This window comes from Thermobia domestica, chromosome 1 (assembly GCF_964235325.1).
Source record: "Thermobia domestica chromosome 1, izTheDome1.hap1.1, whole genome shotgun sequence".
NCBI classification, from domain to species: Eukaryota; Metazoa; Arthropoda; class Insecta; order Zygentoma; family Lepismatidae; genus Thermobia; species Thermobia domestica.
The window spans coordinates 387,253,189-387,316,748 of NC_137454.1; the positions used below are offsets into that span (position 1 = coordinate 387,253,189).

A 63,560-nucleotide genomic window follows, 5' to 3' on the forward strand; every position below is an offset into this window, starting at 1 on the left:
GAAGCACAAGAGCTCCTGCGGGAATCGAACCCGAGCCTCCCACGTCAAAGGCGCGTATGCTAATCGCTTAGCTAGGGAGAAGCTCCATACCATTATAGTACATTAAATGTCAATTGAAGATCGTCTTGCCTATACCCAATATATCCGGAAAATGAAATGAAATCTTTAAGTTTTACGTCCCATGGTTATGGCGGTTAGGCTAAAGGAGACGGTGATAATGAGAAATAAATGAAATGGTGGAATGAAGAAAGTAAGAGGAAACGGGAGAACACCGAGGAAACTCACACACACGGTGTTTGTCCACCACAAAGTCCACACGGGACGAGCTGGGATTGAACCTTGGACCCCAAGCACCGAAGGTGAACGCTGAGCTACCGCGTTCCCCCAAGATATCCGGATTTCATTTCCTGTTGAAATACATCTCTCTTGAATTTCAATGAAATATATATGTGTTACGGAAATACATTTGGATGCCCAAAATACCTCTGAACCCGAAAGAGCGTGGCAATGTTCTACAGGAATCCAACCGGTAGAGTTACCATGAGAAGAGAAATAAGGTTTTCTCGTTTCGTCTCAATATTTTTCTCATATAATTATTTAAATTTATGCAGAAAATGTATGCTCTAATTTTCTTCTTAATTGCATCTAGAAGCTATAAAAATCCTTACGCGTCACGATTTGCCGAGATTCTCGTTCATCTCTGTAAGATTCCAGAAAAAAAAAGCAGTTCAGAATGCTCGAAAACATTGCCAGAACGAACTTAAAAAGATTTTTTTTTCAAACTGTATTTCCAATTGTATACTAACTTTATTTGATTATATTTCACAGCGAATACAATGTAGATAATTATATTAATATAAATTTCAATATAACTAGTATTGATATTGAATTAATATTGGTATGGATCAACAGCAATATAATCCCTCTATGGCTTGCAGCTCCTGAGATACGGCTACTTAAATCTTCCGGAAATAAACAAGAGAGAGTTGTATTTATGTTTGTAACGGTTATGGCTTTAGCTAAGATTAATTGCTTTACGTTTTTAATGCTTGAGTGAGCGGTTACTAGTATTTTCTTACCATGCGTCTATCTCGTATGCCACCTAGCGTGGGGCTTGTGAAGGTCAGAAGGCCGGACGTAGCTTATCAGTTTGACTTATTGAGTGTGTGATGGTTGTTTATCGTTATCATACATGTGGAAGTTAAATTGATTGAATTATGTTGTGCAGGAAGTAGAAGGAAGGATTTTATTATCTTGAAAAGGGGTTAATTTCTTTAGACAAAGCTCGCGAAATTTAAACCTATTATTTTTCCCTTTCATGCAATGAAAATTACTCTTATCCCAAATGAAAGTAGTATGTTGTGCATTTGGCTAACCACGATTTGTGTCAAGTTGAGACACGTTCTAGCAAACCTCGAAAATAGTATGAATTGCTTAAAAATCTATTTAACCTTTTCAGGATCGATAGGAATTTCAAGAAAATCGTAGATCTTTTCACATGTACACCAGACATTGGGTACAATTATGTAAAAAATGAATTGCGAAAGTTCAAAACTAAGTGAGAATAAGTTCCGAACGTGTTTCCTAAGAGAATCACCCTGTACATTTGAAATATTTTGGTCTACCTTAACTTTGGCAGCACTAGCGACGCCCCTAATTGTCACAGAGATATAAGCCATACCTCGCTGGAAAGCTTGTGAAACACAGATTCCAAAGAAGTACTTTTATGGCCTCCGTAGGTACGACAAATAACAGTCTTGCCAGAACCTCACAAACTTCGGGAAAGTGTATTTTTCCTTACTTTTGAATTTCTTCTTTTTTTACAGGTTGGACACCGGAAGCACAAAAGTTACCTTGTTGGAATCTGTGTCCCATTTTTTATATATGATTGTTCCGAATGTCTGGCGTACATGTAACATTATTTTTTTTCGGAGTACGGCAAATAACAATGTTGCCAGCCTCCCACAATTATCAACTAATATGCTTTTTCTTTCATATAAAAAATATACCCTGAAGAAAAGGGTAAATTCAATACCCCTTCCATTCACCACTCGCAAGACCAATGATCATACACTGCATATCACTAGTTAGTATGTTCATTTACCTTTATTGATACCATTTTTTATGCTTGTAGCTCCTTTGGGGGAGTGTTACCGTAAACTGAAACGTAAAGTTTGCGTTGCGTCGACGCAAACGACTAGGGAAATAAATCGGCCGAATTATTAAGGAAAAAAACCTTACAGAGCTGCGAGCACACGTGTGAGTACAACATATAAACACATTCAGAAAGGTTAGGTACGGTGTATGCATGTCAGACAATATATACGTACATAGTTATTGTCGGTACATTTATTGAATTAATAAATCTTTTATTTATTACTGATGTCATGTCATATTTATGCACGTGTGTGTGAGGGGGTTAGGCATTATTGTCTCATTTTGAATTATTGCACGTTCAGACGCTAGGTCCTGTTGGATTAATTTTATCCCCCCAATATAAATTATCTAATTCGCACACTGGGTATAAGTATGTATGCAGTAATAAACCTGAATCTTCTAGCCATAAAGAATGATTCATATTTAAATAAATTACTCATTTATTAGAAACAGTTCAAGTAAAAAAAAAATCGGGTTCAGCGGAAATGTGTATATTTGAGTTTTTTGAGTACCATGATGTTACAAACAATATTTTCAGCAAAATAACCTTTTTTTGATTGATTTACAAAATACACGTGTGTGCCAAAAAGGCAGAAGTAAAATGAGTTTTGATCATAAATTTTTGACTAAATTGAATATCAATTTTTGTCTTAAAACCTCATTAATTTACCGCACTCTCCGGTCACTCTATGATGCTGTGGACCTCAATATCATGATATTCCATGGTTTCTGTGATGATCCTCACTCGTCGCATAATGGTGAGTGGATATTTGGGTTTATCACGTGTATCGTATAGTCTAGATACTGACCCTTTCTACAGAAACTGAAGTACCGGCATATCAGTTTTCCCCAAATCCAGTTCAGTTTTTAGCCGAAATTTGTTTCAATTTCCTTCAGAAACAAGTTCGGTTTCTCATATTGCTTTTCTCCAATAGTTTTGGGTTTTTATTGAAACTAGTGTGACTTTCGCCAAAACTGATATACTTCTTTGGGTATTTCCAAACAAGATATTGAAAGTTATTGAAGAAGTAAACTTGTTTGTTAAAAAACTCAACTGGTTTCGAAACTGAAAGTTGGTTTAGGAAGAAAAAACAGAATGAGTTTTGAAAAACCTGTTTCTTTTTGAAAATTTTCGAGAAAACGGTTTTGATTTCTTTTAAAACCGAACTGGATTTTGTGCTGAGAGCTAGTTGTTTCCAAAATGACAAGGAACCAATTCGTACTTCTTGATCTGTTGAGACACGATTTTATTAAAATACACATGAAATTTCAACACCTTCTTTTGCGCTCATAATTGCCAGATGTCAAAATTATTAAACACCTATTACCAGTCCTAAAGCTCAGCCTACCGAGCAAATGTCTTCTAAGTGAGCACTGCACTGATTGACAAATGGAAAATATTATCCAAAAATGCTTTTTGACTTGTAGGTCCCATGTCACGAAGATTCGAAGCTGTTCTTTAGGCTAACAGTAGTCTCACCCCTATTAATCAGGAAAACTTACATTATCTTCAGGCGTTTCCATTATATTGCTAACCTTCTGTATCAAATATGTGCAGTAAATTTATTGTAATTACTGGAGTCACTGAATGATGTGTTGAATTGGAATAGACACTCTCTCTTTTATACACATATGTATATAGAAGAACGTGTGTTGTATCTACATTTTTGGCATAGAGAGAAGTCACCTAAAGCTTTATAATTTTGTGAACAGATACACCTTCACCAATCCTGATTGCATACGAAGGCGCTTTTTAAATTTTTGATTCGAAGAGGAATTTAAGGAATGAAATCAACATTTATGAAAAAAGTAAATGTAAATAGAGAAAAGTTGCCTGTGATGTAGACAATCCAAACATCCTTGGGGTCTTTCAGGTTGCCTAGTGATCAGGCGCCAAGGAACAGATACTTCTAGTAGTATTTTATAATTAACTTTTAAAGTCTGACAGTTGAAACTGTGTTTTATAATATTACACTAGAACAAAAACATCTTTTAGAAATAATTTAGATCTATCGGAGATGTTCGAAAGTGCACGTGAATTCTCATGTTTCCTTCCACATTCTCACTTTAGGAGTCCTTATATATTCTTAGACTTTCGTTAATTATCTGCATCCTTCAGTCCATAGTGCATAACTGCAGGACGTCAAATTAAATATTTCATTTTACTTTTGCTATATTGTAGTAGTTAATTTTCTCCCTTCTGTTAAACTAGAATTTTTTTTTTGACTCTAAGTTAACCGATACTATTTTGCACTTTAGCGAATAAATTAAAGTAGTAGCAGCTCCGGAACTTAAGAAGAGAGAAGCCATATCTATAATAGTTTTGAAGCCGACTTTAACCCCCATCCCGGCTTTGGCGTGTCCAGTGATATTTCTCTTTGAAGATATTCTTGAAATTCTGATCATGCACAATGTTACAGGTGAAATAACCAATTTTCCATTGCAAAATTATATATCGAGAATATTATATGTCTTACATACTGAATTATTGAATTTAATTTTCAGTTCTTTACTCAGCGCACAGAATTCAAGCTATTCAGAAGGTGGAAAATAATCGATTTTGCCGACACTGATAAATGTGTTTCTTTCACTTAAACTTCTTGATCGATTCTGTTTAAAGTCATTCGATTGCATATCCATTAACATACATAGGAGAGAGGTGGGCAATGGCGATCACCTAAAAAAATGGGTTATTACGAAGTTTCATTTGCAAAATATATTGAAACAAATTTGTAAATACGTACTCCAATCCTACAATAAGTGTGTAAAATAAGAAGAGGATCATTCTTTCAGTTCGGGAACACGATGGAAAAAACTCAAATCGCAACTTTGGTCGCCATTTCCATCATATACAAGCTTAATAAACACACATAGTTTCATAGGCAGTTCATTTTTTTACACTGTGCCTTCGAAAGACTGAGAAACGTCAACTGAATGTTTTATTGGCGTTTTTTCAAAGACACTTCACAGATATATCCATATTGATGAGTTATGTTAAACTAGAATTATAATTCAAAGATTTATTAAAATTGATCAAAAATAGAGACAAGAAGATGTTATAGAATTAAAGTTTAGACAAACATCATCATCATCATCATAGGTATTCTGCCTTTATTGGCAGGTCACTTGCCGCAGCTGAGAAGCTTCCATGCTCCACGGTCCTCCGCTAACCTTTTCGTCTTCGCGTATCATCTTTCTGTTTTAATATCATCCATTAATTGTAGTCTCCTTCGCCCCCTCCCTCTCTTTCCCGCCACCATACCCTCTAGGACGTCCCTCATGATACAATCTCTTCTTAGGCAATGTCCCAACCAGTTTCTCTTCCTCTTCCTAATAATATCTAAAAGTGTTCTTTTCTCACCCACCATTTCTAACACTCTCTCATTCGTTTTCCGCTCGACCCAACTAATTCTTTCCATTCTTCTCCACACCCACATTAGACAAACAAGAAATTACAAAATTAAAATTAGATCAGGAAAGACATTATTAAAAGTTATTTCAAGATTGTGATGAGATCGTAATGTTGTCAAAGTGATTGTTTTGTTTTTATGTAAGTTAGTAAATACAGACATGTGGACATGTAGATTTGCAATGTTTTGATGACAAAGAACAACAAACAGTCAAGTTGAATTGTAAGATTTGTTGTAAGATTTGTTGTAATCAATGTTTGTTAACATCGACACAATTTTTGGGATATGACAAAACTGTCAGATTACGGAGATAGACGTTTGGAGAGTTTGTCTAATTGATGATCATTGCAGAAATGTGAATTTCGGTGTGTCACTACGCAAACATGTGTAGTGAAGTAAATCGAGGTGGCAGTTTAGAAATCAAAATTGTACAGATAAATACTCTACCAAGGATGGAACGAGGATAGAAGGAGAGAAGACGAGGAGTAGGAGATTCAATGGTGAGTTGCTAGAGAGAGTATTATACAGCGAGTAATCTACGAGTAATATTCGACTATTTAAGAAGTTGACCGTTATCAGTTATCGAGTTCTATGAACATTTGACGTTCTAACTCCAAGTCGTTTCATCCATTCAAATCTTCGGAGTTTTACTAAGCTGCACCTTTATTCAAAAAGACGACCAACATCTTCAAATTAAAAGGTATGTGTTTGCTATGTGATCACCGTTATCAAATAGAGGAAATAATCAGGCTTTGTTGAGTTGTGATCTGGTCATGTTTTGCCTATCCCGTACAGAACATACAGCTACACATTAATTATAATCCGTTTAATGAAAATACAGATTTTAAATCATGAAATTTGGCATTGTATTTGTTTTCCTTGAGATACTTTTACTAGCTATTTCCTGGGTATTTTAGAGAATGTTCAGAGGACAATCTTCCTACTTTTGGAGCTACGCTATTGCTATATAAGGCACTACGTAGGGGGGTTGACAATATGGTGAGTCCACAACAGTACAGTCAGCATGAACCCACGAGCCACAAAGGTTACACCGATACCAAAGTTTCAGTGTTTGACTCAAGTAGGCGTATTACCTATCTTAGGTCTACCCTCTTTTATTTTTTTGGCCAGAGAAGTATTCCAAATGTTTGTTAGGAATGGCGATCACCATGATGGTAAACCGATCACGTTGATCGACATTCCCAACATTGTGCCATTTTGAAAATTCAGCTGGTTATACTGTAAAACGTAGTTTATTTGAAATATAACTATGTGTCGTGCATTAGACGTAAATATAACTTTTTATTAATCTTAATAACTTCAAGATCTTACAACTTAAAATTGTACGTATCGTGAGTTGAAATATGCAGATCCTTATAAGAAAATCAACAGAAACAAGTTTCAGCACACTGTAGACGTCAGTCTTCTCTGACATCTTTCTCGACAATACACAAGAAACCTTGCTACAAGAGGCAGATGGCAGCACTAGTTTGACTTCTCCTTGGGTCATGCAAGAGGATAAAATGGGCTGATCGCCATTCCCAACTGATCGCCATTCCCTTCCTCTCCCCTACCTACTAAAATGTACTTTGAAATGGATACAAGAACTAATATGTAAGTAATAGGTAGTGAAAACTAAACTAGCTTCATTTCTCGTATATCTACAATATTTATTTATTTCTAAAATAGGAATACTATAATATTTTCATGGTATATTGATATTCAAGTATTCAATCGATTTTGATTACTTCTAAAGAAAATGAACGGTTTATTCGGCCATTCATTTTCAGCACGAACCTAAAGTACACGTTCTCTTACCGGGAATAGAACCCTTCTGGGAATGGGAAAAGTAATACGCCGCCCATGCGTTCTCATTAATTTTGTTTCTGGGTCGTGATGGTATTCATCAGATTCATCCATAGTGATTAGACGCATACAAAAGAGAAATCCTGAACAGAACTGAATTGATCTTTTTGGCTCGATCTTGATATTATGAAAAGTTATTTAAATGTGATTCTTTTAGGTGTTTACTATTATACATTCTGCCAAATAAACAACGCGAATTGGCCAATAAAACGTTGTATCTAATTCAAAACTTCGTAAAAGTGGCACGGTCTTAGATTCCGGCTGGTGTTAATTTGTTGTTTATTTATTTATTGTTATTTTTTTTTTCGCAACAGGCAGTGGGAGTTGAACCTCTTAATACCTTTCTCTCCCGCAACGTGCTTCAATGTCATGTGTGTGTCCGTGAGTTCCTCATTAACGTTTCGACTGGAAGTCAGTATATGGTTCCTAATTGGTCATATTTCTAATTGAAATATTCACAGGTTCTGTGGATCGAAAATTAAAAATATATCTATATATAATTCATAAGAATCTGAAACATAAAAGGAATGTGAGAAAATAATAAACATTATTAGTTTCATTGTGATTATTTTGTGTTTTCTTCATTATTTAAAATTTGATGTTTTTAGGTGTATATTTCATTTATTGCTCAAAAAGTACTTTTACGGTCAATAATTGAAATGATCACAGTTGCATATTGACATAGGTCATGGTAATATAACACATCCATATTTAGCTTTAATAACGAGAAAGAATTCATAAAAGTAGGAAAGAAAAAACCGCTCTCTGACACCAGCCACACTAAAGATGTTCCAGAAAGTCAGCACACTTACGAAAGGCTAATCATCCAAAAGTATTTTGTTACCTTCAAAATAAGCCCAATCATCTGCAATACACCTTTGCTGTCGAGTAATCCAAACACTTCTTTTAGGCACATTCGGAAGTGGTTCTTTGCTTTTGTGAAATATGTTTTATAGCTTCCACTGATTCAAACTGTTTTGCATGAACTGGTAGGTTTGAGTGTGATGAATCAATAAGATTACACGGGGCCATATCTCAGGACTATTTGCTTGGTGGCGTTCGTTGATGTTTTCGTCCGGAATTCACGCACAAAGCTTATCATGATAGAAGAATCAAAAGAAATTGTTCTTCAGCAGATGAAGTCTTCTTCGGTCAACACTCTCAAACTCTCCATAATGACCACTAATATTTTTCAGAAGGGGTTTCCAATGGAGCATGTTACAACAGCTAAAGAAAACCTTGAACAGAGCTCTTAGTTCTGACGCGTGTAATGGAGAAGGTTTAGGCTTCTTACCGAAGAGACATTCCGAAGCTTGTTGTTTGGTTATGTGAAATATTTACATTGATCCATGTTTCATCACTCGTCTAAATGCAAGGTCAAAATTAATTTTTGAAGGATGCTTCGTGAACTCTGTTCAAGGCGTCCTTTTCCAGGAAAATTTAGTTCCTTCTCAACAAGCCGAGTAAGAATAATGCGTACGGATTTGTGAAACATGACTAGATCCTAAATAATTTCTCTTAACCTTGAATAATGCATTCTTTTGATTTCGTCAACGTTTTTGTCAAGGCATATCGATATGAAAATCAGTTCAAATAAGATAAGTTTTCAACTTTTCATGCATTCTTTGAATATTCTTTTTTTTACTTGTATACTCATGTTTATGATAAAGCTGCATCATCATAAGCCTTCTCTATTATCAACTATTCATCTCAATCAGTTTTCTTCATAACATGATATTTCAGACAAATACTTAGTTTCATATTTTTATCCATTTTAAAAATCAAGGCTTACACTTAAATCAGCTAAATTAACCAACAGCTCTAAACAAATTGCTAAACAAATTGTATCAAATATGTTAATTTAGTTTATTTGCATCAATTTACAGTAAATTTTTCCAATGTACAGTGACTAGACGCACAACCAGAAATAGTTGTTGGGAGAGGAATATCAAGTATTTCTTTGGGAATACATAAATAAATATGCAGGAAGACTACATTTTTTTTACTGTTTCCCGCAGACGATAACGTCGTCTCTTCGGGAGGGACTTAAGTTTAATTGCAGTGAGAAGTGCAACACATGTATGGGCTATGAGGTTTTCTAGGAAGACTGCAAGTATTTAGCCAGTATATATGAAACATGTGAAGCAGTCTTTCTGCAGGTGATAAACACATTTTTACCCAAGATCACTCTACTAAATGACACTGTAAAAGGTAGTGTTGACGCAAATGCTGTAAACAAATGTTTAAAATGCGTCTAACAAAATTCATATTTGCAAATTACCTACTAAATTGTAATCTTCGTTGAAAATACAAGAATAATTACGTAGAAAGACTGCAAATAATTTCCTGCTCTTATATGACATATGAATTACCAGCATTATAATACACCACTGTAATACACCATTATAATTATAATCTGTGGTGGTTTAGGGGGTCTTCCGGGCTTTAGCCTCCCAAATCTTACTATAGTAAAGTATATGAAACATCTTCCCATATTTTCACAATTTCAAGCAACCCCCCCCCCGAAAGTTAGCAAAGCCCTCCCCGAAACAAAGTGGTAAATACGCCACTGATTATAATACACCATTGTAATACATTGTACTAAATTACACTGCAAAACGTAGTGTTCTGCAAAATGCTATGAATAAATCTTTAAAAAGACTGCAAAAAATATTTGTAAACAGTGAGTGTTTCTGGAAAATGCAAGATTTTATATATTAGATTGGAAGACGGCAGGAGCTACTATGAGGCAGAAAATAAGTACTATTTCTGTCTCTAATATGTATAGATTTCTGCAAAACCGTACATAATAAGCCAAGTAAATGATTGTCAGAGTACAAGTAGGAATACAGTTGTTTCTAATTAGATTGTGTATTTCCTGTTCAAAGTGAAGTGCAGGAAATAATACTGAGTTGAGTTGATTTTAGTTTAGCGTCCCTTTCAGCAGCGAGGCTATATGAGACGTGATTAACGTGGAATCCGAACCACATGAGCTCCCGCCGGGAATCGAACCCGGGTCTCCCACGCTAAACAGGAAATAATACTGATTGAATTGAAGTGTGTGTTGGTGACAGTTGTCTGCTCTAAATGTACGAAAATTCCTCAAGAGTAGTTTTCTAGAATTTCACACAGTTCATGTGAAAGCCATGACCGGGGTTCTGGGGGCGGAGTCCCCAGCGAGCTTTAGCGAGTATATATATATAGTCACACCTAGCTAAATAGATCTGCAATAATATCAAATATACAAAGTACTTATAGATATTAAACCAGGAAGCAAAGCATTATGAACGAACACAGGCAAATAATTCTTTAACCATATGAATTAACGCATGTTGCTTATAATTTGCAAATGTACACTTACGTAATTGTCTTGACTGTTTCTAATAGTGCAAGAGAAAATGGTAAGAAATGAGATTACCATCTGCTGAGGAAGATCTCAGGAAATACCGAAACAATACAGTTAATAATAAATTAAATATTAGATGCAATAAACAAAAGTATATGTTTTCGAATGAGTCACTTTAAGTTTCTCACTTCACACCCATAAACTTTACAAAGAGAGTGTGTAGGGGCTAAAATGACACTTGATGACGAAATTCGATTCCAGAGCTTGGAGAAAAATCTCATTAGCAGGCAAACGTTGCATGCATGGATTTCCTTGATTGTTCCATCATTAACTTTGTTTTCATTATATTTTTACAATTCTTTCGTTTCACCTATAAGGCATACAATATGAGGCATTATATTTAATACTAATTATACATGAATGCAATCACTGACAGATTATGAAAGTTTCGAAAGCTAGTCTACTGAGCTAGTGAAACAATAATCTTAAATAAGTGATTTTCTATGGTCCACGACTATGCACCGAGATAAGGAGACGGTGATAATGAGACAGATGATTATTGTGGAGTGAAGGAATTGGGAGGACCATGATAAAAAAAACACGCACATAGCATTTGCCCATCATAAAGCCTACTTGGTGAGAGTTTTAATCAAAACAAGAGAATCCATGTAACTTTACTACAGCCACCACAGCCTACAATACACTACTCATAAGTTAATAAAATTGATACTTCCATTCATGAAGACGACTAATAATACCACTCGCTTACCACGAATCTTCTGTATTTTCCTGTTTCCAGAAGCTTAACTTCCACATTTGACAATCCTTCTTCTGAATCAACTAGGAAACCCAGATGTTTCATCTGCAATATTTGTAGGATTTTTTTACTTGCACTAGATTTTATTCCAATCTATACAAAGATAGGTGCATATTTTGGAGTGTACATTTGATCTTAAGCAGTGCTGACATCACTTGTTTCTAGAAACTAAAAATGAGGAAAAAATAGAGGGAAAAAAATTGCATAAAATATAGTGAAAGCAAATTTTATATTAGTTGTTAGAAAGGATTATATTAATAATAAATAAACAATATTAATAATATAAATTATTACTGATATATTATCATTAATTATTCTCATCTTAATACTCTTCTTGCAGGTTCTTAGTCCCAGGAGTACATAGGACATTTCCTCTGCCCGATCCAGGGCCAAACCAAACCAGACATCGAGGACTTACCTCTTTTTCTTATTTTTTGCTTAGATTAAGGTGGGTAAGGTCTGAGGATGGTACACACATTATTGTAGTTATTCAAATCTCATCGAAGATAATCACATAATTAATCTGTAAGTTACGTCATTTCAATGAAAGAAAAAAATAAAAATTTTACAGAAAAATCACAAACATTAACCTTGAAAACAGTTCAGACAAATAGTAGTTAAATTCAGGCCTAGATTCAGCAGAACCATTCCATCTTCGATAAATTTGAGGTAGTTGAAGACTTCGATGCTATAGTAGAAAAACTATCGACGGTGTTGAAGGTGTCAAAGACATGGAAGCAGTAGATGACAGATGTCTATCGGAGTCTGTGGATGTTTAGGAAGTTGAAAGAATGAGTAAAGGAGGCGAAGAAGGAGTTTGATTATCAGACTATTTACCGCATCTGCTTTTAGAAGCACGAGTCGTAGATTCTCATAATCCAATGCTTAATTGATTCTGGTACAGAAGCGTTGTTTTCTCTTCATCCTTGTGTCAACATCTAAACAATCATCTATGATCTATTTCAACTTCCAATTCTTCCAGCGATGCCCTTTCAATGTAAATCTATAACAAAATAACAATCGAATAAATAAGAAAATCAAGAGATTATTTTGCATGTAGCAATTTGTTTCCACTGGAGACAAGATTTATTTTAATAAATATCAAAGCTAAACTTGAAACTAATAGCGCCAGTACAAAGTTTAACATGTAACATAAAGAGATAACTAAGCATAAAAGGATTTGTTTTCAAATGAGGAAAAAAGTTACATTTATTGTGGAGCAATTAACAAGTTTCGATCTATTAAATAACTGCTATGTTATTGTACCTTCCCCATTACAGGAAATAAAAATTAACACAGAGAAAATAAAATTAAATTGCAGCCATTAATTTGGCACCCGTCTATTCATTATATGCTATTGAAAAATAATTTAAACCTGAAAAAATATATTTTTTCATTTTCAATTCATTTTTTTTTTTCAAGTTTTGGCGTGTCAGCTAAAAAAGAAAGAAAAAAATTGAAATCTCCAAAAATATCTGAAATGGTGGTTCTACTGAACTCGTCCAAGCAAGGAGCTAGAATTCATACCAGGATGTTTTTGTCTTTTGGTGTCTATGCCCCTAACTCCAAGAATTCCATTCTGCTGACACCCATACGGTCCAATAAACGTGGTAAAATAAGGCATATTGTATTGTACATAAGATATTTAGTTATCGATTACAACTAAGCTGTAACTACGACTCGTTGCTAACCAACGGAATCAACAATTAAATTCTCGGACCATGGTGATTCAGTGGTAGGGCATTCACCTCTAGAGTATGTGTTCCCTGGTTCTATCTCATCTCCCGCTAAGTAGAATTTTGTGGTGAACAAACACCGTGTGCGTGGGATTTCTTCAGTTACTGGCGTTTTCTTCCACTTCCTTTATTTCAACATTTCGTTCATTTTTATCATCACCGTCTTCCTTAGTCCCGCAGCATAATCGTGGAGTTGTTAAACTAAACAATTATATTCAAACTTTATTAAGCAATTTAGTTATTTTACATATTACTTTCTTACAATCAATACAACAAAATATATAGTTTCCTAGCATTTTGTTCATTAAATGACCACCTTCTTCTCTAGCTTCGAATCAAAAGTTGTAAGGCGTTAAACCAATAAAAAAGACTATATATAGTATTTTTTATTGGTTTAACGCCTTACAACTTTTGATTCGAAGCTAGAGAAGAAGGTGGTCATTTAATGAACAAAATGCTAGAAAAAGCAAATGAGAAGATCGTGAGAAAATCCATCTGCATTTTGTTTGTCTACAACAAATCTCACTTGGAGAGCGCTAGGATAAGAACTAGATACCTTACTCACCAGAGGTGAGCGCTCTAACACTGAGCCACCGCGACTCCTCTTTTTTCTACTTACATTTTAAATTAGTTCTAATTTCATTTTAATCCACGATTATTTTAATACAACGAATTAAATTGTAAACAAATAAATGCATTCTTAGCATAACATAGAAACCAGAAAAAATATATGTGAGAAATATTTACTTATCCTTGACAATATTTGTACAGTCAGAAACAATATTAAGTATAGGTTGGAAACAGGGCTGGGTTAACCTATCTGGAGGACCCGGGCTAGAAAAAATATATGCTGACTTCACCTAGTACATTTCTGTGAAAGTACAATAGGAAAGGTAGGGCAATATATTTCATATTTTGGTCATATTTTGTCTTATGATGATTGTATCTTCATGATTCTTTTTAGATACCCAGTTGAGATTTTGATCAGAGTGGAGGACGCTGTCCACCTAGAGACCAGGGGCTATAATCCCTCTAAACCCCAGCTCGTTAATCGTTAAATGATAACTCCAACCTATACTTAATATTGCCTCCAACTATACGTCATGACGTATATTCCACTCCTTAGGATCTTGCTGGTCACAAACTGCTTAAATTGTATTCAAAATGTTCGTGTAGTTTGGCCAGTGATTCTTTTTTCCTTCATCCAAAAACCACAATTTAGGAAGTAGTTATATTCCACCTGGAAATACAAGTAAAAGTGTAAATTCTCTTGTACCACTTTGATGTTTTCCATTGCCATTCCAAGATGAAGAAATGAAATCCTAGAACAATAAAAGTACCAAAGATAAGCATATGAAAAAATTTCTAGTTTAACCTTCCACGCGACAGATCATTATTGGAAGTGAATTATTACGAAAGAAAATGCTAAAATAAGTACGTGTAACAAAAAGGGAGAACACTGTCATAGCGATCACTGACGTTGTCCTCAACAAATGCACGTGGCCTGGGTCGAACCAGGAGCCCTTCTCATCAGAGATAGCACTTTAACAGTGAGCCATTGCTGTTCAACAGATTTTACTGAAACACACACACTAACTGTAAAGTATAAAACACAAATTAGTTTGGACAATTGAGAGAAGTGCCCCCCAACCCAGAAAACATACTAAATTCAATGTAAGTATTGTACTTGCTTCATTACATGTTACCAAAATTTTAAATTGAAATTTTGATTGGATATTCATTTTTCATTTGAATTTCCGTCGAATATAATACACAGTTGTAACCAGAAGAATAATTGTGCCTATTTTTTACCACCTGAAGAATTGTAGTTTGGATATAAACATATGATGGCCAGAAACTGTTTCAGATGCGATGGACATGTACCTTTTAGAAACGTTGCTCCTCAATTGTAAGTTTCATACACAGTTACGGGACTACCTTCGTAACGTTCCGTCTTCGAAACTATGCCAACTATGTAAGTAGGCCCTTTTTTCCTTGATAGAAAATTGAGCATTAACAATACTACAGAGATCTTCTGCCATCGATCAATCAATTTGCCTACAGCCGTCAGTGTTTGGGATAGGATAGAGTTTGGCTATCGAGTTGATATATTGAGGAGGCCATATTGAATATTTGTGAACTGAATACCTGATGTAGTTATAATTATTTTGCATTTTGTGTCAACTGTATTTTTAAAACCAAATTCAATACTTTCAAATCTGATGACATGCTTATTTACGTATGTATAATCTTTCTCATTCGAACTGTATTCGGAATTCGGAAATTCATTCAAATACAATTAACCGTTTCCAAGCTATAACACTTTAAAACTGTGTGAAGACTTTCTAGATACCGTGGATTCCTGCAGTGAGCTTGAAACTAAACTTATCGAGTGGCTTTCGAATTTACCTGAAATCGATAAGTAAAAACATCTGATAAGGTCTTTAACGGGTTCATCAGATGCAGTTAAAGTTTATAAAAGAGAAAGTGATAGAATAGACAAATAATTTCTAGTGTATATAGTTGGAAACATTGGTCAATTTGGCAACACTGCACAGGAAGATGACAAACAGGTTTGAGTGCATATCATGGCGTCTTTCTTTGGTATGTTAAACTAAAGCATAAAGAGGTAATAACTATTATAAAAGATGTAGTTCTTATTAATCAAAACAATAAACCATTAGTAACTGCAAACCATACAGTAAATTTATAATACATAGTTTGAAAACAGACGAAAGAACCCTCGCCGCCGTGACCTCCACTCAGCAATCACTGTTAAAGGGTTTTATAAGGAACCGGCGACGGACCTTCTTCCCTTCAACTCACGCTGGCTTCATTGGTCTACTAAAAGAGAGAAACGTTTAAGAGAAGCTCAAGAGACGAATAGAAAAGAATACAGAAATGAATAGGACTTTTTAGATTAGATAATAGAATACTCAGAACATCGACAAAAACTAACGTTACGTCCTCTTCTTTTTATCTCGCCCTGGAAGTCATTGTCTACTTCGAAAGAATTAGGATAAAGAAATATTCTAAAAGGTAAACGAAAATATACATAAATGGATAGAAAAATGACTGACATTTTAATGATGTGTTGTTTAATATGAATATTGAAATAGTTGTATTTTAATTGTACATTTTGGAAGGATATTAATGAAAATATAACTGGGAAGGATTATGTCGTTTCCATGTTACAATCTTGAGGAATGCGTTACAAATGGTTCCTCTTTCTTATAAAGTGCAGGTTTTAAATAAAATTTGGTCAATATTTCGTGTGGAAGGAATCCTGTCTCTGTAAATATTTTCTATCAATTACAAATTTGTATAAAAAGCTTTTTTTTGCGTACAACTAATCAGACTTCATTAAATATAATTTTGCACGAATGATCTTGAAATATACGTATTATCTACAATCTTAAATTTTTAAGTGCTAGTTGAGCAACTAATTTAATTACATTTCTTCACAATGATGTGAGACTGTAAGTCAACTACAAATCCTACGCTACAAAGTAATAATTCGTCAGCAAATCACATTGCACTAAAAATAACTTTCTCTCACGACATTAAACTATAAAGTGGCTACAAATTTTAAGGTTAAAAGTGCCAAATTGTTATCTCATTAGGTTTTAATAGTTACATATGAAGGGTCAAGCCAAACATTTGACTGACAAATTCCTATCTACCAATTTGGTTTTTATTTTATGAGATGAGGGATGAACTGGAACCATGATGAACTTGGAAAATTTTAAAACAAAAATTTTCTATGATTAAAAACTTTTTGAAAAAATAACATACACAAAATTTTTGATTTTTTAAAATTTTAAACAAAACTTCAAATTAAAAAAAATTAAACAGTTTTGTAAAACAAAATTTCAAATTACCGTAGAAATTTAAAAATAAAAAATCGTCGAAAATTTCAAACGAAAAATTTCAACATTTTTGGAAAAACGTTTTTTGAAAAATCAAGAGAAGACAATAACATAAAACAATATCATCTAAGAACGATTAAACTAGGAGAAACCACCTCCTATAGAGAAAAACTATCAATTTTTATTTTGAAAATCTCCAAATTCGATGGCTCGATGTACTCTAGTCAGGTAACATTTTTTTTTTGAGAAGACGCAAAATTTCCAAACGAAAAATAATTTCATTAAGTCTAAGATTTTCAAAATAAAAACAATTGCATATGTGTCACTTCCCACATTTAACCATTTTAAGCTTTAAGAATGTGGTCCTAAGTACTTTTGCATCATGAATTCTTAGCTAGGGACTTAGAGGTATAAAAGTTTCTAGAGTTTTAAACGTATGTGCTCTTGCTAGGTAAGCATATCCACGGCAAGACTTCTGCAAGATTTCGATAATATCACATGAATATAGGAAATCACTTGCACATATGGAATGATAAGAACATTTTGAATAAACATGCATATTTCGCAACTATTAACATATATGCTATAAATTTTAACAAGAATAAGTCAGCAACAATTATTAATATATATATATATATATATATATATATATATATATATATATATATATATATATATATATATATATATATATATATATATATAAACTTAATACATTTCTAATGTGTTTCCTAAATATAAACACAAAGTAGTTTTATTTGTGTTAAACAAATTAAACGTTTCTGCAGTTGAAATTGGATTTTATTACTTTTCACAATTTCTTTACTTTTACAATAGGTTATTCCGAATAAAATTACATTAACCTGAAAGATCACAAGAAACAAGGGTATTTGTGAACAAATGCACATCAGTATTAAACAATTAAGCTAAAATGGGGTAGTATTACTGGCAAGCGCAAGGAAAAATGAAATAAAATAATATTTTTTTTGAACCAAATCATTAACTAAACCTGTAAAATACAGATTTTACATTTGTTCACAATTACATACAAGCCCCTTTTTATAACATTCCATACTTTACGTTATTTTAACACTGATTCAACATTTTTTAACAGAAACTTTAGAAGCCATTTAACTACTCGTATGTGGCTATAGATTCAATTATTTACTCGTCTCAAAAAGATTATGTCTAGAATAATGTTAAAAATGTATCACCCAATTCTATAGTTTTTCTATTAGTCTACGTCCTCATGTCTATGATATAAAATCATAACAGTATTTCCTCTTACCCCATCAGGATTCTGCCGCCTATAGTCGGACAATTTGTCCATGCCGACCAGATGCCGCGGTCGGATTGCCGGCGCCGGACGCCGGCATCTTTCAGCGCGATTTTCGACCGCGACGAATAGTTGCCTTGGCGAGCGGTCGGCAAACAGCCGGAAATGAGCATTAAATGCGCCGGCGCCGCCGTCGAAAAGAGGCCGGCTTAAGGAGTCGGCAGAGGGTCGGAAAGAGGCCTTTCCGATTGTTTTGCCGGCTCTGACAGTCGTTAACAGTCGGCAAAGAGTCGGCAAAGGGAATTTTACTTGACGATTTTCGACCGCTTGCCGCCTCGGCAAAAGGTCGGCAACTTTGAACAAGTAGATCGTCGTGCCGCCGCGGACGGGTGCCGGCTGCCTCCGGCGGCCCGCCACCGTCGACGGCGTCAATCCCTCTTGCCGACCGCGGCATCCTGATGGGGTAAGAACAATTTTATTCAATAAAAATGTGTCTTTCGTTGAAAAGCCTATCTAAATGTAAGGACACAAAATTGGATACGACCACGTAATCCATAGTCTCTTAAATAAGACTACTTCAGGGATAATTAACTTAGTACCTTCGATTCGAGAACATGAACTACCTAATTGATCCCTCAATATATATAAAGTTTTAAACCAGTCCTGTTTCTTCCAATTTTATATACTATAGCATATTTACCTATACATATTCGAGTTTAAAATAATTAATATATTTGATTGATCACATAATCAATATATGTATATACCAATGAATTTATAAAATAAAACCATGGGGCGCAAAGTGTCCCCTGTACCGCACAATCTTCGGTCCAAAATAATGTAGATATCTTTTTTCTTTTATGTAATAGTTATTTTTTATTATTTATATAGTAATATATTTTTATAACTAAACATGAAATAATGTATAAATGGTGTTTAAATTTCAATTTTACTTGAATTCGCTAAATAAATGCAGAAAGAAAGGAATACACAAAATGTTTATATTGGGATGAAAAGAACATATGTTTCCGTTAACTATTGAGGATACTATTAGACAAGTGGCTCCTACTGGAACAGAGGTAAGCAATCAATGTTTCTCTAAAATTTTCAGTGATACTTGCGCTTACACACACGAGAATTTGAAGTGTCCCACGCACGACTTCGAGATCGCACTACAAATATTATTCTTACAAAATAATATTAATAAATAAATTACGAACTAATTAATGCTAGAGAGTGATATAGAGTTTTATAATAATTTGAATAGGTGCAACTTCTATTCTAAATAACAGTCTGGTACTTGTATTTGTTCTTTACTATGTGCAATGCCAAGAAGCGGAATCAAATAATACCGTGAAACGTCCAGGACTAGGAAGGATACATCCTTCGTACGGCAATTACTATCAGAAAATGTCACGTAGACACCTAATAGATTTATCATTATCATAATTCTAGTTACTACAAAATTTGCTTTGTATGAAATTACTTGCAACAACAGAATGATATATTACGATATGTCCGTAAACTTTACTCTTACGCATAATCAAATGCATTTTATTTCAGGTTATTTGAATTATATTATGTAACCTAGAATTGACAAAACTAATTGTTTGAAAATTTTAATAGTTTTAATATGTTGAATTAATTGAGCCATCTTTCGGGAAACCTTTCTTCTCCGTCAGAAACCTAACTATCCTCAATAAATTTTTACAAGACTACAGGACGTATATAGCCACTCAAATAGGACCTTTTCTCCACTGCTTACGTGAGCAGTGGAACGGGATGAACATCAGAACCATTACCCATACCAGGCTTGGCGGAAAGCTGCTTAGAAAACTGATTAGCTAATCTAAGAAGAAATTGCTGTGTGGAAAGAAGGTCAGAAGAAATTGCTGCAGTAACCGCCGTAAGGTTGTTTGTAATAGTGTTGTCCGTAAGGTCCTAAATTGCTTGTATGATACTGACATACACTTGATCTTTCAAATAACTCAACAGAAAAAAAAAATCTAAAGGTGCCAGACCACATGATCTCGATGGCCAGTTGATCTCCGCACACGTGAAACTATGCGGTGTTCAAACTTTTCAGGCGAAACTTCAGTTGTTGAGGTAACAATGTGACAGGTGGCACCGTCTTGTTTGAACCACATGGTTCTTTTCATTCACCGCAAGGTCCGTATTTTCTAACTTTCCCAAATGTTTGTTACTTCTGCTCCAATAAAAAAGGGAAACACGTGTAATTAAATATACCATTGAAATTTGAACACCATTTATTTTTAAACAATTATTATACAGTTAGATACGGTAATTTAGGCCAATAGCACCACTCTCAGCTATCTTCTCTGCTGCCGTTAAAATTCTGTCTAGTACCTTGTAAACGAATTCTCTGTTTTTGTGAATATATAGAACACTCAATCCGAGCACAGTGTACTTCATTATCTTGTTCCACGGTATTCCTTTGTTGGGTCTGAAATAAAACAAACAATCTGTTGTAAAATACAGTCTTAATTTTCTATGTAAAACATACATTTTAAAGTATTTTGTTAGTTGGGACATTCTGCCTTTGATAGCAAAACAGTGTTCACACTATACAGGGAAACTTCACTACAGAAGCAGTAACAACTACTGTCAGTAGAGAAGGTTTTTTGAGGTCTACGATAACGAATTTGACACCCTTATCCAGTGCTTTGATCCAAATGATTTGCAAAGCTCTTACCGAACCGGCTGTTAAAATTTCTCATGTTCACTGACCCATTGTGAATATTGTCTCTCCACCTATAGATCGAATACTTTCGAAAGAAAATTTAGTTCTCTAGCACTATATTTCAAAATCTAGTGTACTAACTAAACTAACTCTATGGCCTATTGAACCCGGAGGTTCATTGCCGCGTTCACAAAAGCTCTCCACTGACTTCTATCCTTAGCTAACTGCATCCAGTTTCTACTTTGTATTCCAATCTCTGCGAGATCCATCTTAATATTGTCCTCCCATCTGCGCCTAGGTCTTCCTAATGGTCGTTTTCCGATTGGCCTTCCATTCAAGGCTTTGAAAGCGATTCTACTTTCTTCCATTCTAGTTACATGACCCGCCCACCTAAGCATCCTAGAATTGACGACCCTAACAATGTTGGGTAGACCATATAAATTATGTAGTTCCTCGTTATGAAGTTTCCGCCATTCCCCATTCCAGTTCCTCTTGGGTCCGAATATTCGTCTAAAGATCTTGTTCTCAAATACTTTCAGTCTATGTTCTTCCCTCAGAGTAAGTGACCATGTTTCGCAGCCATACAGAACAACAGGCATAATTATCATTTTGTATATTTTAAGCTTCAAATTCCTTGACAGAATTCGCGACGACAAGAGATTTTGAACCGAACAAAATCTAGTGTACATATGTACTAATTATTTATCAGTTTTTAAAAAGATAATTAAGACACACTGGAGATAAGACTTGCAGGACCCAACGATAGGAAGTGTAATTATGCAAATGAGCGAATCAGTTTTCTTTCTAACACATGTTGAGTTTCTTGTTAGAAATACATAATTTACTTGTCCTGATCTAATTTTAATCACTGTGACTACGTAGTATCATCACAATAAATCTCTATCAGTCCTGAATAAAGTTACATCAGTAGAAATTAGAATGTTATTGCTACAAGGTAAAAGAGAAAAAATACTTACTGCTATTCTTTTCTCGCCGCACCAAATAATTAATTCGACTCTAGGGAGAATCTTTCCAGGCAATGACGAATGCAACAATTGTACTTCAGTGAAGCAAAAAGTACTCAGCCGATCGAGTATTCAGCCTAAGGCGTATGACTCAGTTAGGAGAGAAACATTATACATCGTTCTTACAGAACTTGTAATACCGAGAAAGCTAATTAAATTAATTAAGATATGTTTAAATGAATCCCAAAGTAAAGTCCGGATAGAAAAATTTTTGTTCACGAGCTTTCACGTCCAAAATGGCCTGAAACAAGGAGATGCGTTGTCGCCATTATTACTTAACTTTGTTCTGGAATACGATATAAGGAAAATCAAAGATAGCAACCAGGGCCTAGAGTTGAACAATATTCACCAGGTTATGACATATGCTGATGATTTAAATTTAATAGGGGATGATAGGAGAACAATAGAAAGGAATGCAGAGATCTTATTAAACCCTTGTTGGGACATGGGTTTAGAAGTAAATGCAGCGAAAACTAAATACATGGAAGTGCGTCGGGACCGTAATACGGAAAATTATGAATGTGTTAAAATATTAATTAATACTTTTGATAAAGTGGATAGTTTCAAATATCTAGGATCAATATTAACAAACGAAAATCATATTCACGAAGAAATTACATGTCGACTAAAAGCAGGGAATTCGTGTTACTATTCGGTTCAAAATCTCTTGTCGTCGCAAATTCTGTCGAGAAATTTGAAGCTTAAAATATACAAAACGATAATCATGCCTATTGTTCTATATGGTTGCAAAACATGGTCGCTTACTCTGAGGAAAGAACATGGACTGAAAGTATTTGAGAACAAGATCCTGAGACGAATATTCGGACCCAAGAGGAACGGGAATGGGGAATGGTGGAAACTTCATAACGAGGAACTACATAATTTATACGGTTTACCCAACATTGTTAGGGTCGCCAAGTCTAGGAGGCTTAGGTGGGCAGGTCATGTAGCTAGAATGGAAGAAAGTAGAAACGCTTTCAAAGTCTTGACTGGAAGACCAATGGGAAAACGACCATTACGAAGACCTAGGCGCAGATGGGAGGACAATGTTAAGATGAATCAAGAACAGATAGACATACAAAGTAGAAACTGGATCCAATTGGCTAAGGATAGAAGTCAGTGGAGAGCTTTTGTGAATGCGGCATTGAACCTCCGGGTTCCATAGGCCATAGAGTTAGTTAGTTAGTTAGTTAGAGGGAGACTAAGAAGTGCCAAGTGTCAAACACCAAGAGACTTATACATACGAGAATTCTCTAATATATACACTTTGATACACATAATATTTCATGTCAAACCATTATTGTTGAAGGACACTGAATAATTTTATTAACTACAGTAAACATATTACACTCTATAGTGGATGAGTACGAAATCTAATTTGTTTCGGAATGTATTTCAAAGAACCGAACCCCTTTTAACAAATCCAGGGAGAGCAAGTGTCACCTGCTGTAGGCACTCATGAACAAAGTGTAATGTGAACACACACACACAACGGCGCCGACTTTCCAAAATTTTTTGTTAGTGCATACCAATGGTGGGACGTATTATATGTGTTCAGGGAAGTCTCGATATTTTTTGATTGATTTCCTTTTAGGTAAAATCTTTTATGAATACTATCATAAAGGACTGTGCTCGATTCTATTCACAACATAGTTTCATTTTTTTATTGTAGGGACTGTCTTTAACTAGGTCAGAGACAGGCAGGAAGGGGGAAGTGTGTTGCTTGATTGCCTTTGCAGAAACAAGTTTGAACCAAACAACCGCGGTTTAGAAGTTAGAAGTTTTAACTTCCGTCTCAATGTTTCAATTACTTATTGTTTGATAATGGCAAGTGGGAAATATTTATTTTATTTTGTTTCTATCAAACTAAAAATCTTGTGGGTGCGCCACACGCACAGGATTATTTGTGTGGGTGCTGGAGCTTCGGAGCACCCACGTAGTCGGCGCCCATGCACACACACATACACAAACTCGTCGTAATCACCTCATACCTAGTTATTACCTTTGTGATATACACAAAAGTAATAGAGTTGTCAATGCAACATATCAACTTTTCTCTGCTCTTTTCCTAAGGTATTATACCCAAAACGACAAAATGTGTTTTAAGAAATCGTTCTTTAAAAGGACCTTATAAATAATTTAACATTTTATAGAGAGAGAAAAACAAGAAAGTAGCGGTAGTTATGGTTCTTACAAATCTACCTAAAAATTAGGTAGCCTGGGAAGTCTGTAATAGACAGAAAACCGAGTGTATTTTATGGAATTCTGGACGAGAAGTATCTGGTCCTTCATTTCGAGCGCAGCTGGTACTCATGTTTCTACAGGTTGATATAAGAAATATGCATCCAACAGAGGGTTAATGTTCAAGGTTCCGCTAGAAGCGGTAATTTCTCTACTAACATGCAAGCAGGTTTTAAAAAAGAATCGAGTTTGAACGTGAAAAAACTAAAACTAAAACGAAGAACATATAACATTACAATATTATAAACTCTGGTGAAGACAGTATAGAGGTTCATACGAAATATATGCATGGATTATGGACGAGCACTGTTAAAGTCTCCGTTACCCATTAATATATTAACGAATTGAGTCCATTAACAAACCCAAGTGAGATAATCACTCTATGTATAGCAAACAAGACGGAATTCAAGAATTCGTTTATATGTATGGGATATAAAGAGCCGCCATATCCGTTATCCGTTACAATGTTAACGGATTGACTCCATTAACAACCTTGATCGAGATAATGACTATATCTCTCATTGAAGAAAACAATTTAAAAAGCTAGTATTCGTTTAAGAGTTATGGTGCTTAGCAACAGACAGACGGACGAACATAGTAAAACACAAGTAAGCCTTAGCACGTGATCCTAGTTTTTTTTTTTTAAAAAAAAAAAAGAACGAACGTGCTTGGATGTATGCGAACGAAGATATATGTGAAACAGTAAACGCTTTCAAACGTTGTTGAAGAGGGTGTAGCGGGATAATCATCGGAGGAAGTCAGGAGACTTTTGAAACATAATATCTTTTAATGAGTACTATCTTCTGGTAAATAGTCCAGCTTATTATAAATTGCTTCAGAACTTGGGGTCGTTTTTGCCATACATTCACTGGGTAGTTAGGTAGTTAGAGAGCCTCAATCACCTGAAAACAACTACTAATCTTATGTAATTAGGGAAGGATGGGGAAATTTCTGAAAAATAAAGAAGGCTGCAATTTCCTTAAATACAGTTGATTTTAAAACGGTTCTCCCCAGAGGAATGCACCTAAATGAAATACAGTAAATGAATTACAGTATTCTTATAATAGGAAATATTTTTTTACCTGTTTCTTCTGACCTCACGCGGGAAGTCACGCAAAATTGGAATTGCATAATATCCCAATAATAACAATGTCAATTTGTTACATTTTCCAACGTCATCTTCTTTTCTTGTATCTGCAAAGAAATGCAAGGAGTTAGCATACAGAAGTATAAGTATGTAATTTTTAAAATACTCAAAAATCCAATAACTAGAAAAGAATTAATAAAATAATTCCCTTGAAATATAGCTATTTTGCCGCAAAATAAAATATTCTGTAATGCATACCAAACATTTTTAACTAGGAATGGCAAGAGTTGCAGACCTTGTTTCTGACATTAGAGTAAAATTCTGTAAAAATTATAAATATCCTAGAACAAAATATTTTCAAAACGAACTTTTAAAAATGTTTCGACTTTAGTTAACTTGTAATATCAATTTCTCTCTAACTCCAGTCTTCCTCATGATACAATATTTAAAGCTGTCTCGTCCTGAAAAAAGTATCTTAAAACTGCTGCCTTAAGTGGAAAAATATATCTGTCTCAGTTGCAGAAGCTCTGTCTACTCTCCTATTTTGATATGAAAATTCTATCTTCTCTCATTGCGTGAGCAACACTACTCAACTGCGAAAAGATGTGTGGTTATCATGTGTGTACTCTGTACATCTATATGTCTATGTTCGATTCTCAGTGAAAGTTAAAATTCCCTGGAGTCTATTACATAACCATTCGTACATGTATTGTATTAAAGTGTGCAATTAGATAAAGAAAATGTGATGTATACGCGCGAATAAACGTGCATTGACACTTCCAATTTTCACATCTTTCAACGTTAGACAACCAACTTCGCAGTGAGGATTGCTTTGTTGAGAACTAAGTAAGGCGTTCTACAAGTGCAATAGTTTTTTTCAAAAGATGTCAATGTAGCAAACTGCAAAAAAGCAGCAATAAAATCCAAGCCTCTTTAACGAATAGAAGTCGGGAAGAAGACATCACATAGTATCTACAAAACCATTGATATGAGAAAATTACAATGTGATTTTATTTAACCTTAGACATAACAAGTAAAAATCAATGTTCTAACTTTCATTTTGTATCACAGCATACAATATTTTATAAAATTTCTGGATGTTTTACATTATTACTTTTAACGTTAGCTTTCCTTTTGTTAGTTTTCAGATTTTATATCTCTGTTGAAACTTTATAAAAAATATCCCGTCGTGCGTGCTGATATAACTCCCATTTTTATGTTGCGAAAATTTCTTTTATCCGCAAAACCTCATATTATTCATTGTTTTAAAATAATAAATTCGAATATTATGTGTCTTTTGCACATTATATCTAACAAGAATATTTTCCGTTGTTTTATTATTGGTTTCTAGGATGTTCGGAAAATGCAATCTATGAAATAAAAATCTATGAAAGTATAAACAAGATGTGCAATGTATGACATATTAATTTGTGAAATCCATTACATCAATAGAAAACAAGTCATACGTTTGAAATATAACAAACAGCAAAAATGTACATCTTTCATAGTTTGTGAGCACATAATATGTGTTTGTGTAATTTAATCTCCAATTAATAATTCAAGCAATTTTTCATTAGAAGCATTTATGATATCAAAGGAACGAGTTCTCAGTTGTAGAAAGCCATAACAAATCATTTGCTATTCCTTGCTATATCTTAAGTAACCAGGAACTGTAATTTAGCGAAGAAGTATAAACAAAAATATGCTAAACCATAAATATGAATATAAATGATTGTTCTTGATAATATTTCAATAAGGTCTATCTCCACACTCTCTTAGTTAATACGTGCATGGTTATTTCATCTCATCTCTAGATGGAGAACTTTGACCAAAGATAATTAATCATTCACCGTGTTAAGAACAAATCAAATTTAAAGTATTATTTTGCAGTAGACAGGATTTGAACTGAAGACCTTGGGATCATTAGACCAGTGCCTATAACACCTCGACTATTCTTCCACTACTGATTAAGTCTCCTAACTTGATAGTTGTCTTCATAAAATGAAATCCGGAGAAAGAAAACGAAGCAATGTTCGACTAAAAAAAGTAGATATAAACAGACACGTTTCGCTTTTCGAATGAAGGTTTAAGTAACCAAGTCTCGGTTAGAACAACTCTTTTGAAACTAATAACAGAGCGGTAGTCGGTTAAATCACACATTGCTCTTGTAACCTATATTTGGGAAACTAGTTACTGAGAAAATTGACAAAAATATTTTCATCAACTTACTCGGTTACTTTAGCCAAGAAGAATGAGACTAATCTTTTAGTTTGTTTTAATTCTCGGTTAAAATGTATTTTGTCAACAACTCTGTTAAATTACCAAACTAACTTTTGCCAAGTAGTGCTACGAAAAACTTTTCTAAATAGATAGTGTTATATTGAATCTCTATAACTATTATGATATTGGTAAGGCATTTGTAGTCATACATTATATATACACACGGGTGTCGTTTACTGGGTATTAGAAAATGAAAGTTTTCTCTTTGAGTGAATCTACGCAGTTCCTTCCACACCTCAGGTTATCAAGGAAGATAACATTAACGTTATAAATTAACATTACAAGCATTATAAATTTAATTTGTACTGTGATAAGAAAAATTTCAAACAAAAATATTATGAACGGAGAGACCCTTCATGTAGAGGCTTTGACCTGACGTATGACATTTTTTCAACGCCTAGCGTTGATGTTTGGAAACACTGATAAATTTGAAAGCTCACCGGGTTCTGGTGAACGAGATTATAGTGGGCTTCAGACCCACTCACGCAACCCTAGTGCCGTCCCTGGCTCGTAAAGAGACTATATACACCCCATTCTAAAAGTATGAGCGCATTGATTACGGCTGTTTTGAGCTAAAAATGTTCTAAGTCAAACTTCAAGTATCTTCGGAAATAGAAACAAAATATATCAGGTTCGAGCCTACAACCCAACCTTCGCAAACGGGAACAATTGTAAAGATGTGCTTTTCTTCTCTTTAAGTGTAATACGATATGTTGAAAAGATAGTAAGTGTACAAAAGACTAGCATTAATTGAAAAACTTAATGACACGAAATGTCGAAATTATGTACACTCATGTCCAAAATGATTGTCGCATATATATAACTGTCTTCTAATAAGAATATAATTTGATTATGATTTTGCAGGGTGCCTTTAATACTGATACAATGTATATAATCGGGAAATGTATATTACTGCTAAATTTCATGAGAAAAGAATTATAAATATAAAAATTAGAATGAGTAAAACAAAATGTTGCTAAATGGACGAGAAAGGTTTCTTTTCGCTATATTGTTCTCATTTACTGCTCTGGTGACATGAAATTTACCACACACGTGTCTTTTCCGATTATACATATACTAACATATAAGAAATACTGAACGAAATCGTTATGAAATTACAATGCTACAATAGCATATTTATGGATATGCCACAATCATTTTGGACATGACTGCACATACATGCCAGCTCATGTTTTCCTTCTAATTTATGTTTTCACATGTAAAAGAACATTTCCCGGAAAACCATAAATTGGACACAAATGTCAGTAACTTGATATTTTATTTTTCACCTCCCTCATCCTTTGTCGTGAGAGTTCTTGGATTTAAAATTCATTGTGAGCCGCACTGTTGATTTCACCTCACCAGAAAGCTATGGCTAGCACACTACTATCACTCGTTTAGTATTATTTTTACATATCATTCCTCCCAACTTTAATCCCTTAGAATGTCTTACTACCACAGTATTTTTTTTATCAGATTGTAAATCATATAACAACTGAGTTTAGTTAAAGTTACTCCAGACATTCCGGAATTACGCTGGAATATACAATTAAACACATACATCCATACATCTGTGCGAGTAACGCCTTCGACTCTGTCCCTGTAAATTCCCAATCCAATTGACAAGCTCGTTCAGCCTAAACTTGAGAGTAACTATCGTCGCCACTCTAATCGAATAGTTTGATGAACCCAAACTATGAATTCGATACTAATCTCTGTCATTTAGGATATTTTATTTTACATTCCTTCTCACCCTCCGTGCCGATAGGGTCTGAACTTGGATTTTAACGCTATCACGATTGGATAAAGGTAACCAAGAAAGCTCTGTCGCTAATGTGGAGATCTATGTTCAATTGGCCCTCACAACCTGAGTTGAATGCAAATGGCGTGGGGGGCGCGGTGGCTCAGTGGTAGAGCGTTCACCTCTGGTGCTTGGGATCCCGGGTTCGATCCCAGCCCCCGCCAAGTGAACTTTGTGGTGGACAAACACCGTGCTCGTGGGTTTTCTCGGGGTTCTCCCGTTTCCTCCCACTTTCTTCATTCCACCATATCACTCATCTCTCATCATCACCGTCTTCTTTAGCCTAACCGGCATAACCGTGGGACGTAAAACTTAAAGATTTCATTTCATTTCATTTTGAATGCAAATGGAGATAAGATGAAGGTAGGTTGTTGGTGCAGGTATATCCAACTTCCTACCTGGTTGTGGCAGTTCAGTTACACCGTGAGCTTACCTAAGGACAGAGTGAACATGGGATCTCCATAGAGCGTCATAAGGGCGTGTATGCTGTACGAATTCAAACTGGGGTCAAACGAAGATATTCCAGGCAGGGCGGAAGAAATTCCAGGACTTTGGTGAGGGTGTCGTGGCTACGCGGAAAGTAAAGCTGTGGTTTAACACGTTTAAGGACGGTGACGAAACATTCGAAGACGCACCATGTACTGGAAGACCAACACACGTACAAAATGAAGATATCCATGCAGAAATTGAGGCGAACAGTGGCCAGACATATAAGGAACTGGGACTACAATTCAGTGTGAGTGAAAAAAGCATTCAGCGGCACTCCCATGGCTCCGACATGATTTAACTCCGGGCGAGAAGGAACCGCGAGCAGATACATGTGTTTCTTTGCTGTCTCGTCTGAGGAAGGAGCCATTTCTGGACAGGGTGTTGACATGTGATGAAAATTGCGTCATTTACGAACCGTCATCATTGGTTAGCATCCCACGAACCGGTTCTAATACAGCCGAAACCAGCACTGTACTAGAAGAAGTTAATGCTGTGTGTTTGGTGGACTTGTCAAAGCATCGTGCATCGGAAATTGCTACCAGATGGTTAGAGCATCGTTACAACTGTGTACTGTCAGCAATTGAGCCGTGTTCAAAAAATTAAAAAAGAAAACTCTGAACCCAGCACTACTGAATCTAAACAGGATACTCTTATTACATAACAACGCTAAGCCCCACGTGGCTAGGATGACTCAGGACACCATTCTACGCCTTAGATGAGAAACACTATTACATCCACCATACTGCCCGGACATTGTCCCGTCCGATTATCACCTGTTCCATTGCTTGGACAAAAACCTTAGAAGATGCCAAATCAACCGCTAGTAGAGGTGCAAAATGCACTTGATACTTTTTCGCTTCACGGCCCACCAAGTTCTACCGCACTGGAATCCATGGCCTTCCAGAACATTGACAGAATGTCATCGATGGTGATGGGGACTAGTTTTGATCTTCCTGGTACATCTTAGGTTGGATGTTAGTGAAAAAGCGACAGAACTTTCCTAGTTATCTTTATAGATGTGATATTCTTACAAATTCATTTTGAATATTCCCTATGTTTTTAAATTGTATGGGTTAATCAAGTTATATATATTTTCTGGCAAGTGCTTGTAGAGCTGACACGTCAAAATTAACTCTGGTCATGTACTATTGATTTCAATTGCCTATCAGAAGAGTATTACTTTAAGAGTCACACAAATAATCAACATAATTTTGGTATTCAGAGTCCCAGGCAGAGATTATACAAGATTGAGAATAGAGAAACATTACTTTCACTAGTTTTATACAGGTATATCCATGTATAAACATGTATATATTTTATACATGTACATAAGAATAAGGAACTGAAAGTTTCAAGGGAACTGGAGATTGTCGCATGGGAAGGGAGGCTCATCGACCCTGGTGACATCCTATCTAGGGGCCTTGGTGTCATACCGTATAATAGTACTTTAGAATGTTTTCCAACAGTAAACATAAAGAAGTGAGATTTCTTATTAAATTCCTTTACTTATGGCGGTTCACAAGTAGATACAATACTTAAAGACTAACTGTATTCATTTCTAATAAGTTCATAATTCCCATTTTACACTATTTTCAATACCGTTGTTGAGTTGCCGTTATTGAATTCAAAGCTATTACTGTTTCCTTTTTCTATTTTTCTATTTTAGTGTGCTAGATAGTTACAATTTTCAAAATAAATTTCTATAAAGAGTATAATTATTTTAAATAAGCAAACTAACCTTCCTTTCTAAATAAATTTTCGCTGCAAATATTGAAATAATAAGTTGAGAAAGTAGCCCTCTTCTGGACGCCACTCCATAATTGTTTACGCCAATCTCCAGCTGTTGAATCATTATCATTATATGTTGAAAACGCACCTAATGAAAAAGAAAAGGCTTTAAAAGTTAAGTTATATTTTAGTAACAGACCAATAAGGAATCAAAATGAAAAGAAATTCTTTAGTTTTACGTCCCACGCTTATGCCTGCTAGGCAAAAGGAGACAGTGATTATGAGAAAATAATGAAATGGTGGAATGAAGAAAGTGAGAGGAAACGAGAGAACACCGAGAGAATAGATGGACACCATAGAACCACTGAGAATGTTATGTTTATAGTTTATCATTACTTTTGTCCCTAATCGTTAATCTTGACGATTTAGCTGACGACTAATCATGAAAATCATCCTGATATTAGCATCTAAGTTGTGCAATAAAATAGCAACATTTTTCTTAAATACAAATTTTGATTGGTGAAAATTCCTCTATGTCACAATAGTTGTCTTTATCGAGACTGATCCACTTTTATCTCAACAACTTGCCGAGAGTGTCACTCTCTCAAGCCGGCTTTCATAAAGGAATAGAACTTATAGTGTTACCTTCCACCTTTTAATTTTAACTTTATCGCTGGTCTCTTCTTACGTCTCTTCAGGCTCCCCTAGAAGTTAATAACTATTAGGAACACTAACATAAATAATGATTTTTTAAAAAATCCAACCCACTCAGGTGAATACCTCTCCATAAAACTTGTAACCAGATTCAGGGTAAAGAACAATCTTTATTCAGGAATTAAATTAGAATAAATTAAAGAAATGAATTCTCCAATTAGCGAAAGAAAATCTTATTCAGGGCTCTTTAGATACGGAGCCCTGTCTCTTAAGTTTGAAGCTCAAGCACAACAACATCCTACCCGTCTCTACTCAGACTTCACTGATCAGTCATTTCTTCACAGCTCAGTCCTACTCTAAAGCTATCAGGAAAGCCTGACTCCAACCTCCCGTCAAAAAAATTAAGAATAACCAGAAATGTCAAAGGACATCACTCAGTCCAAAGACGGTTATTCACCTCAAAGAGTAACAATCATTTAGGTTTTACTGGCCTAACGAAAAAAAAAAAATCTAAAAAGTACTGGCCTCAGAGTTTTCTTTTTTAATTTCCCAAAATCCTACTTTCTCCTAGCTAGAAGATTACGGAATCATTCATCCTGATAAGCTATCACTCAAGCTTATTTCTATCTGAAACTAAATTTCCATTCTAACTACGGTCATCACTCAGACCCAAATAATTTCTCCCTTGTTCTAACGACCATTTAGGTTAGTCCCTCAAAAAAGCCTATTAAAAAATTTAAGAAAAATCTACAGCCATCACTCAGGCCCCAGAGAACTTAATTCTTCGTCATTCGGTTAGCACTTAAACCGATCCCTAACAGATAGGAAAGTTTAAAAAAAAAATTTCGAGGCGAGGCAATGATTTAGACCAACGACGAGAGGCTTCTAACAGCTAAGATTCATTCCAAACTCCCGCACAATGCAGTGGCCCCATTCACTTGTATATCCTCGAGTGATCATGTCTTTTTTTTATCTTGTTTCTTATTTTCGCTAAAAAGAATCCGCAAAAAATCCCTTGAAAATCTTTTGTAACCGTCCTTACCCTCTGGAATTTTCCATCGCATACTAGAAAAGCTATATATAAAAAACTAGAACTATAACGTTAAGCAACTAGAAAAAACAAGCAGAATACACAACGAAGCATATATACAATTACAAGAATAAGAATTAAAATATTATTTTACCCTATCAACATATATATATTTATTAATTATGCTATAGAATATATACGTCTGGGCAGACAAACCTTTTAAACATCTAAACTGCATAATTATAATTCACTATTATTTTAATATTAATATATACAGTAAGGACGAAGACTCGTCCTTACAAACTTTACGGCTATATGTGGGTCCTATTATTCTGTCAGTCTGTTTTGTACAAGAGCAAAATGCTGTGGGGAAATTTTCGAGGAAAAAAGTACTTCCGGTGAAAATTTGTTATTTGGAATTTCTGCGGCAAAGATAACATCCATCCTCAATGTATTAGCACTGTTCGAAAATGCTACTTCCGTTGGCTAACATTTATTTCCTTACTTGGGTTCTTTAAACACTTTTTTACGGAAGGGCGTTTCTTTTAAACAATAATTTTCTTGAAACCTTATATTATGGTGGAAGTCATTTCTCATGAAAAATTACAGAAGGTTTAATTTCCCATTAGGAATGATTTCTTTCTGGACGACTTTCACAAAAACGACCCAGATGATTTTATTCATGTCATGAATGCCGTAAATATTTCATTAATAGCTCTATAATACGCAATAAGTAATGTTTTATGAAAGCGATTTAGGTAATCCTGTTCATATGTCATTAATAACCCTCTAATGTAACGAAAATCACAAACAAAAGATGTAGTTTACTGTTGGGAGTGAAATTGTATTTTTCCTTGTAAGTCAATTTCTTTACATAAGACTCCCACATTTTATTTATTTTACAAAAAGAATTGTCTAATCTAAAATTCCCATATGATACGTTGTGTTGTATGGTTCCTAAACATGGGCGCTTACTCTAAACTGAAAGTATTAGAGACTGACTGAAAGTGTTTGAAAATAAAATCCTGAGGCAAATATTCGGACCCAAGAAGAATGGGAATGAGAAAAGCGGAATCTTCATAACGAGGAACTGCGTAATTTATACCATTTACCAAACATTGTCAGAGTCATCAAGTCTAACAAGTTACATTCGCGAAGTGTCCCCACGGGATTCGTGTAAAATTGATTTAAAATCAATGTACTCGGCGGTCCAATGTGCATTGTACTAATTTTAGCGACCCATACGGGTGATTCGCATATTTATGGGCCTTCATATATCCGGAGTCCATACTCTACTATAACGCTCGGACACAAATTGCTTTTAGTTTCCTTAGATGTAAAGGGACATGAATGTGAGCATATGAAAAACAAGTTGGATCAAGTACGGCTTCTCTGACACATGTTACTTACCCCGGCGGCCATCTTGGATTCATGTTTCTGTTTTACAAATGGGAATAGGTGCAAGTGATATATCAAATTCATGTACAATTTTCTCGGAAATCCACTGGCATAGTTAATTTTACCGTAGCGTGTACCGTTTGGATGATATTTCATATTAAATCCCTCCAGGCAATTTGCGAACAGACAATGTAGAGTAATATGAGTTACGGTTACGATGTTGACAAATCAAAACAATTTCTAACTGGAAAAATACTGCAGGCAGTGGCGTATTTAAGAGGGGGCTTCCGAGCTTAAGCTATCCCCCAAAATTGTATTTATTATCTTAAAGTAAATGAAATATTTTGCAGAATTTTCACATTTCTAGAAATAGCAAAGCGCCATAAACAAAATCGTAAATACGCCACTAACTCTAGATATAAACAATCTTTTTTTACAACATTGGTGTCATAAATATTACATTTCTGTGAGTGGTTGCTTTTACTTTCATGTTATACTATAACAAGGAAGTATTCTATTACGGTGAAAATGCCTAATGTAAATCCAGATACGACCAGATTTGGGTGAAGATCTACCATTTCCGCATTTACATGTGTGTATGTATGTATTTACGTTCAGAGAATATTTCGTCAACGATAAATCGCGTAAAATATTACATATACACACGGGGCTCTGCACAACTTTCTATTGGGTTCAACATTCGTGAAGTGCCTGACATTTAACATGCAATACATTGCAAACGGTAGAAGCTACATTTAAGTTAACCACACCAATGAATTTCCGAGAAAATTCTATATGTGTTTGATGTATCACAACCACCTATTCCGATTTGAAAAAGCGAGAGTTGAATTCAATATGGCGGATCCAAGATGGCGGCCGGGATAGGTAACACGTGTCAGAGAAGCAGTACTTGATTCAATTTGCTATGCATATACCCACATTCATGTCCAATTATACCTAAAGAAACTAAATTCAATTTTGTGACCGAGCTTTATAGTAGTGGTTGATTGAATTCCGGATATAAGAAGGCCCATAAGTATGCAAATTACCCGCATGGGCCGCTAAAATTAGTACAATGCACATTGGGCCGCGGAGAACTTTACATTTGAATCAATTTTAGACGAATTCGGAGGGGACACTTCGCGAATGTAGCTTGTAAGTCACACACTCAGGTGTGCAGGTGATGTAGCCAGAATGGAAAAAAGTAGGAACGTTTTCAAAATTCTAACTAGAAATCCAATCGCAAACTACCATTAGGAAGTCCTAGAAGCAGATGAGAGGACAAAACAAGCAAAGAACGAATATGAACGTGTGATCCGGACATCCGAATCAAACCTAGTTCATTCGGTAAATACAGCAAAGATATGTTCATGCACAAAAAGTTAAGTGCCATGGACTACGGAGTAAGTTCCAGGGGCCCATTAACCATGCTAGTATAAAGAAAATCATAGATTCGCAGTGAAATAGCTATTGCATCGACACTATTCATTGGAAAGTCATGGCTTATATTTCATTCTTCTGAGCATGAAACAAGCTTTCCAGGTGTGTTATGTATTCGGGCCCATAATGTACTTGAACAGGGAATATTGGGAGAATGTAGGGGAAATTCCCTCCAAAAATCCCTCCCATCACCTTTGGACACTCTGGAGTGGCCACGGGTAAAAGTACACAACCCAAATATATCTCAAAAATACTATAGGGATAAGAAATAAGTGCACCAAGTTTTGTTCTGTTAGACGGAATAGGTGCGAGGGGAAAGGTTGTATACCATTATACTATGTTCATACAAAACTAAACCTATGACGTCACCTATAAAGAGAATATATATATACACGCAGTACTATTTACCTTGATATCAAGATTTGTACTACTACATTTTTGCGTTTACTCGAAACATAGCTTTTTTCTATGTACCCTTTTTATATAGATCGCCCCAATTGTTAGAGAAACAGAAACCCCCTAACATAACCAATTCAACATATGCTTAAATAGTAAAGAAGACACCACTGGACCCAACGTAAGTGCAAGGGCAACAACCTCATAACAACACCAATAGTTTGGAGGTCAGTGATACCAAGGTTAATTCCCTGAAGCAAGAACACAGGTTGTGAGTGACAAATTGTTCAAAAATAGCAGATTTGTGACAGGAAATATTTAGCATTAGATAATATAATGTTCCATGAAGCTAACAAAGGCAGGTCAACTCTGGTGCAAGGGAAAAAGATGAGCGAAAAACTAAAAAGTAAATAAGAAAGTACAAACAAAAGCTTACAAGGCTTGATCCTACTGTTACATCCAAAGAATTAACAGGTTTTCTTAGAGACAGTGTCAACATTAAAATAAAATATGTAAAATTGAAAACGAAGTATAATAGTTACTCTTCGTTTTATGTTTTCGTCTCTAGAAACGAGTTTAATGATAGTTGTAATGATAATATATGACCTGAAGGAGTCCTTTTTTAACTTAGTTTTACGGCGAACTTTAGGAGGATAAAATAAATGTGTCTGTCAATAAGCTACCCATTGAAAACTTATGAGGAAGCACTAGATAAAGCAATCTTATTAAATCACCAAAATGTGAATAGCCCTAGGGTCTTTCTATTTCAACTGTGCCCCTGCTGGTGCTGCTGTCGATGTGTGTTTTCCCGTACCTCGTTCAAAAACAGGAGGGACAAGTTTCTGTGGCCGATATCATTCAATAGTTGGATGCGGACAGAGTTACCACATTGAATTATTTCACGGATTTCGCTGTGCACTGTCTCATTTTAATTAGCCTACGATCTTCACTCGTCAAGACCAAACGACTGAATGATAACTTGGCAACACAGTCGAGGTCATTCAATTCTTTACTTAAAGCAAAGGGAATGTTTCCTCCGCAAGAGGGAAGCGGGAGGTGGGACCGAAGTATGTTTCAGATTTTTTCCGGGGGCACATTTGAAATAGAAAGTCTCTAACAGTTAAGAATCAGCTTTTGTCGATAAAATTAATTGTACGGATTAAGACATAATGTGAGTGTCTGAGAATTGGTTTAAACAGGATGAAATCTATTTTGAGCAACTTACTGACACGTAAACCTTACGTTTGGGTGAATCAAGTTGCTGACTGAGACACATATGAGAAAGTAGTACTAAATGTGGTCAGTATTTCAGTGAAGTTGTAGGTGCGAAGCTCCAGGGGTTTAGGAGATACAGCTACCATCATCACATGTCTGATTCAAAATGGCGGATTTGAACAGAGCCGCCATCAAGGCAACTCTTACCATAGACCTAATATTTATCCACCTGCTTTTTATTTAATTATTTCATTAACACAAAATTTACAAGGTGGGGTAAAGGACTAATACATATGCTGCAACAATATTTAATTTCCCTGTAACTCTTTACCAATTGCGCGTAAATCAAAATTTGACGTCACCATTGTTCTTCTGATTAAATTTGCGCCTTAAATCAGGTATCACATGACCCTATTCCTATTTTAAAAACTTAACCTTAATTCAAAATGGCGGATTTCAAGATGGTCGCCGTCAGGTATACCCTTACTATATGACTTCCCCCTAGTCCTAATATGTACCCATATATTTGTTATTCACCTTCTGTCGTTACAAAAGGTCTTACAGAGCTTTAACCTCCAACTGTATGAAGACTATTCTGTACTTCCATGTGATGTTCTGGTAGCTGTATCTCCTAAACCCCTGGAGCTTCGCACCTACAACTTCACTGAAATACTGACCACATTTAGTACTACTTTCTCATATGTGTCTCAGTCAGCAACTCGATTCACCCAAACGTAAGGTTTACTTGTGAGTAATATAATATAATACATAAAGACAGAAATCTTAAACTTACAAGAAAAGGTACACGTGGAAGTTGCATTATACTGATTGGAAAAATTATTCCATATGATCTAATACAGGTACCATTTGAGAACTTAGATATCATTATATAAAATTATTAATGCCCAACAATACGTACTCCAGTACTATCAGGATTTCACTACCTTCCATATAATTTACCATCCAAAGAATTTATAGATTATTGTGACTGGCTAAATAAGTTATTAATTTAAAGTAATTTGAAATTATTACTTCTTGGTGGTTTTAATGCTCCAGGCATAGATTGAGACAATAGAACAGTAAAAACTAATAATTCTCTTTCGAAATCAAAAGCTGATAAAAGTTTAGAGTTCGCCTTGATATTTAACTTAAAATAGTATAACCAACCCTATCTTTCTCAACTAGTGTTGGGTAAGTTACTTGTAAAAATGTAACTCGTTACAAGTTACTCTACTTTCTCTTAAAATGTAACGCGTTGATAACGCGTTACTTGCCCCAAAAAGTAACTGTTACTTTACTTCGAAAGTAACGCGTTACTAACGCGTTACTTTGAGGTCCGAAACTTTGAATATGTGAAAAATCTTATTACTTCAATTTTCCGTACTACTATTACTACCATTATTATTATTATTATTATTATTATTATTATTATTATTATTATTATTATTATTATTATTATTATTATTATTATTATTGCACGCTCTGAATCGCTTTATGTAAATGCAAGGATAAGTTTTTATTTGACAGGTATATGAGTATTTTCATATAATATAACATTGACTAAAATGCCATACGGCGTTACTTGTAGGGATGGACCAGGGTGACCAGACGTACTGATTTTCGCAGTACAGTACTGTTTTTGTTTCAAAGAGTTGTCCTGCGTGTTGCGAAGACACTTAGAAAATCGAGATATATCCTTCTTCTTTAAAAATGTTCTGTGAAATGTCCAGAGTTAATTTATTTGCAATATCTTAATGTTTCCTTCTTTATTCACAATATTTTGAATCAAAGACACTCTTTTCCTGAATGATGAACCGCTGTGTTTTTTAACACTCGTCAAAAGACTAGAGATGGAGAACAATCAACAAACTATTTTTTACAATACATTACTTTTACTGAGACGGGCTTGTTGAAATATCGGTAAGGTAGGAAAAGTTTTTTTTTTTTTTTCAATTTATGATAGTGATGACCAAGTTAATCACCAGTAGAAGTTCCCTTGTGCCGGTCTAAATTTTCTCTCATTTCTTAAAGTAATACCACGATTCGAAGGTTTTTATTTTTTTTATTTTTTTATTTTTTCAAGCCCAACACGAAGTTTCACTGTACGTTCATAAAAATAAGCCATTTTTCATTCATCAAAGCATTTGGAGCTGTGTTGAATTCTTGGAATACTTTTGTTAAGTGCTTCTTTTTTAACAAAAATGTTGATTAGCTCAACGTTAACATTAAATGAATTAAGGATATGCGTATTGGCGACGCAGTAAACTATCATATACTATTATACTTGTGTCCTACTTTTCGTTTATTAGAATTTGGTCACCCTGGGATAGACACGAGCGAGTACGAGCGACTTTTCTTTAAAACTCGATTTTACTAGAAACAGACATCTTTGAGCTCGACCCGAAAAACTTTCTTCAACTAGACTCAAATTTGGGTCGAGTTTCGAGTCGAGTCGAGCCAAATCTGGTGTGTAGTTTCGAGTACTCTCTTCAAGTATCTTGCATAGATAATATAGGTTATCAATGATACTACTACAACTACTAAAACTACAACTTTTCTTCTTCTTCTTCTTCTTCTTCTTCTTAATAATAATAATAATAATAATAATAATAATAATAATAATAATTATTATTATTATTATTATTATTATTATTATTATTATTATTATTATTATTATTATAACAATACTGTCTTTAAACATGAAAGATAGGCGGTTTGTATTTGAATACTGAAAAACTAGTTGATTGCCAACCTCGGTAGTCGTGAAGTGTAGGAGTCAAGAACATTGTTCACGAGCTTCGTAATTTGGGTTGAGGGTCTAGGTTGAGTATTCGGGCTATTGTTAAAAGTTATAGGGCACTGGCCAAATATCTTCAAAAGTGCTCGACCCGGGTTTAGAATTGTCAACTACTTGAGCAGCTCGGCTCACAACTTATTCACTATCGACCCGAACAGAGAACTGAGCCGAGCCAACAGCTCACCGAATTGAGTCGGCTAGAGCCTTCGGCCAAGATGATCCGAACCGAGCAGATGCCTCATCCCATCCAAGCCAGCTGGAGTCGATGATTCATCCCAAGCGAGCCGGCTCGAGCCGAGCCGAGCTGAGCTTGTTATAAAAAATCTTTTGTGGTCTCGATATTGAGACGAGAAGAGATGCGAGCAGTGTTCCCTCTCATGAGCAACACTAAAAGTATTCCATATTACTGCTTAACTTACAGTTCTCATGGCTTTTGCTTTCCAATGTAATCAGGACATGGTTTCAAAACTAGTTAAAACGAGCGAACCATTTATCAAACTCGACTCGACTCGAAACTCGACGCCAAAAACAGTGAATCGGCTCGGAACTCGACTAGAGAATATTACCTTTGACTCAACTCATAACTCGATTTGAATCTGAGTCGAGTTTTAGCTCGACTCTTGCCCATCAATATGCGTTAGAAAAAATGATAGCTTATTATTGTTCTGCTGAGCTAATTATATAATAATAACAATGTTGTTATCTAAAATTAAAAATACAGAATATAGAGAAACATTACACTACAACTAATAAAATGAGAACACATTAACTGAAGGTTAATCAAAACTTGCCAGTAACTCTAAAATCGATACATGCTTTTTAAAGCTAGTTGTTCCAAACTCTATAATCAATGGAACTTTAGGATACCCAAACTGATCTGCAAGAACTCCAATATTACACACCATCAACAAACTATTTTCTAGTAATAAAGTAGCCCTGCTCATCAGAACACAGTTTATTCATATTAATCCCTTACTGTATATCGTTAATTTTGGCACCCAAGTTGTTGATAAATATTTCCCGCCAGGGCACCAGTTTACTTCTAAATTCTGTCCACCATCATCTTCAGATTTTAAGAAGTATGTTTCAAATGTTCGAACGGTAAAATGTTTTCGTTCTCCATCTTTATAAAAACAACATCAAAGTTAAATAGACTCGCGGTACAATTGCACTCGTAGTTCACTAACTGATTGGACTTGGAGCTGTCAAAATCTATGACGAAACCTGCCAAGTGCTTGTAATCAGTACACGTCCAGTCCTCATCTTCCAAAAACAGCAAGTGGTACTATGATCTTATCTGTTTCTTTGAGTGCTGGTGGCTGACTATCGGTCACTGACATCGTTCATACTCCATTGCTCCATTCTGAGAAATTCACTTACAGGAAAGAAACATTTGTTTCCGAAAAATAAAGTAATATACATATATTGTAGTTACTCATCCAAAATGTAACGCGTAAAAAGTAACGCAAACTAGGTACGTTACTTAAAAATTGTAACGCGTTAACGTTACAGTTACTTTGGAAAAAATGTAGCGCGTTACTAGGAAACGTTACTTGAAAAGTAACGCATTACAAGTAACGCGTTACTTGCGTTACGTTACTTCCCAACACTGTTCTCAACTAATGTATAACTTGGATCTTTTTCCACTAACATTGCAAATGAAATGGAATGAAGTCTTTAAGTTTTACGTTCCATAGTTATGCCGGCTAGCTAAATGAGACGGTGATTATGAGAAATGAGTGAAATGGTGGAATAGAGAAAGTGGAAGGAAACAGAAGAACCCAGAGAAAACCTACGAACACGGTGTTTGTCCAACACAATATCCAGGGCTTGAGCAGGAATCGAACCAAGTACCCCACGCACTAGAGGTGAACACTTTGCCACTGAGCCACCGCGAATCCACGAATATTACAAATGGTTCAACATTGTTTAATGTCAATTTGTTAGTGAAAGTTGACAGATTCCATCCATTTTTATCTTTGACTGATAGGTTGATAAAACTTTATATTTACTTAATGTAGATAAGCTCAAAGTCAAATATGTGATCTTGTAAGAGCCAATTTTATGAAATTATATAAAGATATTAAAAACGTTGCGAAAGGCAATAGATTTTCAGAAAATCTGAATAATGGTACTATATTATAGCATAAATGTTTTGAATACATAGTGAGTTCAGACGTTCCAAAAAGCCTATCACAAACAAGAGAATATACAAGACTCTTTGAATAACTAAAAATTAAAAGTATTAATTAACAAAAAAGAAAATATTTTGTAAACTTCAAGGAAACCGGTAATCATGTCATTATGAAAATTTCCCTACTTTAACAATGTCGGTCCCGGCGTGCCCCAGAAAGGACATAAGATATGACGATATTATTATTTCTTTACAACTTTAAAATCAGCCCAGCAAAATTGAAAACTGTTTACAGGGGATGATCATAGATGGGTCAGCCCTTGTAAACAGTTTTCAATGTCTGATTTTAAAGTTGTAAGGAAATAATAATATCGTCATATTTTGTGTCCCCTGTGGGGGACGCCGGGACCGACATGGTTAATGGGAAATGTGAGAAGAATATACAATTAACTAAAGGAAAATTATTTTTCATATTTGGAGAATAATATTTGTAATAACAAATTGTACTTTTGGAACAATTTGAAGAAATAGCAAGACAAAGAGATATCAAATATGATTAGATGCAAAGGAACCAATGCTTCAGGGACAAGACATGTTGGGGAAGTTTTTAGAGATGTTATTTTTAATCTTATAGTTAACATTTAGGAAGGGGCAGTAATCAGTATCTCCAACAGCAATAACATAACGTTTTCAGTTATATAGGTAAATGAAGTTATTGAGGTAATAAGCACGCTTCGACATTTATCATGTTTAGTATCAGACAGCATTTTTAAATAGATAATTAAAATATGTTCGAAATAAATAGCCCCAATGTTAACAAAAATATATACCGTCTCCGTAAGATCTGAATCATTTTCATCTAAATGGAAGGATGTGGATATAATACTAGTTCATTACAATATGATGAACAATTACAGGCCAGCAACTTTATTGATTGTATTTTCTAAAAGTTTTGAAAATATTATTCACACTTACCTCTTAGTATAAAGAGCGTATTGGAGGAATCTCAGCATGATTTTAACAAACAAAAATCCGTTTTAACTTATTTCTACTAATTAATTGGTTATGTCTACTACGTGTTGAAACAAAGGTCGCGAAAGGATGTGGTGTATATGGATATGAGTAGAGCCTCCGACTCAATAGGTCATAAGCAGGGCCCGGATCTTGTTGACAAGTCAACTTTTTTCTGTTACGCATAGAACAAGGCAAGTTTAAATAGAAACGTTATCCATCAACTCTAGATTCTAAAAATATAGTTTTTTAGGGTCAACTTTTGGTCACTTTTTGCCGTTTTGAAATTTCAGGTCATTTTTTAATATTTTAAGGTTACTTTTAGGTCACTTATGGTCTTTTTATTCTCTTTCTTCTTGATAAGGAAATCTTTAAGTGAACACGGTTTACGAATGTAGAAAAGACGAAGTTGAATGATCTCTTTTCTTGCTTCCTGACTATTGGGGTGGAAAAATTGCATTCTTAACAAACCAATGAAAACTAAGCTGTAGCTGGTTAACGAAAGGCGGGGGTTGGTAGGTGGCCAAACAGATAGTTTTGGGTTATTGACCACAAAGGATATGATCACGTGAATAACTAAAAATGGATTAGAACGCGTACAAAGACTTTAAACAGGTTTTTATCTATTCTCATGTAGTGTACACTTGGGAACTTTCATTGTTTAAGAGTGCTTCTTAGTTTCAACTCGGGAGTGAATTGACGCTTTCAATACTTAGGACCTACAATGCCGTACAATGGACTGATCAATAGAAATAAATGATCAGTGGAGTGCAACTAACTGAAACAAAATTTTTTGAATATGATTAGAAATGTTAATTAAAAATCCAATGGATATTTTAAAAAATGTGAATATTTAATGAAATAAACGTTTAAGAAAACGCAAGTTTTAAGGTCAACTTTTGTGATTTTTAGGGTCATTTTACAGAAATTTTGGTGTCATTTTATAGGTCACTTTTTAGAAAATTTTAGGTCAACAAGATCCGGGCCCTGGTCATAAGCTACATTGTTTTACAAAAATGTAAAATTGCAGAGTATATCTTTTGCACTTTAAGTTTTTCCAAAGTTGTATGACAGGTAGGATATATCAAATTAAAGTAGGAAATGTCTTATAAGACTCATCTACCATCAGGTATTCTTCGAGATTCGCTTTTGGGACTATTACATTTTACGATTTTTATTAATGACTTGCTAACAATTTTAAAACATTCTAACATTTTACTCCATTCTAGCATGCTAACCTTTTAGACTAGTAAGTGACATTGAGGACAACTGTTTGGTATGAAATGATTTACATAGAATTCTTATATGGTGTAAAAATAACGGTATGAACATAAATTGTTAAATAGGTACGGGTGTGTAAAAACTAAGTAACCACACAGTAATAAATCCCAGTATTGCCTTAATTAATATGAAATATAAGGTTGTATTTAATAAAGGTTGGTACAGTAAGAGATCTAGGTGTAATGTTTAATAACTGTTCACGTTTTAATGAACATACATAAAACATACGTAAGGATGCGACGAAATAACAGGCTATCTATAACAGGCTATCTATGACCTGCCTTTTGACAATTGGATATATATTGTCGCATGAGAACTAGAGGAACGTAATTCCAAACATGCGCTTTTCCTTTTCTTCATGTTTGGACATCATTTTGAAAGCCCCACTTGGCGTTAATGGGATGTAAGGCCTTCTATTCATCTGTTGAAATGTAGCTCAATTACCATCTTATTAAAAACACATGTTTTTGAGAAAATAATATTTTTATCCTCTCGCCTGTAAACCTACGAAAGTAGAGTTACGTTCCTTTGGCTCTTATGCGACGATATATACTTCTATATAAATTGTTGGTAAGGTCAAGATTAGAAAATGCATCAATAGTCTAGAATAACTTAACACAAACATTTGTAAACAAACTTGAAATATTTCAAAAAAATGTTTTATTAGAATGCTACTTTTAAGTTAGGTTTTGATTATTATTAAAATTCATCAGACTACTGGAGAAAATATTTTAAATTTGAACCATCAAAAGAGAGGAAGAAATTAACATATTCAAATTTTATGGAAAAGATATTTGACAATCGATGTTATGTGGACCATATTAAAAAAAAAAAATTGTCGTGTTAAAAGTCCCAAGGGCTTGAACACTGTTTCAACCGAATGACGGAAAACATGTCTTAATCACAAAGCTTAAATAATAATAACGTAAGGCTTTAATAATAAATGTATGTATTAGAATTATATTTGATTTTATTTCTTAATGTATATTAGGAATATCGCTGACTATATTGATAAAGTTTATATTTTTATTCATGCATAGTACTACAATTATAACATTGAATTCTAAGCCTAGAAATGAAATTTTGAGTTTTACGTCCCACGGTTATGCCGGTTAGGCTAAAGGAGACGGTGATAATGATTAATGAATGAAATGGTGGAATGAAGAAAGTGGGAGGAAACGGGAGAACCCCGATAAAACCCACGCACACGGTGTTTGTCCACCACAAAGTTTACTTGGCGGGAGCAGGGTTTGAACCCGAGACCCCTAGCACCAGAGGTGAACGCTCTACCACTGAGCCACCGCGGCCCCCTTCTAAGCCTAGGTGCTTGGAGTCCCGGGTTCGATCCCAGCCCCCGCCAAGTGAACTTTGTGGTGGACAAACACCGTGTGCGTGGGTTTCCTCGGGGTTCTCCCGTTTCCTCCCACTTTCTTCATTCCACCATTTCATTCATTACTTATCATCACCGTCTCATTTAGCCTAACCGGCATAATCGTGGGACGTAAAACTCAAAGATTTCATTTTATTTTTTCTAAGCCTAGGTGCTGTATTTTTCTTTCATCTGTTCTTAACACGTTAATAAAGACTATTAATTCCAGAGAAAGTGTGGAAGTAAAGAAAATAGAGTGATGTACAAGATCCGAAATAGCTGGCTTTACGTTAGATGTTATCAACTGATATTTCGATGCGCAGGAAACATGTTGACAATTGACATTGAGAGAACATGTAATCCTGACATTAATGCTAAGTTCAAAATTCTTTCCAGCTTTATAAAACTGTGTATGAAAATCGGCATTACGTTAGGCATGAAATACTCGTAATAATAATACAGCTAAAACTGTCTACCATTTTACAGTATATTTTGCTCTCATGGTAGCTGAATGACAGGGTGTTTATTTTTGATCCTCTTTTGTGGTAAGTCCTTCGATCGAATCCTGACAATGAGCTCGTTCGTGGCTAAGCGGTTAGCGTACGCGTCTTTGACGTGGGAGACCCGGGTTCGATTCCCGGAGGGAGCTCATGTGGTTCGGATTCCACGTTAATCAGTAGGTTCACGTCTCATATAGCCGCTGAACGGGATGCCAAACTGAAATCAATTCAACGAATCCTGACAACGAGAATTTGTAATAGAATAGCTGGGGGCTCCACCCCCAACACAACCGTGTTTGTTCTGCCTGCAGCCTTGCGCCACTTAAATCCACAATTTTACCGATTTTCAAGTTTCTTTTCCTATTTCAACTACCTAAAAGATAAGATTTTGTATCCCAAGAGAACGCCCATTTAAATACCATGGAGCTTTCTCATTTTCCCTTTAGACGCCTACAGTTTTGGTAATTTTTACCTGTTGGTTACTCTCGAAGTGATGCAACCAGTGGCGTATTTAGGGGGGCTTCCGGGCTTAAGCCCCCCCGAAATCTTACTTACTATAGTAAAGTATATGAAATATCTTGCAGAATTTTCACATTTTTAGGCAACCCCCCCGAAACAAAATCGTAAATACACCACTGGATGCAACCATACTAAATTTCATCATTCTGGCCCTACAGGAAGTGCCTAAACATTTTGGGGTGTAGATGTCCCATATAAATAACAAGGAGAATATTTTTCAGTTCATTACGAAACCATTCTAAAATTTGATTTTTCTACTTTTGGTGATTTACTTAGGTAATGCTAAGGAAAACGTACAATCATACCGAATTTCAAGATTTTACTCCAATTCTTTAGTACCTAAAACATGAAATTATAGGTCTAAAGAATGTTCATTTAAATAACATAGGGAATTTCTTTATCCCCCTTTAGACCCCCTAAAAATTAAAAAATATTCACTATTGGGAATTTTCCTGCAGGTAAGTCCCGAGAGGCTACAATCATGCCAAATTTAATCGTTCTAATCCTGCCGGAGGTGCGTAAACATTTTTAGTGTAGAAGTTGTCCCATATAAATAACATAGAACAGGTTTTTCAGCTTCCCACAAGACAACATTAAATCTGTATTTTTTTTAAAAAAATTGTGATTTACTTGAGTAACGCTAACGAAAACGTGAAAGCATACCGAATTTCAAGTTTTTAGTCTAATTCTAAGTACCCAAAACATGAAATTATTGGTCTAAAAATTTTCCATTTAAAATTACATAGGGAATTTCTTTACCCCCCTTTAGACCCCAAAAAATAAAAAATATTCTCTTTTGACAATTTTTGTGTGGGTTAGTTCCAAACAGTTACAATCATGTCAAATTTCAACTTCCCACGTCAACTGGAAGTACCCGTTATTTTATATCAGTAAGTTCATGTAATTTTATATATAGCTAGAATATTGTGTTTTCCCTTTGTATAATTTCGCACACGTTCCTTCTACATTCCACCAACCATTTCATAGTAATTATCATTTGTTCATTCTTCCTTAGACTACAGGGCATGCCAGTGAAAAGTAGAACTGAAGTTGTTATTTTGTTTCGCCTTTTTCTTTCTCCTGATATTTATGAGGTAGCAGTGATTTTCCTGTGTGCGGTGTCCTCCCTACCCCCTGCTACTAAACATCATACGTAAGAAATAAAAAGGCTCATCTCCTTAAAATAGAAACATGCTTTTTCTAATTGATAATGCTTTCCTCAAATGATACCTGTACAAGGGCATAAGAGGTAACATAACAAACCATGAGTAAAAAGCATCGAGTAAAAGCAAGTAATTGCTCTTACAAAACAGAAACAAAGCATAATTCTATTCTAATAACTTATACAATTTGTTAATGAATGCAATCAAATATTTCCGGTTCTCTATATCTGTTAATAAAAACTGGATTCAATCAATTTCAGCATCTTTCTGTACATACGTGGCACATTCGTTCTGAGCGTTATGGGTGTTGCATCAGAATTAGAACTCTAACATTAGATTTAATTATTTTTACACAATAAAAACGTATTTTAAAGGTCCACGAACAATTAGAATATAATTTAAGCACATTTACTTACCTAATTTTTTGAAATAATTTGTATATTTTGGGTGCACTGAATTCTTTAATACATTATCATCCTCCATTTTGTCACTTAAAATTATATGTTCTAGATAATGCCACTAGATGGCATTGAATCTTTTGCGCAGGTGTAAACGTAAGTTATTGAATGAAGGGGAGGAGGGACGATGCCATATAGGAAGTATATGATTGGACACCTTGATTGGCTAATCGTATCACATATGTTTATATAATAATAATAATAATAATAATAATAATAATAATAATAATAATAATAATAATAATAATAATAATAATAATAATAATAATAATAGCATTAGATAGAGAAATGTTTCTTTTTTCTGCTACTGGCAATGTTATATATTTTTGCGTAAATCAAACCATAGTGAAAAAATAATATTCGCACCAGATTGCAGTCTAGATGAACTGAGTCAAAAATCACGGATTGTTTTTAATTCAGTTATAATTACGTGGATCGTATTAAGTGGGTTGTACACACATAGAAGTATAATTTTGGTGGTTGTTTTTTTACAGAAGCACATTTGGAACACTAAATTTATTTTGTTTTAATTACGAAAACGCATATTCGCTGCTTTGAAGTCTCGTCATAAATCATGTGTCAGGTGCTTGCTAATAAGGGTAGCCCCACAAATAATGGAATTCTCGTTCGTAACTCTTTTCAAATAACACTAGCTGTACCTGCGCTCTCTAAACTACGCATCATTCACATATGAGCATGAATCTCCTTGTTATTCCTCACATCCTTTACAGACCCGTCTTGATAAAAATCGGTAAGGGGTATCATAAAGGGAAGTTTTTTCGATTGTTTTTTCAATACCTCGATTTTCATTTTTTCGATTGTCAGTGTTTTATTTCTTCTTGCATGCAGTATCTAATAAACAAATACATTACACACACAATTAATTATAATGTCAGTGATATATGGTGCTCATCGGGCAAAACAGTGTAAACAATAAAGATTCATCTTAGACTGGAGAAATGATTATCGTTCATGTTTCATTTTCATTTGGGCATGAAACAAACCTCTGAGAGATATATTACTTCCGTATACAATTATGTGGTTTTGGAATGTATAACTCGTAGAATATGATGTTTTACTTTGTTAAAACGTCAACACTTCCAGTGTACTAATAAAAAAAATGTAAAAAAGAAATAACGGCCATTTTTCTTTAATATTCAATTAGAACTGGACAATCTACACAAAATTTGTAATCAACCAGTGAAAACAGCACGTTTGTACCACTTGTGATTTTTGAGATCTCATTGTCGAAATGATTGGACACAAACACATTAACTTTTCTTTGGAGACAAACATATAAACATAGTATTTTAACATATAGATTCTTGTGTTTTATCTACATCAGGGTCACTCTCACAGGGAGTGCATCCAGTCCAGACGCCTCTCCTATCTTAGTAACTTGGCAGACAGTTGTTCACTTTCTTAATATACGCGATATATATACATACATACATATATATATATATATATATATATATATATATATATATATATATATATATATATATATAATGCTTATTATCTACTGCAAAATTTCTGAGTGCGCGTTTTTATCTGTCACATTTACTACTGGAAGGTATGTTTATTATTTTTCCAGAGAAAGACATTCATTTCAATATGTATGTACTTACAGAAAGTGTGAATACATGAAATCTTGCTTTGTTTGTCACTATTTATCCGCCGAATAACTTTATACTGCGACTGAGATGTGTTCAGAGGTTTTTTGCGTAGGAGTAGACCGGAAGAACAACACTCGTGTTAATCAATGCACGCACACACACAAGCTCACAGTGTGGAATCATGATAAAAAAAAAATAATAATACTAGATAACAGATTGGAGCGCCAAGAAATCATTTGAATTTCCAAATTTTGTATCCTTAATTCTTCAGTTATTTGTACATTTTTAAGATATTGTGATTTACAAGTAAAAACGTTTTGTCCCACTAGCTTTAAATTATTTTCTTTAAAAAGTATTACAAATCCTCATTAAACGACAAGATATGATATAATTTCGGGGAGGGGGGAATTGTGGCTAAGTGGTAGAGCCCCTATCCCTTGGTGCATGAGATAAGTGGTTCGATCTGAGGCCAAGTAAGTTTGTGGTGGACCACATTGTGTCCATGGGTCCACTTCCTCCCACATTTTTATTTTACCAAAACTTCTATTACCATTCACTTGCTTTAATTACCTCTTCCTTAGCCTAAACGGCATAAATGTAGGGCATTAAAATCAAGAATTTCATTTCATTTCATTTGAATTTGTGGATAGAAATATGTAGCGAGACGAGCGTTTCCGTTTGGTAGACTATGCATAAACCACTCCCAGCTATTCTTTACAATATTTTCACGCACGAAAATCCGTGGGCAGGTCATGTAGCTAGAATGGAAGAAAGTAGAAACGCTTTCAAAGTCTTGACTGGTAGACCCATTGGAAAACGACCATTAGGAAGACCTAGGCGCAGATGGGAGGATAATATTAAGATGGATCTCGCAGAGGTAGGAATACAAAGTAGAAACTGGATGCAATTAGCTAAGGATAGAAGTCAGTGGAGAGCTTTTGTGAACGCGGCACTGAACCTCCGGGTTCCATAGGCCATAGAGTTAGTTAGTTAGTTAATGAAAATCCGTACTACAATCTGAAAATATATATACGGTCTCTATGTATTTGTACGTAATAATAGCTGTATATGCTGTTATTTTACTTATTGTTCAATGGTTCCAGTAAGTTAGAGATAATATTTTGCTGTTTGCTACGTCTTTGTGAGCTTTCCAAGCAACTATTAAATTTACATGATCAAATACAGCAATAGTTACAAATATGTTTACAGTGAACTAACACAAAGAACGAATGTTCAAAAATATTGATCTGAAAGATATATATAAAAACTTGGGGGACAATCAGAACTCAGACTATGGTTGATACACCATGATTTTACTACGAATTTTCAAAAATATATAAATAATACCTTAAATTATTTGTTTACACTCAAAAACTGAGGATGTCCAGTCACCCCCGGCCCCGGACTATATCCGGGCTAATACAGATTATCAACATGTATTTAACATAGTTTATATTTTTTTTGTTCGTATTTAATATTTTGAGCAACCCAGGTTCTTCTTCAGTATTGCAAAGCGTCTTGATTAGCCATGGTATCATGTGCTTATACAATTCCTTCTATCAACTGTGTTCTGTTGTCGAAAGTCTTTCCCTGAGTTTTATGTTCAATATACGCTGTAAATTCTCTTTAGGTTTGAGGAGTAATGAGGAGGGCACAGTGGCCCACTGGTAGAGCGCTTATTTCTGGTAAGGTCCCTGGGTCGATCCTGGCTACGTAAGTTTGTCGTGGACATCATGTTCGTTGAGTGGGTATGTTGAGTTTTGTAAAATTTGTAATTTGTAAATGTTTTCCTCAATAAAGGCTGTTGGTAATGAACTTCAATTATTCCTTCATCAATCCCTATTAGAGATGGCCAGAACCAGTTCCTGGTGGAACCGGTTTTCGGGTCTGATTGGATCCGGTTCTAGAAGATCCGGTTCTAGAAGATCCGGTTCCAGAACCGGTTTTTCGGATCCAGGTATGGAACCGGATTTTCGGATCCTGGTTTGGAACCGGTTCTTCGGATCCAGGTCTGGAACCGGTTCTTCGGCTCAAAGGTCTGGAACCGGCTCTTCAGATCCAGTTCTGGAACCGGTTCCCAAGATCCGGTTCTGGAACCGGGTTTTCGGATCCAGGTCTGGAACCGGTTCCTAACATCCATTTTTGGAACCGGGTTTTCGGATCCAGGTCCGGAACCGGTTCCGAAAACCAGATCTCCGAGAACAGGTTACTCGTAGAACCGGTTCCGCCGGAACCGGAACTTTGTGGCCATCCCTAATCCCTATCTATATTGGTGACCAGTATTAAATTTTTGAAACTTTTTGAATCAACGAAATTAGTACAACTTAAGTAAAGCTCTCTTGTAAAATTTTGTAAATGGTATTTGTTATGTTAAAACGATAATTTACATTCATTTCTGTAATTTCTTGGAACATACATTATAACTTTTGTAGCACAAGATTTAGTTATGTGAGCTTTATTAGTTTATTCTTCTTTAAAGAGTCGTGTTTTCTATGAATCATACTTGATAGCTCACTAAAAAAATATACCTTTGAAAACCATTATTTTTCGTTGCAAAATTTATAATTTCCTGTTTTCAAAATGTTATTTTCTCTTTGTACATCGGGACACACAAGCTGAAATTCTAAACAAATCCTATTTGGAAATGGGTATACTAACATGCATTTCGATTTTCAAATTCGAAGACAAAGAAGAAAGTCAAATTTTGGTTTCCAGCCGAAACGAATTACGATTTTGAAAAACGAAATCGAATCGCTGCTCTCCTAAAGATTCTCATACAAAACCCTGAAAAATCTGGTTTAAAAATCGAAGATCGATTTTTGAAATTTAAGCTGTGACAAAAAAATCGATGTTCAGTTTTTCAAAACAATCGTTTTGAACTACACTAACTGAAATCATACAAAACACGCGGGAGACAAGGTTGAGAAACAATATTTAATAGGAGGGTTGCATGCTTGTTATAGTCTTAATGAAACAGTATGATTTGGCGCTTTGTGGACGCAGTAAGGCGATATACATAAAGACTTTGGTTAAACGAAGGCATAGTTTTAGGGGGTTCGTAACATCTTGAATCACGCGTTCTTGCAGACAATTTGATTCTGAAGAATGGCAAGATTAAAATATAGGAGCTACACTACACACTAAGGAATGTCCTGCAACATACTGGTATGTAGTTGCAATTTAGTTTGTTTTCACTCCGTACAGAAGGGTGAGTTTGACCAAGTCAGAGCAACATGATGTTGAAACACTATGGATTGAAGTGTTCATTCATTGCTAAAATATAGAGTTGCATAAAGTTTATTATCTGTGCGTGGCATACTAATACTTCGTGAAACCTTTAGTGAGCACATTTTGATCATGATGTTCCATTACATACCTTATTTTTTCTGTATTTTTCACAAAAATTAAAATTGTTAGCTACAACCAACAAGTACAGAATGCACTTGACGTGATTTTTCTAGCGTTTAGATAATAGTTACTATTCGTAGTTAATCGGACAATATTTGTAATATTTTTTTTTTTTTTTGAGAAGAAGTACGTTCAAGATTAGTTCTGCTAAACCGGTTCCTAATACTCTTTTATAGTTCATGTTATTACAATTAGATTTCTTTGTAAGCATACAACTTGTGTCGTTTGCAATTAAACCCGATATGTTTTTAAGGTAAATACCATTGAAGTTGTAGGCTGTAGGAAATAGGCCGGAACAATAAAAAAAATAGTCCATAACAAAATGTTTAATCAAGATCTTGTAAAAGAACATATTGATAATTTTGAGTTGTAGATAACATTATTGTATATTATCTATCCATTGCGGATGGCAGGTTATCCTGCATATATCCGATATACCCGGATTTCATTCCCTGTTGGAATACATTTTCCTTGAATTTCAATGCAATGTGTGTGTCACGGGAATATTATTTGCATATCCAAAAGCCCTTTGACTAGGAAAAAGAATAGAAATGTCCCATACGAATCCCACAGGCAAAGTTACTCAAGAGACGAGACGAGACGAGAATAAGATTTCCTTCTTTCTTCTCGTAATTTTTTTTATGGAGTTCTCATCTAGTCTCGATTCTCACAATGATTTCGAAAATTTTCTCGTCATGTTTTGAAGCTTTATGTAGAAATTGAATGCCATTATGTTATTTCTTATTTCATCTAGAAGTTAAAAAAAGCCCTTCCTCGTCACGAGAGGTCCACAAAGGGTGTTGTATAACAAGTCTTAAACCACACTTATTATTGAAGTAAACGACGTATTATGTAATGACTTGAGTATCTTTAAACAGTCATAAATATTGTACATTTTGTTGATACAACCATTATATCAAATTTTGGTTTTTATAATTTGAATCATGAAACACGAAAACAGTGTTAATGGTCTAAGACTTGGTTGATATAGTCTTGACTACGAGGCTCAAGAGATTTTTCTTCTCTTCTTAACATTTTCGAAACGAGACAAGAAATTTTACGTTTTTTAGTGGAAAATACTAGTCACAGTAAGCCCTATTTCTTGGACATAAACGCACATTTAGATTTCCATAGGAGATCCTGGCGATTTTTAGTGGAAAAAAATTGACGTTCCATGGACATTTTGGCGCCGATGTTTGTTGAATATCCAAGGAATGGATCTTGAGAAATATGTATTTATTTATTGTATATTGTTGAAATTGGTACCTATACATGTACATATTGATACTGTTTAGTAGTGTACTCTAGATACATAGTTACAATCAGGGGCGGACTGGCAACCATAGGGCCCACCCTGCTAAACTGAAATCAGGGCCCACTGTATAAAAATGTACTTGGAATTCTTCATATGTTTGACATATAAAAGTCCATCTTTGAACCCATAAATAGTATCCCATATATTCATACAAAAGCAAAACATTAATTACAAAAAATCTGAAGTAGGAACATTTTAATAGTAACTCATACAGTGTGTAATTGGCATTATGATTTTTTATTGTAAACACACACAATACCGGAATTGGTGCTTTCAGTTATTTATATAGTGATATTGTCTTTTTATGTAATGAATTTAAACCATTTATTTAAACAAATGAGTATCATGTTTTAGAAAACCCAAAAATATACATGTGCAATAAGTAAAAACTAATCTCAAGTCAACTTTGAAACACTAAATAATTAAGCACTGACAGAAATAATGTAAGTTTCTTTCCTCATAAATCAGTTCTAATATCAAATTGGTTGAAATTTTCTACTGAATTGCATATTTTAACCTAATATAATATAATAATATGAATGCCAGAAATGTATCCTAATATTAATATCTTCATTATGCCCCAGTTACACTCACAATTTAAGTAACCAATTTTTTTAAGTAACCAAACCTGCAACCACCCTACTTAACGAAGATCCGTATTTTGTCATAGCTGATCTGGGGCTCCCCTCCCCCTTGATACGTAAAAAATACCACTTACTTCAATCGGGAGCCTGTTCGCGAATGTGCCGCAATCTCTCTCTGTATCTGTCTTTTTGGCGAGAAGAAACTGTTGTAACCCACATACACAAACTCGTCTAAATATTGCTGTATAATCTCGAGGAAGTACGCCCCTCTTAGCAGACAACTCGCCCCAAGCGTGTCAGGTGAGACAACTGACATGGCGTCACTGTTGGAAACTTGAAAAAGCTGTAACTTTGTGGCCTCAATGCAACACAAAGAATACGATTGGAGGTAAATTTGCGATAGATTTCGAAACGCAAGATTTTCCTTGACATATGTAAGTCATAATATCATATCTTCATGTCGCAGAAAGATTAGATATCGTCTATCGTCTAGTGTAATCCGCCCATTCCTCGGCTGGCCCCAACTTCTCTTTTCATATGAATACCTACTTTGCACTTCACAAATAATTTTTACATTTTACTACACCTTTATTTTAAATTAACTTTAAATAACTAAAGGGACTTACACGATATACACACTGATTTGACTGACAGCATAAGTGTTCAGCACTTTTAGAAGTTACACCAACGTTTACTGAGCCCAGTGCCGGCAGCTAGTGCTCTCAAACGGGTCAGGTCAGGCTTCATCGGGTCAGGGCTCGAGTCGAACCTCCTTGGGTCACAGGTCGGGTCAGGGCTGCTCTAGACACGGGTCGGCTCGGGTCAACTTTCTTATGCCTCGTTTCGGCTAAAACGTATTCGGGTCATGAGTCGGGTCGGGTCGACGTTCAACTCGACCCGACCCTTTCGACCCGAGAAGGATTTAGCCGAAACGGCGCATAAGAAAATTGACCCGAGCCGACCCGTGGCTAGAGCAGCCCTGACCCTAGCGTAGGTGACCTGACCCGACCCGTGTCTCAAGCAGGCTTGACCCCTGATCCACGAAAGCCTGATCTGACCCGTTTGAAAGCACTACGCGGCAGCAAACAGTTCAGTTAATTTCGTGTTCGCCTGCTAAAGTTGTGTAATTTCAAGTAAAAATAGCCATAAATGTTAAGCTACAATTGACTGAAATCATCCAAAGACGTGCTGTATACATTATAATTTATAAACACCTTAGACAGAAAAACAAAAAATACCTGGCAACTGTCCTGCAGTACTCGAATGAGTCACATCACGCTCATTTGTTTCTTGTGGCTTCACAGATTCAAATAGCCTACGTTGTTTTGGGTCAGATGCAGCTTTTTGTAAATCACATCTTCATTTGTGTTCTCGCTTTTTAGAACCACTTTTATATTTTTTCTTTACAGTTATCTTACAATCACTCCTACCATCCATACTGACACCACATCTGTCTTCCACGACAAACGACACATAACTGGTGTTCCAATAATTGAATTGCTGCTATCGGATTTGCTCTTCGATGTAATATATAAATAAAACACGAGCCGAGGGCAGCAACTTCATAGTAATTGTTCGAGGTTTATATAAAACAATCGTTGATAGTGGCGACTAATTTCTTTTTGCTTTACCGCACTGAAAAAAAAAACAAAAAAACATCGAAGCCTGATCCGATTTCTTTCTTCGAAGCTTGGTCTGAGGACAATGCAGTTCAAAAGCGTTCCGGCTCGACCTTCACTTTCCACAATAACAATATCTACGAAACTATTGTTTCTTTAAAACATCGCCACTCGCCGGCTTGTAAAAGGACCGGAGTAGGCAATGGTATCCAAATCCAATAACAACCTGAAATATACTGTGTTTCTTATATTTAAAAAAGTAGTAGTTAACGTGCTCGTTTTTAACAGCTGCTGTATCACAAACCCCGAAATGTTTTAGGGCCTGATTGTCTCCTGGACGGAACCTTTTCAAGTCGATAAACGTGAAGAAGAATAAGGTATTTTCATGAAAGTTTAACTTTACGTCTTTTTTTTTTTAAACAAAACACAAGTTTGCGGGAGTTACCCTGCCATATTTTTGATGCTGGTAGGTTTAATTGAGCACATTTTTAAAAATTGGTGGAGGGGGCCCACCTGTTTGGGGGGCCCACCCTGCATTTGCAGGGTAGCAGGGTGGGCCAGTCCGCCTCTGGTTACAATTAATGAACCTTTCATATATATGCTTAAAGCAACATTTTATATATACGCAAATTATATGCTCAAACCGATTCGGACTAAGCACAAAAAGCTCTTCACTTAAATAATTGGAACAAAATTACCCAATTTTGCAATGAAGTTCTTAGTTTAATGTCCCACGTTTATAAGTTAAGAGAGGGATGATTAGTAGAAGCCATTGGTTATGAATTAATTGCGAATAATTTAATGGAAGGGACTTACTTCTTTGCAGTCAGTGACGTTAGTCTTCATGAAGACTAGCAGTCTTGCTTTCCTGTCAGCAAAGTCCCTTACTGACTTCTGTACATCCATTGTTTCAGCTTCATCCGCATTTATTGAGAGCAGTGCTAGACTACTTAAGCTATTTTGACCCATTCTGCTTCTCAAATACTTTTATATTAATTTCAAGTTTGAGAACGACCTCTCCGCAGAACTGACAGAGACAGAAGCGTCAAAAACAACAAACACACCGTAATAATTTCTGAAAAGGTATACGTTAATGATATATATTTCACAATTAAAAGCCTTATAGGTCAAACACAAAATTCTGAACACTTATTTCAGATTTGAGGTGTTTTACAAAGCAAATTACTTCCATCGGAAACGAAGAACCAATATCACAACTGTAGGTTGTTGTAAGTGTCTATACCCTTTTTAGAATTGCCTCATCAGTGAGATTAATTATATTGGCAGGAAACAAAAAGGAAAATTTGGATACTATATCACGCAAAGATGTAGAACGACAATGGAACTATGGGGCCACGGTGGCTCAGTGGTAGAGCGTTCACCTCTGGTGCTTGGGGTCCCGGGTTTGATCCCAGCCTCCGCCAAGTGAACTTTGTGGTGGACAAACACCGTGTGCGTGGGTTTTCTCGGGGTTCTCCCGTTTCCTCCCACTTTCTTCATTCCACCATTTTATTCATTACTCATCATCACCGTCTCCTTTAGCCTAACGGCATAACCGTGGGACGTAAACCTTAAAAAGACAATGGAACTATGAATTTAGCATGTAAAATAGTTTAATATAGATGTTAATTCTAAAGTTTGATTCAATATTTCCCGCCGAAGAAAAACATATGGCCTATAAAAGCCGACGTAACCGACTTTCCCTCCTTTTTGTTCGCGGTGTTTGACCTACACGTCAAGCCTCAAAAAGATAGTTAAAAAAAGGGGGAGGGTGGAAGAATATTTCCGACTAATACAAAATTGAAAAGCATATTGATTCGACCTATTAGGAGGCTAGGGTGAAGGACTCCTTTGGAAGTGCCGGCCCTCCGCATTGCAGGGTTTCGCGCCATAGTAGTTACGCCACTGGTACGAAGCTCACTGGCTAGCATCCCATGAACCGGTTCCAAAACAGCACTGCACCAGAAGAAGTTCCTCACGTGTATTTGGTGGACTGCATTAGCCATTGTGCATCGGGAGCTACCACCAACTGGTGAGAATAACAATGAAGCTGTGCACTGTCAGTAGTTGAGCCATGTTGAAGAAAAACTAAAAATTCTGGAGCCAGTATTTCTGAATCGGAAAGGGGTCATCCTGTTACAGGACAAGGCTAAGCCCCACGTGGAAAGGATGACCCGGGTCACCATTCTACATCTTGGATGGGAAACACTTGCATCCGCTATACTCCATGAACATTGCACAGTCTGGGACAATCACCTTAGCGGACGCCAATTCAAATTCCTAGTAGATGTGAAAAATCCACTTCATACGTTCTTCGCTACACGGCCCATCAAATTCTACCGCGATGGAATTCATGGCCATCCAGAACGTTGGCGGAAGGTCGTGGATGTTGATGGGAACTATTTTTGACCTTCCAGGTAGTCTTAGGTTACATTTGGATGTTCGACTGTGATGGGTGGAAAAGCGATAGAATTTTCTTGTTTACCTTTATAGATATACATACTCGTTAACCACTTCCAGTCATTCTTTACAATTTTGATGCATGGCAATTTTGATGCATTACTTCAGTCTTCTTTGAGATTTTTTAATGTTATTTTTTATGGTCATTTCGGGGCTGATGTTTGTTGTATATCCAAGTAATGGATCTTGAGAAATATGTATTTATTTATTGTACATTGTTGACAATGGGTATGCATGTACATATTGATACTGTTTAGTAGTGTACACTAGATACATAGTTACAATTCATGAACCTTTCATATATATGCTTAAAGCAACATTATATATATATATATATATATATATATATATATATATATATATATATATATATATATATATATATATATATATATATATGCAAATTATATGCTCAAACCTTTACCTTACAAGTACGGTAACCTCCGGACTGTTCGTCCAAATATGACGGAGAAGCAGGCTAAATAACAATAAAGCTTAGTAGACCTTAGTTCTATAATTACTTACTGCCTGGTTAACCCCTACTAGTTAAACATACTTTTTTTTTTTATTCCAAAACCCTCATTATCCACATTTCCAAACCTCCTAATAGAGACCAGTACTTAATGAATGCTTGTTATGTACTGTACTATACGTCCTAAAAAATTACTATGAGAAAACGAGGTTCAAGAGTAAACTATTGTACATATTTTAAGATAATTTTTATGATATCTAACTTAACTACAGGAAATATACGATGATGTATAATGTACGTCGTATAGGTATAATTTGAAAATAAAATATTAATGTAAAACTTAGTTCTAATTCTTAAGAACAAACATTTAAAGTTACTTTACTGTTCACTGACAAATGAGAACACAAAAGTAAAACCTTAGGCCTAAGATAAAAAAGATTTAAAACTTAGAATGTTTACTTTTTGAGAAGCATAACATAGATAACTATTTCTTCCTTTTAGCTTTCTCTCGCGACGCAGCACTTCTCCACTTACGCATATAGATGATATCAAGCGAAAAGATCTGATTGATAGTTTTAAAAATTCACAATTTTATTATTTATTGTATTTTGAAGTACGCCGGATAGATTACGAAGGTCGTATAGTCAGATTCTACCTGTGTCCTTCGTGAAGCAGATAATTGCATATTTCAGGATACTCGTCAGAAGTGGAAACAAGCACCAATATAAATATTGGTATTGTCTTAGGGTCTTTTATTTACAGAAAAAAAGTAAAGTTAGCCTATTTAAACTTCGAAATAAACCATTTTCAATATGGCGGATATATCACGCTTAGAACAACGCTTACTACATAACTAGATTAACACACTCAACCGACTTCAATGACGTTTCTATCAAATGTTAAAATTTTTAGATCTGTTGAGGCGAAACGCCTAATTATAGAAGTTCGTATTCAAAATGACAGCTATTTTTCAAGATGCAGATTTTCCAGACGTAGAAAAACACTTATTATCTAACAGAACTAATACACTGAACATATTAGAAATATATTCGTACCCAATCCTACGTTCCTAGCAGTACAGAGGTGGAGTTCGTAAAAACGAGAAAGTTAGGTATGAAAAGTGTCCTATCTTTTCAGCAATATCCTGTGCACAGATGAAATCGGTTTCGTATTTCGGAATTTGTTTATTGGAGAGAACCAAACATTGTTAGTGAAATGGAGGAGCGAATAAGTCAAGTTATTGCCAATGTACTGCTGGAGTATCTGCAGAAGTCCAGCGCAACCATCTCCAACAGTCGATGGAAGCTGATGTGTAATGTGGTGCTTATGTTGAACTTTAGCAATGTATGAAAGTTATAATATTGTAAGGAACAAAATACGTTTTCTCATTAACATTGATTAAGGCTGTAAAGAGTCATACACAGTTTCCCGTATAGAGCTACTCTCCACCCAATCTGTATATTCCTCCATTTTCTAATTCTCGAGAAAGACAAAAACTTAATAGATAAACCTAACAGATCTTTAAGACACATTTTGTCTTAAAGCTCTTTTTCTACCCGATTCGGACTAAGCACAAGAAACTCTTCACTTAAATAATTGCAACAAAATTACCCAATTTTGCAACGAAGTTCTTAGTTTAATGTCCCACGATTATAAGTTAAGAGAGGGATGATTAGTAGAAGCCATTGGATATGAAATAATTGCGAATAATTTAATGGAAGGGAGTGGATGGAATGAGGATGAAGGAGGAAACAGGAAAACCCACAGGACGAACATATCAGTGACGACATTAGGGACATCGACCGCTCCCCGACTGCTCAATAGAGATGTTGCATTGTAATGTACGAGAAGTAATGGATCCCTATATAACTATTGTTTTCGATATTTACAAAAAATGCTAACCCCCTAACAATGTCTCTGCCCCTCCTCAGAGAAATTAAAGCTGGCAGCGACACTGGAAGTTGTCCATAACAAAATTACGTGACCTGAAATGAAACCAGTGAAACCTCTCACCATACATGAGTACTCTACCACTGAGGTACAGCACCGCGCAAAGTGACCATTCTTTGTATACTTTATATTTTTTATACTTTATACTTTGTATTTTTTCCTTTTGTATACTTTAACCTATAATCTCTTATTCAAAAATTTCAATCTTTGTGTCTCTTTTCTTGACACGGGAAGGTCCCACAAGTTGTCACTCAAATCTGATGCCATATAGCACATCTTATAGAGCATCATGAGAAATAAAAATGAGCAAAATTTAAGGTGCTATGGACCAGAAGGATAGGAGCTACTGGCCTTCAAAATTTGAATACCCAAAAAAATTATATCACGAAATAATGTACGTTTAAAGTAAATATCTTGAAAATCGTTAAAGCAATCAAAACAAAATTTACACAATATCATGAGAACAAAATGCCCTAGGCCAAAAAGCAAACAATGTTGCCATAGATGAAGCAGTGTTGCCAACTCAGCAAAAATATTTTGTTTGAAATAGCACCATATACAAGCGTGAATAGACTTAAAATGCACTATTATCACTAAACATAGTGAAGTGTAGTGATACAGTGTTGTACACTGTTGGAGCTACGTGTGCTGAAAATATTCAATGGAAAAGTCTAGTATGTGACGACAGATCTTAATAAAGAAATGCATTAGAAAAAAGGAGGGTTTTGCATTATACTTCTGTAGCCTTGGTGATAAGCAGACAACTCGCGAAAACAAAATGATACACGTGAGGAAAGAAACATGAAACATGTGTTTTCTAATTCTGTAAACTGGTTATCCAGATTATCTTATCAATATTTCAAAGAGTACTCTCTTGGTTTATGTCTTTCTTGTTAAGTGATATATTCTTTTACTTCTTCTCCTACATACTATACAATT

At 35.2% G+C, this 63,560-nt stretch overlaps 1 protein-coding gene across 1 annotated transcript; it reads right to left on the reverse strand.

Moving 5' to 3' along the window:
• Positions 1-18,047: 18,047 nt before the first annotated feature.
• On the reverse strand, positions 18,048-58,708 carry LOC145682826 (uncharacterized). Its single transcript, XM_081754193.1, has 5 exons — positions 58,556-58,708; positions 50,826-50,946; positions 31,840-31,977; positions 25,527-25,638; positions 18,048-20,941 (listed from the first exon to the last, which is right to left on the reverse strand). Exons 1-5 carry the CDS (start codon positions 58,706-58,708, stop codon positions 20,770-20,772), a joined length of 696 nt encoding a protein of 231 aa, XP_081610319.1. The 3' UTR covers positions 18,048-20,769.
• Positions 58,709-63,560: the final 4,852 nt, after the last annotated feature.

Bases quoted from the DNA above. Each gene is read 5' to 3' on its own strand.
- LOC145682826 (XM_081754193.1), bottom strand. From the start codon at position 58,708: ATGGGTCAAAATAGCTTAAGTAGTCTAGCACTGCTCTCAATAAATGCG. The intron at 25,639-31,839 runs GTTAGTTTGCTT...ATTTCTTTGCAG, and splicing joins AAATTTATTTAGAAAGGAAG to ATACAAGAAAAGAAGATGAC. The intron at 20,942-25,526 runs GTAAAAAAATAT...GTTTTATTTCAG, and splicing joins CGTGAGGTCAGAAGAAACAG to ACCCAACAAAGGAATACCGT.